General features: G+C 44.7%; 2 protein-coding genes and 2 long non-coding RNA genes across 7 annotated transcripts in view; 1 reads left to right on the top strand and 3 right to left on the bottom strand.

The window, feature by feature from the left end:
• Nucleotides 1-2,609: 2,609 nt before the first annotated feature.
• On the bottom strand, nt 2,610-19,886 carry LOC120789673. 3 transcript variants are annotated; one of them, XR_005707433.1, is made up of 5 exons: nt 19,776-19,886; nt 14,840-14,966; nt 6,833-6,906; nt 3,707-3,830; nt 2,610-2,988 (listed from the first exon to the last, which is right to left on the bottom strand). It is a non-coding gene; the product is annotated as an uncharacterized LOC120789673 (long non-coding RNA). The 3 variants fall into 3 exon arrangements; XR_005707434.1 differs by lacking the exon at nt 6,833-6,906 and adding an exon at nt 9,695-9,768; XR_005707435.1 differs by lacking the exon at nt 6,833-6,906.
• LOC120789672 lies at nt 14,867-16,412 on the top strand. The gene is made up of 3 exons (XR_005707432.1): nt 14,867-14,979; nt 15,612-15,735; nt 15,837-16,412. It is a non-coding gene; the product is annotated as an uncharacterized LOC120789672 (long non-coding RNA).
• A 1,436-nt stretch (nt 19,887-21,322) lies between the features above and the next one.
• Nucleotides 21,323-54,161, bottom strand: LOC120790137 (vasoactive intestinal polypeptide receptor 2-like). Of its 2 annotated transcripts, XM_040127460.1 has the most exons (13): nt 53,999-54,161; nt 47,057-47,159; nt 45,227-45,334; nt 41,833-41,930; nt 29,968-30,065; nt 28,572-28,710; nt 27,182-27,332; nt 26,022-26,082; nt 25,698-25,767; nt 24,856-24,947; nt 24,423-24,561; nt 23,770-23,811; nt 21,323-23,665 (listed from the first exon to the last, which is right to left on the bottom strand). In XM_040127460.1, the coding sequence occupies exons 1-13, from the start codon at nt 54,053-54,055 to the stop codon at nt 23,492-23,494; spliced, it is 1,332 nt and encodes a 443-aa protein (XP_039983394.1). In that variant the 5' UTR covers nt 54,056-54,161; the 3' UTR covers nt 21,323-23,491. The 2 variants fall into 2 exon arrangements, with proteins under 2 accessions (XP_039983394.1, XP_039983393.1); XM_040127459.1 differs by lacking the exons at nt 23,770-23,811; nt 47,057-47,159; nt 53,999-54,161 and having other exon boundaries at nt 45,227-45,331.
• An 8,146-nt stretch (nt 54,162-62,307) lies between these two features.
• The window catches only part of LOC120789799 (disco-interacting protein 2 homolog C-like), a 47,495-nt gene continuing 38,627 nt past the window's right edge, over nt 62,308-71,175 (bottom strand). Inside the window, 10 exon segments of the mRNA XM_040126825.1 lie at nt 62,308-62,751; nt 63,186-63,309; nt 63,411-63,585; nt 64,106-64,180; nt 66,156-66,213; nt 66,322-66,383; nt 67,304-67,474; nt 68,375-68,543; nt 69,875-70,005; nt 70,560-70,669. Coding sequence (XP_039982759.1) covers nt 62,499-62,751; nt 63,186-63,309; nt 63,411-63,585; nt 64,106-64,180; nt 66,156-66,213; nt 66,322-66,383; nt 67,304-67,474; nt 68,375-68,543; nt 69,875-70,005; nt 70,560-70,669 — 1,328 coding nt within the window. The 3' untranslated portion in view covers nt 62,308-62,498.

The following is a 71,175-nucleotide window of genomic DNA, read 5'->3' on the forward strand; positions in this document are numbered from 1 at the left end:
AAGTTCAAGTAAAAACTGGATTCATTATGGCTGAAAAGTGCACTGTCTAACTGGTTGTAACCACATGCTGAAATAAAGTCTTTCAACCTAAAAAAAACAACAACAAAAAAAAAACCCTGTCAACCAAAACTTAGCCAATTTTAACTGAGAAGTCATAACATTTTTTGACTTGTAAATTGCCAAATAAATTCTTGCTGCAATCTTTCCATCAGCATAAATTCCAGCTTCTTTTGACTTTCAAATTTCCACATATCTTGACCTAGATGACTGAGAATCTTCTTTGTAACCACCTCTCCGCTTCTGTTTCATTACTATAACATCATACCACCTTTAATCCACCAGTATCATCCTACACTCACCCTTTCTGTATGACTTATTGCCACTTCATGTGTGTTTCACCATTTCTTTTTTAATAAATGCTGACATCACTTTGCTGAGTCAGAGTCAAAGCATTTCTTTTCTCTGTACCGTAAATCACATGATTCCTGAGGCACTTAAAAACCAGGAAGTGGCTAGTTGCTGCCTCCTATCATTTGAGAAACAGCATGGCAGTAAATCTGCCAACCAGCCCGGCCTGACAGCAGTGAGAGAAGGATGTGGTTGCGTCCCACTAAAACCAAAACAGATTTTCCTCTTTTAAATCACCTGATTTTAACCACGTTGACATTTCTGATGCTTGTGACCCTGTGATGCCTTGGTGACAACAGCTGTGGTGGTCTGAAAGGGTCTCCACTCTCATTCCAGCCTTCAAAGATGAAACTGGTGGCATTTTAGGTTTGTGTCAATCATTCAGGGCCCTGCTTTCCTTTCCAGTCATCTTGCTGTTCTAGTTGGAGACATCGGAGCTTGTTTTCCTCAGTCAGAGGAAACTTAAAAGCTAAAAAGTTCTTCATAGTAAATTCAAGGATATAGCTGCTGTATCGCTGAAGTTTCAACTCTTTGGGTTCAAGTTTCACTCGCTCGAAATCCCTTCCCTGCTCTCTTCACTTGGCAGGAACTGTCTCAGGTCTCAGCCGAGTCCAGAGAGGTTTTTGTCTTATTCCTTTTTTGTCCCAGGTCTGACTGACCACCCAAGGGCAAAATCTTTGGTTGGGTATTTAGGGCCCTTGACAATTTGCTTCTTGTTCACCAATTCACACTCACACACACCGATGGCATTGAGCTACCGTGCAAGGTGCTGGCCTAACCACAGAGAGCCCCTGGCTTTTCAGTGTCTTAGCCGAGGACACCTTGACATGTGGACAGGAGGAGCTGAGGATTGAACCGCCAGCCTCTTGATTAATGGACAGCCGGCTCTACCGTCATATGCAGTGCTGTGCAAAGGTTTTAGGCACATTATATGTTTAGATGCTTGTCCATCACGCAGTGCCGTCAGGGATGCGTCTGATCGGTCTCAGATTCATTCTGCAGCAAGACAAGGAGCCCAAGAATACAGCCAGTCCACAGAAGAACTGTGGCAGGTTCTCCAAGATACTTGGAACTTCCTAGTTCCTGTCCTGTAATTGCCTGTCAGTGTGACTTTCTAATAAACATGCTAGAAAAATATGTATATAGGCATTTAGGTTTAAAATAAACCGCTCTGTGCTTGTATTAACCTCCAATAAGGAAATTACATAGAATTTCATCAGCTCCCTTTCAGCTTCCTTTAAGTTTTCAAAAACAAACTCAGTATCCTTTAAATTATTTAAGTCCATGGCTCAAATTTCCAGTGCTGTGCAAGTTTAGGACACTGATTTGTAACTGTTAACATCAAAAACACAAAATCATTCATGTAAATGCAGAATGAGGAGCATAAGAAACATTTAGGCTTTATCTTTGGTCCACTAAGGATAAACCTAAGGTGCTTTAAGTGGATTTTAAGGTAATTATCAGTTGAATATATCACAGTACTGCAGAACTGTTAGCCTGAGTTGAGAAATAACTTAATAAGAACTGTGAGACATCTAAAGTCTAAAAGAATTCATTAAAAATATACAGTAACAGTGCATTAGCTTTCAAAGAAAGGCTGATTTTTTTATTTCTGTTTTGCGGGTTTTCCTTGACTTCTTTTTCATGTCAAAAATCAACAAAATAATTAATTTGCCCAAACTTTTGCATACAAACCAACATTTTTAGATGAGAAGATCAAGATTTGCACCATTTTTAAAGTGATTAAGAATGTGTACGTTTTTGACAAAAAAAAAATCTCAGCAAAAGGTCCATTACATAGCTGTTTATATAACCTTCCTGAGCAGATGGAGTTTGCCTAGTTGTCATGCAGTTGTAGTACTATAGCACGCTAAGGGCTTCTCGTCCATGCTGGTATTAAAGTTGAGATTCAAAGTTCATTCTTACCCTTGGAAACAGCAGCTGAGTTTTGTCAACTGCTGTCGACAACGAACTTTCAGTCTCAATGTTCGGTTTTGATAACTTGTCAATATTAATCATATCTATAAATTGGGGGTACCCCACTTTGACAGACAACTTTCTTTGTTCAGAAATCAATATGTGGAACCCTGAAGTGCTCGAACTGAATCATGACGGTTTAAACAGATCGTGAACATCGATCATGTGGATTTCTTGAGGCTCGTACAGTAATTAATTGTAGTAATGGTATATATATTTGCTATCGAATGTGTTTTGTATAATGGTTTTTTTTTTGGAAAGTTTGGCATGTTTTAAAACCTGGAACTTAAGGTACCCCTGTGGGTCTGGGGTCCCAGGGCAGTTTCCTGCTTTGCCCAGTCAGTTGGTTATCCAGCCTTGGCTACATCTGTACAAAGACAATTTGGCTGCAGGATTTGTTTTCCCCACTAGATGGTGACAAGGCTGTGATAAACACTGACCTATGGTCATACTATTGCTGTCTCTTGGTTACACAGACCGATGGCGTGTGCGGTAGATGGTGTCTGCATGTTGTGAACCTTCACCGACTTTCATCAGTCTGGTTTCGGTGGAGAGTTTCTGTGTTGCTGAGGATCAAAACACTGCTTCAGAAGTCCTTCCGGCCTGTGGAGAACAAAAGCTCTCAGAAAAACAACAAATACTTTTGAGTTTTGGCTTGAAAGTTGGCAAAAATTCAGCGATACAGAAATATATTGCCTGACCCTCAGAAAACTGCTCCATGAAACCCTAAACAAAACACACATGCAAGTGCAAACAGATAGGCCTATACTTCTTAGATGTTAAAAAAAAATAAAAAATAAAAAAATTTTAAAAGTTAAAACTGTCAAATTTGTTGCAAGGTTTCACAAGTCTTCCGCAAGATGAGCATTGCTCACAGCAATGTGAGCAAAAGAGGTTAAAATCAACAAAAGTCATGCCCTATATTAAGCTACTGAACGTAGTTGCAGTCAAATTAAATCCAGTCTTCTGAATTTTTCTTTAATGCTCATTTTTGTGTCACTTTTGTTTTGAGTTGGTCTTTGCATAAGCTTTTTGTTTCGTCCCTCTCGACTCGCACGTGTTAGTATTTCCTTTTATTTTATTACAGTATGTAGGTCTATGTGTTTCTGTAAGTCTGTGAAAGTCTTTATGTACATATCATCTATTTTACAATAGTTGTATGTTTTTAATGTGAAAACAAGTAAATAAAAATTAAATAGACAGAATAAAAATATCTTATAATTTCATATAATCATAAAAAAGGGAGGTCATGCACATCAGCAAGGCCAGAAACCAGCATGTTTTCCACTTTTATACAAAACAAAGAAAGAAAACATTATACCTCTTTCTCTGATTCTCTGGAGCTGCTTACATCAACCGCATCAGTACTGAAGATCCAGCTACTGATGGGGTTGAAGCGTTTTCATTCTGATTCGTATCATACGTCACTTGTTGTCTTATCATTACTGTGAGAAAGAAAGACAGAAAGAGTCGCACGTGTGAACATTACAGTTACTTCAGCTCAAACCAATTATGTTATCTATAATGACATCTTGGACATTATTTTTTTAGTTCAGTAAGAGTTTATTCCCCTGGAAAAAAAACATGAAAGAATTCAGTCCGAAATGTGGTAAAAAGGAAAAATCGGCGTAGCTCTGGTTTCTATGTCGTATTTTTTGTTTATGATGAGAAAAGTAAGAGGTTATAAATCCACCACGTTCTTGTACAAACCCTCATCAATTCGCATTGAACACAAATTCGTTTTATTCGTTTCAGTCACATCACACAGTAATCAGTGGTTGAAGTTTGCTCATTTGTCACATGTGAGCTTGTATGTCTTCACATCCCTTTCCATGACAACTAAGCAAACTCCTTCTGCCGATAAAGACCGGGTCATATGGTTGGGGGCCCTGAAAAGGCTCGTAGTAAGTCGGCCTCGAGTCGGGATTGTTTTGTCAAACTAATTTTATATAAACTGTGTTCTACAACCAGCATCTTGTCCTTCACTGTACTGTATAAACAAAGGCAAATAAAGTCCAGTGTTATATCGTTATAGAGAGATACGAATACGGTTTTACATTCTGTGAACCTGTCGCAGACACGTTTGTAACATGTGGTTGTTATGGTCATGTTGTTAGCAAGAACCTGACCGTTATGTCATCTCATCCTGTGCAACAGAGGTATGATGAGCATGACAGTGCATCTGTTCTGCCCTGGTGAATAATAAAGTCTTTTTTACTGGAAATATTATAACACACTGATTGCTGATATTACCATTAACGTCTGTGGAAACGGAGGTATGATTAGTGTGGCACATGACCCAGTCATCGTTCTGAAACTCTTATTTGGCGTAATCACTTCCCCTTTTTTGCAATTTTGTACGACTTAAGAGGAGATACTGAAGAGAGGGCAGGAAGTAATTGAGGGGTTTCAAGGAAGCCTTTTCCTTCCTGGCATGTGGAAACAATGAAGTCACAAAATTTCCAACATAAAATTACGTATCCCTTATTTTCAGACTGAAAACACGTCTCACTGTATCTCAAAATGACACTATTTTTTCACCTTTGACACCAGATACAGAGAGATGCAGATATACTTGTATATTGTAGCTCTGTCACTGTTTCTGCATCCAGCAGAAACTCGAAACCTGTAAACCACTCTCCTCAAACTAAACTCTCAACTTCTCAATAGATGAAACTTCTTTTTCAGCCACTTTCTATATCACCATTTCAGTCACTACTCAGTGTTCACGACCACACTGGTGGTGAAGGTTTAAATGTAGATTCACTGGTAAGTTGAGAGATTTGCCTTCACCGCAGCCGTCTGGTACAAAAGCCATGACATGTGGACACCCACCAATTGGGCAGCAACCGGCTCCCAATCCAAAGGGGGGCAACCTACCAACAGAGCACCACAGTCAGGTTACGCTAGAAAAGAAGTGGTTCATACAATGTGTTGTCCAACCACGCAGTTTGTTTGACACTTGACATCAATACATAATTAACAGTGACTTCATGACTTTCACTGGATTATCAGATGGACAAAATATCACATGCTGATAGTATTCAGTCATTCAAGTCAATATTTTATTTTGTTTCCATGTATTAAATCTATCTATCTATCTATCTAAATGTGTGAAAATTTTATTTGTTCCTCATGCTCCTGTGTATTGATAAAAATTTGGTCATTCACTATCACACAGCAGTCACCTGTCAAACACCAATCGCTGTGGACATCATCAAACATAATGCCATCCTGAGAAACAGTCAACCCTGCCCGTTCTCTTAGCTTAGGAGTTCCCCCAGTTTTTTCTCGTAAAAGTTGCTCTCAGCAGCTTTGTGAACAACTCTCAACAGGAAACTTGTACTTAAGAGACTTTTCGTGCCATTTAAGACGACTCCTAGCAGTACGTAACGATCCTTTGCGAATACAACCCCTGGTCCGCTGTCCACAATGGGAAAGAATCTGCATTGTTTCTCCTGAATCTGAGATTAGTCAGTCACCTACAAGTTTTCCTAGGGAGGCTACACAATCTGATACGTTCATTTCCACGACCTCTGCAAAATGCCTCCCGCACCCAAGTTTCTGCTTCCCTGACAACAGAAGCTGCGGTCCTTCTGACCTGACTGATCTGACTGCTGATTCTGGTTCCCCTGAAATGGCAGGTTTGAACATGGCCCGCTCAGATCCTAATGGTTCCTCTCCAAGAATGCAGGGAAGAGCTTTTCAAGGTAAGACCTGAAGATTTCACAAGTCAGGGGACTCCGCAAGGGTTTGTCCAGCAACCCCCACCTGATCCAGTGTGTTTTAGTGTCTACCAAAATGCTGCTGTGATGAAATGAGATGACTGCATGTTGGGAATCCACAACATCCACCGCTGTATTTTGACGTGAAGGACCTATCACCATTTCTCAATGTATTTGCGAGCATGTGGGGACAGTACTGAACGCATTCCCCAGTCATTTGCACAGATCACTCAGACAGTCTTCTTGACTTCAACTCTGCAGCCGTGGTAAACCACAAGCTGTGGAAAGATGCCTGATGTGTGAATATATGTGATTGTAAAGGAAATAATGTCTGAGTTTTTGTGTACACACTGTTCGGTGTATGCAACGTGCTTGTAATTGCTTCCGCTTTCATTCTTGCAAAGTAATGAGATCAATAAACAATGTTTCATGTCAAGTCAGTGCTGTCATCAGACTCTGCCAGAAAAGTAATAGCAATGCAAATGCCGATGCAGTGTTACACACTGAGATAAAGTGCATAATGCTAAAAACACTAACACCTTCGAGAGTGGCTTCACTGGCAATGTAGCACATTATAACAGATAAAATATAAATAGACAACTGGTTAAGTTTAGATTTAAAATGAAGAAGCTGTTGAAACGAGGAAAGACGAGCTTGAAAAGTTTACATATACAGTGGTATAAATACAGCAGAATAAACACCTTTCAGACTACTGATCTCACCCTTCTGCTTGTGATGTTTCTTTCCAAACTCGTGTTTCACTCAGAAAATGGCATCCAGGCAGAACTAAACAAATCTAAACAAACCAAAAAAAAACAAAACAGGTGTTTATTGTCTCTACGTTAAGAAACTGCAGTGAAATGTGGATTTTAAGAAAAGAACTGAATTCTTCGTGTGTCCAAAACATAATATAAAAAAATATATGAATGTATGACTTTTAAGACATGCACCTCATTAATAGATGAACAGAATTCAACATATGGTTAAAAAAACCAGTCTTAACTAATATTGACGTAAGCATACATTATTTCAAAGGGACACTATTTGAAAAACGCACCTCCTGTTATCAGCTCTCTGCGTACACAATACTAAGATTTCTTGGATAAATTTGTTTAAAACAGGGATTGAGAAAATGAAATTGTGGCTCTATTTTTCTTCCAAGAGGTTTTGAGTGGGAAACTCTGAGTAAGAAAGTGTCCATTCTGCATGGGAAGCCCTGTGTAAAAACACAGGGACAGTGTGTTTTTACACTGTGTGTTGTAACTGAGAATGGTCAGCAGGCCAAAAGAAAAACAGGAAGGAAGTTTGCTTTATTTTAACCTTCTTACCACCAACAGCAACCCAGATGACAGTTACTATTCTCACTCACTTGTGTTGACTCATCATTTCTACAAACTGTTTCTCTGTCTGTCAAATTTAAGTTAAATCAAAAACACTGCATAGATTTTGGGAAAACTGCAAACCAATGTTCTTAACTGAAAATGTTAAAAGCACAGACGACAGTAGTTGTGTATTTAAGTGTATCAGTTCTCACAGGTTAATTACTTGAGACAAACCAAATTTTTCATCTTTTTTTGGAAAGGAAAATCCTCAGACGAACCCACAGACCTGTGTAGGAGACAGGATGTTACATCAACGTCATATTTCAACGAGGCTAAAACAGCAGCATGGCTTCTAGCAAAACTTAAAAAGTCTAAAGGCCTTGCTTTTAAACGCCCTGATTTTGTTATCTAGCAAAAACGGTGTGCTCAAAGATGCTTTTTCTTTTACGATTCGATCTTACAAGAATACAAAAAAACTGAAAGTCTGCTGAGTGCGGAAGCTTCTGCTTTTACCCTGATGCAATTCTTAGACATGTCCTGTTTCCTTTCTTTAATCTTTTCCCTTTGGTTAGATGAGCAGCATTTCCCTGTTCAGCCTCGCATCAGTGCTTTGTGGATGTCACAGTCTTGGGTGCACACACATTTCAGTGTACGTGGGTGTTGGTTTTGTTTTTAAGAGGTGTGCAAGCAGATGAAGTTCTGGGTGATTCCATTCATTGCTCTGCTTTACAGCTTTACAGCTATCATTTTAAAAGCTGCAAGTTTAGACAAAGTCATGTATTGCTTTAATTCAATTTATAATTAAGACAAGCACATAAACAATATAAACCTAAAAACTAAACTGATAGTCATTGCCTGCTCCTACTGCAAACTTCTGACTGAACATTTATAATGTACATATTTCTGTTTGACTTTTTTTTTTTCTCCATCTTGCTACCACTGACCCCTACCAACCAATGCATCTGTCAGAGAAACATATCTGATCAGTGCAGAATCACAGAGTGCTAGTAGTAAGAACTTTTAAGAAGAAAGCCTCACATGACTGTCGTCTCTCCCTATTGCACAATCAAGGAACATTAAGTAATACAACAGTTCTGCTTGTTGTCCCACTAATTCTCTGTATCATTTGGTGGAGGCACAGCACCGCGTCGCCACTTGAGTACATCGGCCACGTCAGTATTTTAGACTGCAGCACACGGCAAATACGTCACAAAGACAAAAGTACAGTAAAAGTTACTCCCTGATCCTGGGAGTGAAAGTGATAACGCTGTCGAGTTGATGTGCGTCAACGCTGGAAAACAAGGGCCTGGTTACACTTGAACATAACTGGATTTTACGGCGCACTGCCCGCACGTGTATATAACCCTTGCCCTTTCTCACCTGTGCACAACTGGCCAGTCACTGTCTGTTGTGTGACGTGGATGTGAATGTCGGACTGCCGGTTTCCGAAAGTCACATAAATTGTCTGAGGCAGTGCCCCCAATTCCAATGTCGGAGTGGTAGGGTGAGAGATGGTTGTTGAAGTTATTTTACCGTCCAACGAGCACAACAAGGGAAATATACGGGTGCCATTGAGGAACTGGTGTATCCTGACAAGTTGACCCCATGACGCGCTTTAGGACGGCACCAATGTGAGTTAGATGCTAATTCTGTCGGATCCCAATTTGAATTCAGATTTCTCTGATTCTCAGTCTAATTTGGACGCTGACACGTCTGTGTGTCACTGGGCTGGAGCACATTATGATTGCAAGCTTTAGCATGTCCTGCCCAGAATGACTACCAAATTCTTTATGACATAAATGCCACCAAAGTGATGTCATTAAAATGAGAATAGTTTCAACTTGAAGAAAAATCTTATTTATCATTTAATTCTTACTGACAAAAAAAAAAAAATAAAAAAAAATTTAATTGCTTTTAAATTTTCATTGCCTTGAAATGAAGCAGATTTACATTAGGCTGTGACCAGTTTGGTTTGGTGACTGATTCAAAACTTTTTTCTTTATTAAATCTGTAAAGATTGTACTGACAAAATAATCTGCAACATGACCATGTAATCAGAGCGGTGTGGGATTATTAAAACACAACTGTCAGATTCCTGCAAAAAACCTTAGCTTCATTTTCCATACGATAAAGTAATTAGGAAAGTGCTTCCTGTTGGTCAGTTGTTGGTCACGGTCGTGAAAATCCCACGTAAATCTGCAGGTCATTCATTCTTGAAAACAGAGAATGGAAAAAGAAAAAAAAATTATGAAGATGACTAACTGGAGGAACCACTTCTGCTTTTTCAGGCCTTAAGAAGCCGATGTCTTCAGATGTCTGACAGTTCACCAAGCTCTCTGGAGAGGACGGGAGAAGAGAAGACCAAAAGAAATTACTTTATTCAGTATTTATCAATCTAATCTCTTATTTATCATCCTTTTTGAAAATGGTCAACTGTGGAAGCCTGTTGAAGTGTGCGCTACTCGCCATTGTCCTGGCGGCTGTGGTTGAGTCTGGACTGACAGGTAAGATTATGCTTTTGATAAACAATGTAGAAAACCTTACAGGTGGCTTTTCCTCCTGTGAGCCTTTTAAAATGACATTTAAAAAAATGTTTTTTTCATCCATCTTTAGCTGAGAAGCTGGCATCCTGCTGTAAGACGGTAAACAAACTGGAGATAACGGAACCAATCTTAGGATACTTGGTCCAGCAAGCTAACCCACCATGCGTTCCAGCTGTCATGTAAGTAAGAAGAGCATTGCTGTGTGTACATGTTGAAAAATAAAACTTCATAATTAGACACCTCTAAAACAGAGAGTAGTCTAGAAAAGTGATTGTTAAAGATTGAAAAAAATTCTCACGATTTTTGTATTGTATTGTATTTGCCATAAAATGGGGTCTCTACAGCATGTTATGTACCGTTAAAGTCAAAACACTCAGCACCTAATGCTAGTCTCAAGTTAGTCTACATCTGAGGGTGCAAACATGGATTAAGTAAAGTATGGCAGAGAAAGAGCCATTTCAGCCTCGACCACTAATTTCAGTGGTACTGCTTCAATTTTTCCTTTTCCAAATAGTAGCTGCTTTTGAATTAAGCGGATTATACAAAACTATTACTTAATCTATTGGTCTGTTAAAACTATACCAAGCCAAGCCAGATTGTATTATAAGAGAGAGTCTGGAAGGTACTAATGTTGTATTTGTTTGACATTCTTGCAGCTTTCAGACAAAGTCGGGTCTATACTGCAGTTACAGGAGGGCTCCCTGGGTTCGGGACAAGATTGTTGCATTCATGTGAGTTGCATATTACTGTTGATTCACTCACATGCTCATTTGGCCTTTTCTACACTCATTCATTCAATCCGTTTTTCAGTTCCAACCTAATAGTCTCATATGTTTCTCTGTTATCCTTCTCACAGGAAAGCAAAAGCTCAAACTACTCCTTAGTCCACGGTCTCCCTCCTCTCCATCATCACATCCACCGCCTCCCCTCCTTCATCCTCTGCTCCTATTTCCTCCTCCTCCTCTCTTCCCCCCTCCTCCTCCACATCTGACAAGCCCGTCGGTGAAACCTTTTCAGCTGGGGACAACGAATAGGCCTGCATCATCTCCACCTCCAGCCGATGAAAACAGGGACCGAATTTTGGCAAAAGGTCAAAGATTATGGCCTTAACACAGATACAAACTAAATGTTTGAACCAGCACTTGAAAAAGTTCATTCTGTTAAATTATTAGTTTATATTCAAAATTTAGTTTCTTTCAATATCTTTTGAGTGAAATATTTATTAGTTTAATTTAATTGACCAGAGATGTTCGAAGTATTAATTTATTTATTACAAAGTTTATTTACCAATGTTTAGTGTACAGAACATTATGAACAGTGTCATGTTTTTATTATTACCTGCATCTCGGCTGTTAACGTCCACTCATTCATTTATGAAATTGTCCTGAGAATATTATTTATTTATTTGAAAGCTTGTGATAACTTTTCATCTAAAAGGAGAAGTTATGCAACCGTGAAAACACTGCTCAGAAATAAAGATTACACCTATGATCTTGCATCCAGCATTTATCTGTTTGACTGTGTATCTGCATCTTCTCTGACTTCCTTCTAACGTGTTTATCTGCAAGAGCTAGAAGCCATTAAAACGCACATTGGCTACAGAGTTTTATCCAGCAAAGGAACAAACATGAAACTTACCATGAGGCTGATGAGGTAAGTGATTGGAACATTAAATTCCCCGCAATGACGGCAAGTTGTTTAATATGTGACAACTTTATCTTCAAACACACTACTGCAGAGGAGGTCCCGCATTCACAACAAGCAGCAGTTTTCTTCGACACTAGCTTGGTCAGGTATAAATGAGTACATGCCAAATTAAAACGCCATCTTCTGCCACATTTCACTCTCTGTGAGCTCTTATTCTGTGTTATCATTTATATGTCTTTTTGCTACTGATGTCAAACCACTGCAGAAGTCTTCTGTGAAATACTGATTTAAATACAGGTCATAAATGCTATGTAGTAAATCTAGCCGTAACGGTAATTCCTTGGCTGCTGTATTATGGCCGTCCATCAAATGTCTGTTTGAAGGTTATGAAATTGTCTGATGGTTTGTAGAAGATTTGGAGGCTTAAAAGCGTCTGAATGCTTCACACAGTGTTTGTCAGATTGCCAAACAGCATTTGATAATCAATTTATAATAATAAAGTTTATTTATGTAGCGCTTTTCCTCACAAAGTTACCAAGTGCTTTCCAGAAAAAAAAATAAAACTGCAGATAAAAATAATTAAAATAAAAACAAACACGGGGATCATAAAACACCAGGGGATAAGGTAGAATTAAAAAATGTACTGTAAAATGCCTGAATGATAAAACCCTGCAAAATATTACATTTTCAGTTTAATATTATCACATCTCGTCCCTCTCTATGACACTAGGAGTTTCTCCTGGCCTTTTGAGTGTGGACGTTTTGACCACATATAAGCATTTCTGTCTTCAGACAAGTTTCAACAACACTTCATATTAACTACTTTGTTTCAAGAATACCTAAGCCTTAACTTGAACATACCAAGTGGAGTATCCTGTCCTGTTTGTCAAAATGATCTACCCATTCAGTCTAACTCTGCACCACATGATGGGCTGTAATGCCCTATTTTTTTGCATGTAAAGAGGATGCAGTTTTCAAATTTCTGCGCAGAAGTGAGGACTCCCAACCAGCCTGTAGAATTTAGATGACTGGCAAAATCCCAGTTAGCACTTATTCTGTAGTTTCAAAGATCAAAAGAAGAAAGTTCAAGTAAAAACTGGATTCATTATGGCTGAAAAGTGCACTGTCTAACTGGTTGTAACCACATGCTGAAATAAAGTCTTTCAACCTAAAAAAAACAACAACAAAAAAAAAACCCTGTCAACCAAAACTTAGCAAATTTTAACTGAGAAGTCATAACATTTTTTGACTTGTAAATTGCCAAATAAATTCTTGCTGCGATCTTTCCATCAGCATAAATTCCAGCTTCTTTTGACTTTCAAATTTCCACATATCTTGACCTAGATGACTGAGAATCTTCTTTGTAACCACCTCTCCGCTTCTGTTTCATTACTATAACATCATACCACCTTTAATCCACCAGTATCATCCTACACTCACCCTTTCTGTATGACTTATTGCCACTTCATGTGTGTTTCACCATTTCTTTTTTAATAAATGCTGACATCACTTTGCTGAGTCAGAGTCAAAGCATTTCTTTTCTCTGTACCGTAAATCACATGATTCCTGAGGCACTTAAAAACCAGGAAGTGGCTAGTTGCTGCCTCCTATCATTTGAGAAACAGCATGGCAGTAAATCTGCCAACCAGCCCGGCCTGACAGCAGTGAGAGAAGGATGTGGTTGTGTCCCACTAAAACCAAAACAGATTTTCCTCTTTTATATCATTTGATTTTAACCACGTTCACACTTCTGATGCTTGTAACCGTGTGATGCCTTGGTGACAACAGCTGTGGTGGTCTGAAAGGGTCTCCACTCTCATTCCAGCCTTCAATTGGCTGGAACTGTCTCAGGTCTCAGCCGAGTCCAGAGAGGTTTTTGTCTTATTCCTTTTTTGTCCCAGGTCTGACTGACCACCCAAGGGCAAAATCTTTGGTTGGGTATTTAGGGCCCTTGACAATTTGCCTCTTGTTCACCAATTCACACTCACACACACCGATGGCATTGAGCTACCGTGCAAGGTGCTGGCCTAACCACAGAGAGCCCCTGGCTTTTCAGTGTCTTAGCCGAGGACACCTTGACATGTGGACAGGAGGAGCTGAGGATTGAACCGCCAGCCTCTTGATTAATGGACAGCCGGCTCTACCGTCATATGCAGTGCTGTGCAAAGGTTTTAGGCACATTATATGTTTAGATGCTTGTCCATCACGCAGTGCCGTCAGGGATGCGTCTGATCGGTCTCAGATTCATTCTGCAGCAAGACAAGGAGCCCAAGAATACAGCCAGTCCACAGAAGAACTGTGGCAGGTTCTCCAAGATACTTGGAACTTCCTAGTTCCTGTCCTGTTATTGCCTGACAGTGTGACTTTCTAATAAACATGCTAGAAAAACATTTATGTAGGCATTAAATTTAAAATAAACCGCTCTGTGCTTGTATTAACCTCCAATAAGGAAATTACATAGAATTTCATCAGCTCCCTTTCAGCTTCCTTTAAGTTTTCAAAAACAAACTCAGTATCCTTTAAATTATTTAAGTCCATGGCTCAAATTTCCAGTGCTGTGCAAGTTTAGGACACTGATTTGTAACTGTTAACATCAAAAACACAAAATCATTCATGTAAATGCAGAATGAGGAGCATAAGAAACATTTAGGCTTTATCTTTGGTCCACTAAGGATAAACCTAAGGTGCTTTAAGTGGATTTTAAGGTAATTATCAGTTGAATATATCACAGTACTGCAGAACTGTTAGCCTGAGTTGAGAAATAACTTAATAAGAACTGTGAGACATCTAAAGTCTAAAAGAATTCATTAAAACTTGCTTTCATATGTTATAATTATTTTTAGTGACGTAGTGAATAATCTGTGTGGTTTTTGTTTTTTTTAATTACTGAATAAAAACCACATCCATGGCGAAGCAAAATAGACAGCATCAATCACCACGCTGTGCATCAGATTCACACTTTTTGTCGATGTGTGCACAAGTGTCTGGTTGTTTCCGAGAAAGATGTTACTGAGCTGTTAGTGGGGTGAATTTGCACAGAGGGCTAAAAAAATTTTTCTCATGAGGGGCGGAGGTGTCATAGTACCATGACCGCACATACACACACACACACACACACAAATTCATAGTTTGTTTACATACATAAATGCATATAGGAAGCACATCATTAGTATGGCCAACAACCCCACCCACCCCAAGATGATCTTGATGCACTTACAAATAGATATCCAAACATTGGTCTTCTGTAGCTGCAGCCCGATCAGTCAACCAGCCAACAAGCCAGTCCATCGTTCAAAATGTCCATGAAGATCCTGTACATCACTCTCCTCCTGCTCCCAGTGTGTCTGTGCAAAAATGGTAAGCACCAAATTATTACTGCTTGTGCGCATTATTTTGGAAAGACATTGGTACTAATCTCTGCAATAATTACAGACTTAATAAGCATTTAACTATAATCAAGAATTATATTTGTAAATTTGTCAGTAAAATCAATTTTTTTTAAAGGCTCGGATAAAATAATCAATAAAGTCTGCATTCAGACAATGCATTAAAAAACTCAAATAAAAAGATCATTACATTTGGAAAAAGTTTAAACAGGCTTTTAAAACTTATTTTGTCAATACGTTTTCCTATGCGTTACTAAATTCCCTCTCACAATTCATTTGACTCATGCTTTAAGATTGACTGTTTCCATTTCTTGATCACTTTAATTGAAAGATGTGTCTCTTGAATTGAAATACGTGTAACCCGTGTGCCACCTACAAATGAAGTACAGCCCGTAGAGCAGCAGCACGACCTCTAGCTGGTCAGCTGATTGAGCTCTTGACCCAACACGCCACGTGCCGACACAACAGCTTTGGCCACCTCATTACAGCTGGCCAATCTGAGCTCCTGTTGCTTGTCAGCGGGTTGGACATGTGACACACTGCTTACACTTGCTGCATTTAAATTAACGAGAGCCAATATCTTTTCCTATGCGTCTCTCTCAGGGTGGTTCCCCACGGGACTACTCAATCAGTGTTGCACCAGTGTCTCCTCTTCGGATGTCAGCGCAGACGTAATTGGGACGCTCACGATGCAACAACCCTATGGACAATGTGTGAAGGCTTTAATGTAAGTTTACAAGGTCTCTCACGTACGTACACACACACACACACACACATACACACACACACACACACAAAATAATCGTCACTGTGTTTTGTTTTTTTCAGTTTGCACAAACCAGGAAAGGTCTGTGTTGATCCTAACGCTGAATGGACCCGGAGTTGTAAGTTACTCATAATGGGAAGTACAAACACTCACGCAGACATGACGGCTGTCACTCTTTATTTGAAATTCAAGTTAGCATGTGGACATGGGATGAATAATTAGATATTCCAACTATAATGACCTGCTCAAATTCTAACAAGGGTTGCATATAAATTATGGTAATTCATTTCTTGTTAATTCTCATTTGGTCGAATTTGGTATTTTTGTTTTTTTAATAGTGACAGCTCTAAAAGAGGTATATGGTATGTGCACAGAGGCACTGATCTGTCGCTCTCTCTCTCTCTAGTCATCAACAACGGAGGAAGCAGTGAAGCACCGCTACCTGTCTGAGCAAAACATTTTCCTGCTGCTGTTTGAAAACCTGCATCACACACTCACTCACTCATTCACTCACACAGTATATACAATCCTATTTTCTACCGTAACAATACCCCTGAAATCACATGCCTCAATGCTTCCAACTGAGCTAAAACATTTACAATATTAATATGAGCATAAAATGTATTATCAAGCAATAATTACTTGTTTTTTGTTGTTCATTTCAAACTCAACCCTTGAAATTAACTGCTTTTTTTACTGCAAAAAAGGCACCGTGAATAAGGAAGATGTCATTGATGTGACAATGAAGTTTGTAAAGTCAAACCCAAGTTTTGGGGATGATTTTCCAGAGAAGAATCACAGTTCTTCCTGTGGGTGTCAGCTGAATGACTGTAGGAGACAGAAAACTCAATGCAGACTAAACTAAGTGAGGATAAAACTAACTTTTTCTTTACGTTTAAAGTGGGTTTTTTTTCAGTGCAAATAGGTCAAAGAGCGGGATCAAGATAATAACTTTAATATTTAAAGATTACATTAAATTTTCAGTGGTTGTGCAGAGAGTCATCCAATATACAAAATATTAACTAAGTTGAAGGGCACAATAAATGATAAACTGGACATTAATGTCATCTAGTGGCAACTGCTGGCATGCAGCTAGTGAAAAACAAAACTGAAACATTCCCTATAGTTTTTAAGTACTGGATTTCCTACTTCCAGTCAGGAAAATATGAAAACTTTACTTTAAATTCTCAAAGTCAAAAGTTTTTTGTTTTTTTTAAACATGACACATTTTTAAATCAAAATAGTTTAACAATAAAATAGTGTTCATTGGTTGTAGCTATTGAATTAAAAGTTTCAGGCATTTCTGAGGAGCCAGTTAACTGCATGGTGTCCATGTTTTCCCCCCTTGGTATCTTAAATACGTGTCAATAATTATGAGTCAAAATTATTGACTGAGTCAATATTATTAATAATATTACTATTATTAATTATTATTATTATTTTGAAATTCAGAAAACTTTGATGGTACACTTCCAAAAAGTTGACCACCCAGAAAAGAGGCAAATTCTAATGTAAATTCCTGTCATTTCATGAACTAGTGGATATATACTGAAGAGACAAGATTGTGACAAGATTAAAAGAGCACCACACAGTGGCTTTTAATTGCTGGTTTCTAACTAAGATATGCTTGTTCACACACACACCACGGGGTGTTTTAATATTAATTTTCTTAAGGAAAAGTTTGGGTTTTTTTTCAGTGACACAGAGATTGACAGGACATGCGCCACATTACAATCACTTGGTACTGAATCCTAGACAAGTTGTCACTCTGAAAAGAACCTCTCTCTGTCTCGGTCCCAGTCTCTGAGGTTTAGACTACCTTGTTTGTTCACCTTGTTTCTTCACCCAGTAAACCTTTCGCTGGAATAACTGACATCAAACCAGTAAATCTGGTTTATATTCTGTAGTGGTAAGGGGCGTGAAGTCATGTCATTTGCTAGGCTCAGGAGTTAGGAGTTACCTGTATATCATTGGGTTTTGGACTGTTGGTTGCACATAACAGGTATTTTTATGTATAGATCAATAGATCAATAGTTTCAGAGATGTTTCAAGTAAAAAATGTCTAACCTTAGCTGCTTCGAGCTTCAAAAATGTGAGGATTTGATGTTTTGTCATATTTATGAAAACCTGAATATATTGGGGTTTCGGTGTGATGGTCGCATAAAGCAATAAATCTGAATACACCACTTTGAGCTGTGGGAAATTAGAACAAAACGATCAATTGACAATAGATAATGAAAATCATTATCATGGTTGTAGTCCTACTCAAGGGAAGCAGTTTTTTTTTCCACGTAAAACATTTTTTGAGAATTTTTAGAAACATTAAAAAAACGAAATCAAACTCTGAAACAAGGCAAGCTAAATGGTAGTTTAAACTGTAGTTTAGCTCAAGTCTTACTTTTAGTTAGTCTCAATTATATCTAACGTCTTAGGCAAATGCCGACTGGGTTAATCTTGACTGTTTGTGTGAATCTAATCCTTGCCCACTACAATACAAAAACAATGCTCTTGACTGAAACTTTCCAGCATGTGAGATGTCTAATGTAACAAATGTACAAAATGTGTCTGCTTAAACCACAAGTTCACTCTCTTGTGACGCTGCTTATTAGACACTCACCAGGACTGAGAAAACGAAGCAAACTGTTGGGTGTCAAAAAGGAGGAGAACAGATACCAGAGGCGGAAAAGAGAGACAACGCACAATTTGATTGAGGGGTGTAGGGAACCTGAGTGTGAGCATGTGTGCTCTTGTACTTGTATCTTAAATCAAGTTTTAGTCCTTTAGAAGGAACGCATTGGAAAGTGAAGACATTTTTTCCCAGCCTTCACTTCTTCAAAGGGCTATTTGAGAGTTTAGATTTGATTTTAGGGTTAGGTAGAGGTTAGGGTAACCTTTGGGAAAGGTTGGGATTAGACATGTAGTTGTGTAAGGTTAGGGATAGATCTGGGGAATGCATTACATCAGTGAAGTTCCTCACAGGTATGGAAACAAAAATCTGCAATACTGGAAGTTTGCTAAAGTGGAAACACTATGTTTTCGTATGACGTTCAGCAACAAATAAAGTCTTATTTTTTTATCAAAACATGAGCAGCAAAAACCTCACAGGTATTTAAATCTACCATGATTTTTTTCTTGAAAGCTATAAGTTCACTAGTTGTGACTAGAGCCGCAATGATTTCGTTGACTAGTCAATCGACAGAAAATTAATTGGCTAATATTTTGGTAATAGTCTAATCGTTTCAGACAGTTTTCATGCAAAAATGTCAATGGTTTCAGCTTCTCAAATGTGGGGATTTGCTTATTGTATATATCATATGTGATAGTAAATTAAAAATCCGTACTTTGTGGACTACTGGTCGACAAAACAAGAAAACTGAAGCTATCACTGTGTGCTCTAATAAATAGTGAGAGGCAGTTTTTCACATTGTTCACAGACTAAACAATTAATCGAGAAAGTAATTGACAAATTATTAGTTGTAGACCTAGTTGTAGCATGGCTGATCTTTTAAAAAAATTCATAACCTATGGAATTTACCTTTTTAATATTCTAATTACATCAAATGCCTAATTACGTTCGTTAACTATCCCTTTTACTGCTGTTAGCATAACAATTAAATGCATTAAATTCAAAATCGTTAATCTTCTTTACAAATGCCAATCACGTTGCAACAGTGTTCTCCCTGTGCTCAGTACTAAGAATAACGATCCATTATTTCGGTAAAATAACTGGACCAAACTCAACGTTTCTTGCCCGAGACCTTGTAGGAGAGTGCTACGAGGGCCTTGATATTACAACTAGCTAATGTTTCAGCCGCATTAGCTAACACTTTGCTAACGTTTTGAACACTAACGTTATTCATCCTTTTTTTTTTTTTTTTTTGGAGTAAACCGTCTTAAGTTAATTTCAATATAAGATTGCACACATTAACGTTACTCTCGCTGACGTTTAATGAACATGAGTGGGCGGAATATTCATTTTAAGCAAGTAATAATTTTCCTACCGCGGTCCTCGTACGACGTTTCGGCGCTAACGTTTACGTTGAACTTCACTAAACGGTCAGAAGGCTTTGAACTGATTGGTTAGAAGACACGCAGAGAGACGTCAGTCATTGGTTGAGGCTTGTCCAATTAGGTACCATGTAGGCGGGACTTTCTCCATGTATCTTACCCATAATGTATAAAAACATATATTATATTACATTATATCATATCATATCATATCATATCATATCATATCATATCATATCATATCATATCATATCATATTATATTATGATGAGACGGACCAAGTAAAGGCCATTCAAAGCAACAATTCTGAAAGATAAGGTACGAGTCTTGCTTTCCTTTGACTCTGCTCACTTAGTTTTGCCTTTACCAGCGACCTCTCCAAAATGCTTGCATATCTGCAACTCCGATCTGCTGAAATGCTCCACAATCCAAAAGAAATACAACCACTCCCTGGAGAAATATTAGGTCCCCCTCCAGTAAATTGGTTAAACACTCAAGTTTGTTTTCTTCCATTCACCAGTGGAACAACATGCGCTTCCTCGTTGACCTCAGACCTCTGACGGCATGGGTATTTGTGTACTGTCAAGTGCAGATAAACACACACTGCGGAGACGGGTCTACTAAGGAAACGTGCATGCGAGATAAAAACAGAAAAGTGTCTGTAGATACAAGGTTTAAAACCAGTTGTTTGATCTTTAGTTTGTGGCAGAAATACTATAAATTAAAAAAAATTCAAATTGTGCAGGTATTCGAAAATTTCACTCAATCCAGTGAAGACACTTATGCGGTAAGAAAGTGTTCTTTTTTTAGGAAAATGTCCCCCTGAATAATGACTTGTGACAACAATGTGTGTGTTTGTGTTTCTGTCTCTGAGAATGAGTGATGCATGTCTTATTGGGGGCACACTTCTGTGTCGTCAGAAAGATGAAAAAGTTGCAGAAAGACTCCGCTAAAGGGGTGGAGGTGGGAATGGTGGCATGACAACACACGCACGGACACACATGATCTTTTTGGACCTAAGATCTCAAAGACACAGAACAAGACAATGACCCAAAGAACATCAGCTTCAGCAGAACACACTCAGTGCAAAAAAAAATCTAAATTATATCAAGTTGCCTCCCTGCAGACTTTTATGGCAGAATCATGGACATAAATCACTCGATAAGAGGCAGGTTTTTATTTTTATGCTTATGCGTGTAATTTTCTTTCGAGTCTTTGCTATTGTTCTTTGATATTTAATCATGTATGTGAAGGCACGGTGTCTTTCTTTCAGTCTATTATATTCTCTACGACAGAACACCGCCGACTGCATTATGGCTCCGACACCATCAGTGGTGGAAGAAGTACTCCGATCTTTTTCTTAAGTAAAAGTAGCAGTACCACAGTGCAGAGATACTCTGTTAAAGGTAAAAGTCATGCATTCCAAATTTTATTTGGTAAACGTTTTGGAAAACAGTTTTACTAAAAATGCCAAAGTAAAAGTACTTATTATGCAGAGTAATGTATATTTTATTACTGGTATAGAATTATTGACTTATTGATGTGTACGTTACTTTAACACTGCAGCTAGCGAAGTTGGGGCTAATTCTAATTAGTATCCGTGCTGTTGCTATGGTCACCTGAAGTTTTTCAATACCTTATGTCCTTCGTTCTGTGTCTCCACTTCACCTGCCCTTCTCTCATAATGCATTATGGCTTACAAGACAAAGACAGAATATTAAAGAATAATCCCCAGAGACAGGAAACACATTCAAATACAATACACAAACAATTTATAATGTTTTGGAGCCTGTCTGCTTGTCATGACCTATTCCCAAATCCCAATAAACGATTCAGTATTCGTCAGTTTATGAGGCAAACACACACACGTGTACACGTGTATGCGTGCTTGTAGGGGAGAACAAACGTGACTCGGTCTTCATGATAAAAGCTTTTATACGTAAAAATATATGGAGTCACGGGTTTTACAGTTGTGTCCAAAAGCTTACAAATGGCATCGATGCTCGGTCTCCCTCAGCCTCATGAACGTACATACAGTAACCAACATTTTCGAACAGTACGGTGTAAAAAACACAAAACGTAAAAATACAAAACAATTATTTTCTGTACAAGGTGATACATGTTTTTTCTTTTTTTTAGGGGGGGCTGTAAGTAGAACTGAAACCCTGTCTAAGTCATTTCGGATAGATGCACATGTGCACAGTGTCCAGATTACCGTACACCATTATATCTGCTTTCTGATATTCTTCCTGCAACTGAATTTCACATATCCTCAGTTTCCATTTCAGGAAGGATACTGGTATGATGGAGGTTCCTCACTGATCAAAGTCTGGAAAACCTGCGTGGAAACTTCATTTTCATTACTTAATTTTTTTTGTTAGTCGTTTATTTCATTTACAGCTAATGTATAACAAATGTGATTAGAAGACTTTTAAAAAATGTTGTGTCCCATTATGGTTTAAACTATTGAGAAAACAATCATATTCAAAGATACAGAACATCCCTACATTATATTTCAAATATTTTGCGCCTCAGAGACCCATATTGGTTGAACCCTGAATTTTGGTTAATATTACATCTGAAAAATAACATCCACACTCAGATAGACAATCGAGACTCACGCGAGCTACAGTAATCGTTGTGTTTCCTTAACTCCTACATAAAATTGGTCTTTATCATCTCACTTAGTCAGTAGTCGCCAACATGGAGGTCGCTAAATCTGAGGGGCTGTGAGATGATTATCGGGAGACGAAAACCATAAAAAAAAAACCCCCAAAAAACACCCTATATTTCTGCTACACTTGTTTTTCCAGGTTTCCTCTGGTGAACTGTTTACACTGTTAAAAACGAATCAAATGCACTGTAACAATGGTAATAACCACTGGGAGGAAAATATGAATCTCTTGGTCTGTAGTTTATATTTAAGGTCAAACTAAAAAGACGTGAACGCGGCATCAGGTCTGCCTCGTCTCCTTCCTTGGGCCCTATACAATTCAAAACAAAAATACATTTATGATTATCAAAATCAGTGATTCTCCGCCACCACATGTTGTAATTTTTTTGGTTATAGATTGTGATTAAACAACATATTTCTAATACATAAATCCTTTATGGCTTGTTTTAAACCTTTTTGGTAAATGCTCTTCGTTTTGAAGACTCTCATTCCGAAAAAAAAAAAAAGTTAAATGTACCTGTATAAACTTTTTTTCAGCATGTAACTACATTGCTACTGCTATTAAAGGTAACAGCAAGCTATCAGTGGCACAGGCGATACATTCAGCTGTGTCTCAAAAATATTTAACAATGACTGAGAATATGTAGAAATGTGTTTTTGGGGGGCGTTTCTTTCCTCAAAAACCGAGATAGTATTTTGGAATGAGAGCCTTCATTCTCAACTCCAATTATATAAACCGGTCTCAAACGCTCTGACGGGAGAGTAAAACTTCTCCTCGTTGATTCCAGCAGGTAGCGGTTCTGGCTGTGAGTTGAAAAATGTTGAGGACCCCTGTGAGGACGGACTCAACAGTGACATTTGAAAAAGTCCAAGAAACCTCAGAAACCTCTGCAGGTCACAGGCTCAGTCCCGGCAGGAGCAAACGATATGTCTATAAAAAGCGCCCTTGAGCAGGACTTCCTGCGTTCTGAGTCGCTTTGAACATAAGCATATGTTCCGAGTGTCTTTACGAAACCAGACCGCCTCTGTCCCCGGTCAGAGCACGGTGGTCTCAGTCTGCAGGATGGACTGGGCTCGGGAGCTCCTGGGAAACTGGGCAGAGTTTTCGATGCCGTTCCGGCCGACCGATGTGGCGTACTGTCTGTAGTCCCGCCCCACGTAACGCTTGAGAAATAAACTCCTCCATCTCCTCCTCAGCTCGCTCTGAACCTGTGCGCACAGGGAGTAAAGTAGAGTCAACTGTCTGTGAAACAGAGAGTTAAATGAATTGTGTGTGTGTGTGTGTGTGTGTGTGTGTGTGTGTGGAGACTAACCTCGCTGTTGAGGAAACAGTACAAGACAGCCACAATTAGACCCTAGAACACGCATACACAGCCGTTACTGATGGATGTAAATATTTCAGAGGCCAATTAGTTTCATGTTTCAGACTTCAAATTTAAAAAAAAAAAAAAAAACACAGTTAACAACAGACTCCCATTCCTAAAGATTTTATCTCTCAGCCAAGCTGAGTCTCAGGGAGGGACTGAAGCTCTCCTGGTTTTCCATAAAGAGATTCAATCACAAATGATATATTTATCAAAAAAATGAAAAACTTTCAAGGTCATCCTGCAGCCATCTGCGTTACTGAGGAGAAATCTCACATCGTGGCTGGAGTTAAGCTTTAATCAAGTCCAGGACTGGGTCAGTCCCGAGTCTGTGTCAAGGGCAGTTCTTAAAGGGGTGAAGATCACGGCAAGATCAGAATAAATCAAGAACAAATCAATGTCTATTCAACAGGATCAAAACAGACAATAAACTGTGTGTATGCCTTTTCCAAAAAAAAAAAAAAAAAAAAGCGACAGAAAATTTTATTTAGGCTCCAGTTTCCTGGAGCTCTGGACTAAGCCGTTTTTTAATTACTTTAACTTTTCACTTAGTTTTTAGATCTAAAACCAGCTGTCAGAAGGAGAAACCTGTCATATGGTACCTGGAAGGACCCGAGGCCGAGATCAAAGAAGATCTTGATGCGATTCACGTTTTTATCGGACGGCTCCATCAGGTAGACGAACACCATGTAGTTCACCCCAAACAGAGGGATCAGCAGGAGGGTGGACTTAGCCAGGCGTCTGGAAAACACACCCAATGAGGCCACACACACACACGCACGCACGCAGACGCACACACGGGTACGCAGAAGTCAGGAACCCACAGATTTTGCCTTAAAGCAAAGTGTTGATTGTAGAAGGGAGCATTTTTCTGTAGTTTTCTCCTCCTCAAAAAGAATGTGCTGTAGGATATTGTCTACTTTGAACATAAAGAACCGGTATAATATCCCCATTTTCCTCTAAAACATAAGATAATCTAACCGATAAAAAGAGGTAAAAAAAGGTAACAGACGATTCTTCTGCTCCTCGGCGTACCTGTATTGTGATTGCTCGTTTCCTCCGACGTTAGTGCAGCGCAGTTTCTGCACCATAACACGGATGATGCTGATAAACAGAACGAAGTTGATCTTGAAGTGGAGAAACACAGAGCAGGACGACAGAGCCACATTAGCATATCATGTTTCTTATTCTACACCGCAAATGAGTTTTAGAATCTAAAGCTGTGAAATTGCCAGTTGCACGACGACAAACCCTGTCGAAAACCCGTCTGCAAAACAAATCTTTCTCATCCGGCTGCTGAGTCCAAAAATTGTATGGTGATTTGTGCTTCCCAGAGACCTGCAGCGCGGTGGAATGCGCCCTTCAAAAAGGTTTTGACTCTAAGTGATTCAGAAAAAGTTCAACATTTCAGGCCCGAACTGGCTCTTCATCAGGTATCACACCGACCTGTTAAGGGGAAGTGCTGCAAGTCTGTGGAAAGCCGAAATCAGGAGTCGTTACGCAAACACAAACCCACGTGCGTTTAAACTGCATAGAACGGCCGACAATCCATGAGTACAACATTAGCCCAAGACTGGCACGGCAACATGGAGACAAGCGGTCAACATGTCGTCAAAGTTCGGGGCGACACCTTGTTGCGACTGATCGTCTGTTGGCCCGTGTGTGAAACCGCTGAAGAAACGGAACCTTTTCTGAAACTTGCCTCCGTTTTCACCTTTTCCCAATGACTGAGCAGCCTTTAGAGCGTTTATAAAAAAATGTGTGCACTTCAAAAAACAAATACTGTGCCAACAAATGTAAATAACAAAAATAAGCCCCCCCCCCTTTGAATAATGTAAAGTTGCATTAAGATGAGAGGTCAGACTGTGAGAACTCACAATGACAGACGCCATTATAGGCCAGTTGATCAGTCTGTTGGGGATTGGGTTTTCATTCATCTCCCAGCACCTGAAACGAAACCAGTGAGGTTTTTGTTTTTTTACAGTTTTTAATAATTTTTTAAAACCATAGATAATACTTTGCTTATGAGTTCAGCTGCTCATTTAATGTATTTAATGTCATTTCACGTCATGCCCTTTCATTTCATTACATTTTGGGACATTTATTTTGTAACCCCAGCTGCAGGTATCAGCAGGCGCCACTAGAGGTTGACAGTCTTCTTGTTTATCAAAATGTTACCAGCTCAGGAGGCGCACACTCACCTCGTGTCCTCCAGCTTTATCCTACAAAGGATCCAGGCCACCATGAAAACAAAAGGGATTCCTTTGAGAGAGAGAGAGAGAGAGAGAGAGAGAACGGAAGGGGTGAGGAGGAGAGGAAAGTCTGTTTAGATTCTCAGTCTGCCAGACACAGAACATCCTCACGAGATGCCGCCCAGGAAATACGACATCTGCACACACACACACACACACACACAGAGTTGTGTACATTGAACAGATTGGGCCAAACGGCGATGCCCTGGGGAGGAAGTGTTGGTAAAGTGGTGATGGATGGCGGAAGGAGGTGTCACGTGGCGGCGGACGAGACTGGAAGGAAACCGAGAGTGTTTACGCCCCGACCGGTCGTGAAATACACTGATCCGCCTCGGGAGCGTGACGCCCTGTCTGCTGGCCCGTCTGCGCGTGCACACGTGAGAGCGTTGGTTTTGCGACGAGCTTGGTCTTGAGAGACAAGCTCTGAGCTCGTTTTTCGCCACCCGCACCTCTAAAGCTCACCAATTAACACGTTATACGCTTCCACGCTTAAGAACGCCGAAAAATGAGAATATCGATGCCATAAATGTGTAACTTGTTAGCCAGCTCGTGTCTACGTCCATGCCGAGCTGCCGAAATCAAAAAACAAAACAAAACAAAAAATCAGTGATTGTCCCCATTAGTGTTTGTAGGCTGTTTTTTTTTTTTTTTTGTTCATAGAACCACAGATTTGTGCATCATAGCCAACGTCAGCAGCGTATTATTGCCGTCCGCAACTGCAAGTTATATAAAGATTCCTTCCACGATTTCAAACACGTTAAACATTTTTGATCAAACGTGTTCCTCGCTCCGTTGGAAACGAACAGTACTGATGTGCCTGCATCTCCTCACTTTTAATTTCTCCTGAACTGGCTTTAGGGTCGGAGAAAAACTCACTCCAGTCCTTTTATACGCATTTTCCCAGAGTTCATCCCGGCGTGCTTCGCATCTTCGAAAACTTTGGGATCTCCATTAGAAGTGAAAACGAAGCAGAGCAGAGTTTGTTAATGTCTGACCCAGGGGCGGGTCAGAGGGTTTAAGACGTTAACCTGGCGAAAGAAATGACCAAACTAGGTAAACAAGACTCAGGCTTATGAAAATGACAAATGAAAAACGGTGGTGCAGCCAACCCCAGCCGATGAGCATGTAGATGGAGAGGGGGGTGGAGTAGGTGTGGATGACGAGCAGCAGCGTGTGCAGGTAGAGGCCCTCCACCAGCAGCCAGAAGAAGTTTGCCATGACGAAGTAGTTAAAGAAGACCAGACTGGCTTTACAGCCCACCTACAACAACAACATCGACATCATCATCATCATCATCATCATCATCATCATCATCATCATCATCATCATCTATTACGTGCATTTTACAACAGCACATATAACTTAACTTTGCCTCTTCATACACCCCCAACTCACACACATATGCTCACAAACTTGGCTCCAAGATTTTTGTGTGTGTGTGTGTGTGTGTGTGTGTGTGTGTGTGTGTGTGTGTGTGTGTGTGTGTGTGTGTGAGTCTTGTGCGTAGGTGTTCTATTTTTTTTTTTGCTTCCTGCGGGCATGACCACGGGGGGGATTTAAGAGTTCAGGATTAACGCATCGCAATCAAGACCGCCGGTCACTAGGGCTTGTTCACAAAACATGGTTGCAAGCATTTTACCCTAGATCACTGTGAGCCTGCCTGACAGAACCGCGAGCAAACTAGGACGGATTTACTGATGATAAACCTGGATTACTGACGGTTAAATCCAGTAAACTCACTCTGTAAAATACCCCCCGAAACCAGATTGGAAAAGCCTGCAGATCTTCAGTTAGGAGGATTCTGTCATTTACTGCATTTGTCCATTAAGCTCTTTGTTTTTCACACTGTACCGACAACAAACTGAAGCGAGACCCCCATTTCAGTTTGTCTTTCGAGGGTCGACCGCAGCCCAACAGGGAGTTTTCGTGCGCCATTTGTGTACCGTTACACCCGTCACACACTCACTCAAGCATCTCCCGCTGTTCTGCCTGCAAGACACTACCGCTACAATGTGTTTGGCAAACCGCTGGTACTGCAAGGTTACGTGAAAGTAAACGTTATATGTTTAGTCATCGATTAGACTCATCTCTTTGGTTAGCGCCGTCATACCCTGTTGTAGAAATGAAAACTGAAAACGTTTTTTAAAAATATGGCGTCTCTATGGGGATGGACGCGCGAGCCTCCGGCAGCTTCTCAAATAAACGTGATTTTCACATGAATCCAACGAATAAAAAACAAAGGACAGAAAATAGCTGCCAGGAATGACGTTTATAGTTAAAAGATCTTAAGCATAACGTTTCCATTGTTACTTTAAAGGGTTCAAACGAGCTGCTGTCTATCCATCGGAATAGAGGGGAACGTCAACAGTAGTGGAAAAGCTGGCAGTTAAGGTCTTCTTAAGTATAATAGAATAGATGTGTGTGTGTGTGTGTGTGTGTGTGTGTGTGTGTGTGTGTGTGTGTGTGTGTGTGTGTGTGTGTGTGTGTGTGAGAGGTCACCAGCGAGGGTTGCGTGCTGCAGTCTGTGTTCTCGTCGTCCGAGAAGAGCAGAGCGTCTTTGGTCAGCACGGCCGCGGCTCGCAGCATGAACGACACAAACAAGTTCAGGTGGATGTAGTTCCTCATGCAGTGGAGCCTCCTGCATGCAGACACACACACACACACACACACAGGCACAGACAGATAGAGCAACGTTGAGAAGTGTGTTTATAGATGGTGTCGGGGTGTGAATCCAGTGAAGGATGAGGTATCTAAACACGCTGATTGCAGCCAAGTGAACAGCTGGACTTGATCCAGACTGAGCTGCGGGCCTTCGTCGGTCTCACGCATGTCTGCAACAAACTCTTATCACCCTGAGTGCTCCGTGTGTTAGGAAGCATGTGTGTGAGTGGGTGTTTGAGAGTGTATACAGACGTTTATATTATATATCCTGACTTAATATATCCAAGTTATCCTGACTTTTCAGGGTCATTTTTAAACTTGAATGTTGAAGCTTTTGCACAACAAGTCTGATTCTTTTGTCAGTAACAGTCGGAGCCTTGCACACATGCTTTATTCGTAACTGTTGACCATCCTCATAAATGTTCCATTAAAATAATCTCGTTTTTCTAAAAAAAAAAAAAAAAAAGGCTTGAAGAAGTGAACTCTGTATTTATGAATTAACTTCACCTGGAGGAGAAACATACGTGAGCTTCTGGGAGATTAACTGCAGTAAACTAAATCATCACAGTGGGTTCCAGTTAGTTCTGATGTTACCGACATCTAAAGCAGATCTTCTTCCTCAACACTCTTTTCCCCATCGGGAGCGAACGAATTAGCGCTGCCGCTGGGCTGCATTTAACTTTGTAATCCCCACTGGAAAATATTAAAAACTGCATTGGGCTTTCTGTGTATAGCAAGTCTTTCAAATGACAGATTTAATAAAAATAAATCAAACGCAAACTCCCTTATTCCAAACGTTACTCAGGCAGAGTTTTTTATGTAGTTTTTGCATAACTTTATCTGACATTTCCTGGTGATTATGTTAAAGAAAACTGTGACGCTCTCCAAAGAGAAACGTAAAATTTATTCTAAAAGCAAATGCATAAAGAGAGAAAGACACCGTCGTTTGTTTGTTTTTTTGTGGCCCCACCGTTGCCCTTCAGCGGTGCAGGTTCTGAGCACAGTGTCCTCGTGCAGTTTTAAAGGGTCTTTCCTGCTTCTTGGATTTATTTTTGACTTTTCCTCTCCCCACTTTCTGGAGTTAAGAAATGCGTTCTCTATGTGTGCCACGCACCGTCGTAAACGGTGTCACCTGAGGATGCATTAGGCAACTGGGTGGACGACGAGGCTGTGTGTGTGTGTGTGTGTGTGCGTGTGTGTGTGTGTGTGTGTGCGTGCGCGCGCCCGTGTTTACCTGAATAAGCAGATGATGACGGTGCTGGTGAGCAGAGTGATAAGCGACAGGCTGTGGCCCAGAGTGGACAGGATCCTCACCATTCTGTAGAAGACCAGCTGGACACACGAACGCAGAAAAACGAAATTTATCGTAACACTGCGTAAGGAACAGGAAGCTAACTGTAGGAGCTGATAGTCCGCCTCAAGCGAAACAAGGGAGGATTTTCCCCGCCAGAAAGTACATTAACATTCATGCATTCATTCAGTGTTTAGAGACAGGCTGCTTAAACGTCTTTTTAAAAGCATTTTCATTCATTTCTTTGACTTGATTTAATCACCGTCGAACAAAAATGGCTGACGATAAACTGAGGCAGATATGGCGAAAGTAGCAAAATGTACGACTGCATAGATACTGCACGAAAACGCAAAACAAATTTAAAACTCTGCTTAGATTGAATGTGGACTCACTCCCATCGGGAGCTGCGACCGTCTTCCGCTTGCGCTTGCGCTAAAGGCAGGAAATGAGAGCGACTGGAGAGCGTGCTGCTCTCTGCTTCTTTATTCACACATCAAGTGAAGACACGGCATGAGTAATTACTGTTTGCTCCTCCGACAGGCAAACAGAAGCCGTAGCCTGGCAACCGGGAAGATTAGGGAGCCTTGTGTGGTTACTTCGAGAGCCGATGAGGACCAGAGGAAAAAGATCAAGCCCAGCGCTGCGGCGATTCGTCGGTCATCAGAAAATGGATCGAAATATTGTCCTTTGTTTTGTTTTTTTTAAGCAAATAAAAAATGATGGGCAGAATAATGGATAATGAAAATAATCGTTTGGTTGCGGCCCTGATGAACGCTCTGCGGCCAATCAGAAACAAGTATTCTCTGGGACTGAAACTTCCTTATACCTTCAAAAGAAATAATTCCATTTGAGTCATTAACGAATCCCTGATCGAGTTCAAGCGTATTTACATTTTTTTTTTTTAAATAAAGTCTCATCGGCGCCAATTAGGATAAAAGAAAAGCTCTTTCTTCTTTCCCATCTCCCCACACCACCCACAAGCAAGGATGCATGCAACGTTATCAGCGGCCCTCCTCAAGCCTCTGGTGCCTCCTTTCTTCCAGAGCGGAGAGGCTCTTTCACAATAAGACCGGGGTCAGGATCGGGATGGGGGATCTGGTCCATCTCAAAAACAGCACTAACTCTCCAGAGCCTCTCCGAGCACGACACACAGGGGCGGGTCTGGGCCGTGGAGCCGTGTTACACTGCCCACCGCACCAAGTGTGTGTGTGTGTGTGTGTGTGTGTGTGTGTGTGTGTGTGTGTGTGTGTGTGTGTGTGTGTGTGGTTTGAGCAGATTTGACTGACGGTGACCTGGCAACATAAACAAAGCCACAACTGTTATCACATTTTAAGTCAAATATTTCTAAACCAAAACTGCTCTGGGGAGATACGTGCCTCACACTAGTGAAAAGGACCCGTGCGAACCAGAGACATCGAAATCTTTCATGTGAAATAACCCAAACGGTTCTAACTTGGCAGAAGAGGACGCTAATAAGCCGAGTGAAAAAAAACATGTTGTCAGGGTTATGAGGAACAGTTGTGGATGCAGGACTTTGACTGTTAACAGAGCGTTTTCCCACTGTGGCATTACTTCTTTTGCCCGAGCAAAGGCTTTGTGTTCTTCCTCCACCGCTCTCTGCCTGTCAACTGTTCACATACGGAGAAATATCTGAGCGTACGCAGTCACAGCCTGGCATCGGCGCTCATTCCTGAGTTTGATTCTCAGGCCTTCTGGCTGGGAGCGGATGACCCGCTGGCTCTGGTCTGCCGCAACCACACTGCCTTCTATGTCCAAACACATCTCCATCCAAAAACTCTGGCTCGCTCGCCCTTTCCGTCTTCCTCTCTGACACCAGGGAATTAAAGCGACGTTGAACTTAGGGCTGAGCGGCTTCCTGGCCATTCTAGGAGCCTAAATGCGGTGGACTGGCTTTCTCTGCCGCTTCTGTGCGCTCCTTGAGTGTTTAAAATCAAGATCAAGTCACGACAGAGAACCAGGCAAATAGGAATCTCGAGCTATATTTGATCCTGTCACATTATAGTCTAGGGCTAAAAGTTTGTTTCAATAGTTTGGGGAAAACCCCTTCCGGTTTCGTTGTCCACGCACAGAGCCAACTCCATGAAGAAACGGTTTTCCCCAGTCCGGTGCGGCAGAGCTTGGCTGGTCTGCAAAGAACCTTGACCTGAACTGGATGAGTATGAGCCAGAGCGGCATCAGTGTCGGACCTCGTTAAGGCTCTTGTGTCTGAACTTGGAGCAAATCCCCAAGAGCCAGGTTTTTGAAGTCTGCTGGAAAGACTGAAACCAAAGGAGTGGAGCCTGTTGGCACATTAACGCCCTTTTGGAAGAACACGTTCAGCTACCAGATGTGTGGGATGTTCCAGCGTCCACCTCTGGTCAGTGGTAAGTTTTGGCCGTAGTCTTTTATCATAACGGTGCAACATCAAAGCTTCCCGTGATCTCAACAACCGGTGCTGAAACCTGAGGCACCTGAAGAGAGCGACAAAGCAAAGGAACAAAAACAAACAAATCTTCCCAAAAGAGAGCAAACCAGCCTTTACGATGAATCCACCAGCTAGTCCATCGCCAGAAAAAAAACAAATCGGCACCTGCTTGGATAATTTATCAATCGTTTGAGTCGTTTTTCGAGTAAAAATGCCAAAGACTTGCTGGTTCCGGCTTCTCATTTGTGAAGGATTAAATGCTTTTCTTTGAGTATCTCTGGGTTTGGGGCTGTTGGTCAGACAAACCAAGACATGTGAAGGGATCTGGGAAACTCCGACAAGCAAGTTTCATTATTTTCATAGACATAACAACTAACTGATTCACTTGAGGGAATAACCTGCAGATTAATTGATGATGAACATTGTCATTAAGGTGCAGCCCTATATGAAATGCGAACGAGACGCTGATCGAGTCTGGCGCCAGTCATGCCAGATGTAGGACCATGTTGGGACGGCTCACGTTGGCTTTCTGAGACGTTTGTCTTTACCCGCATTTTCATAAACTGCCCTGCTCCCGCGACAAACGGGTGGATTGTCCAGGGGTGTCGCCGACGCCTGATGTGCTGAGAGGCAGGCAGCCGTTTGCCTCCCGTGAGCGTGAAGCTCGCATCTTGTGCTGAACGCTCGGCTCTGATCGGTGTCCCGTGGCGAGCGTCAATGAGGGGGGTGAGGACGGTCGGCCGGAATCCGACGCCTGGTCTCAGCTGAATGTTTTCCAGACGGAAAACCTCTGTCTCTTCAGAAGGAAACAAGTAGAAGCTCCGGTGAGAGTCAGAGATCGGGAATCCCACACCTGAGGGCTCTGGAGAGGATCACAAGCCAGCTCTGTGCCTGTGTTTGTGCGCGCGCATGTGTGTGTATAAATGTGTTCTTAAAATTGGTCTCTGTGCTCTGCTGTTTTCTGTCACACTGCTCAGGTGTGGGTACGGTAAGTTATTTATTACTTTTGCTCTCGGCCTTTTTTTTTTTTTACTCCCACTCGCCTCACCTCCTCCAACCCGTGTCTCTCCTCCGTGTTTTTGTTTGACCCGGGCTTCTTCTGTTTGCTGCTCTGTTTTAGACTTTGCAGTCAAACAAAAGAAGGAGGGAGCATTTGCAATTAGTCGACTAAATAAACTAAGTAGATCACTCATCCTGTCCATTCAACACAGGCTGGAAACACTTGGGTGACTAAAATCTTGTTTATATCCTCAGTTGTAAAATGTCTGCTGCAGCTTCTTCCTAAAAAAATGAGTCGTCAACATTGAAAATCTAAACCTTTATTTCTTTTCAAACTTTTTGGCTCCTCTGGCGCGTTTGAACAGCCAAACACAGCCGCCCGTCTGGAACATTACGGCAGTTGTGGGCATCCGGCTTGTGTCCGACTCACTGAATAAGTCCTAATTCACAACGGACCTGGAGCACGTGGCTTAGAACGGGGCAAAAAATAGCATCGGATCTGCGCGGAGCCATGAGGAGGCTGCAACCTTTCTCACATTAATACACGACCCCAACATAAATGTCATATTTACGTCATGTTTTCTACCATGAGAATTAGCTCCACCGGCTGTTTGCCTCCGTGCAACCAACCCCTTATGTTCACACGCAGAGATGTATACATCTGCGCATGTGAGAGACTTTCTTTTTTTTTTTTTTTCAAGTTTTGTTGCCAGCTCCTTAATAGTTTCATTTTCTTTTGAATCAAAAACCAACGGGTCGATGTTGTCGGGTGGGTTTGTAAAATCAGGTGAGAGACAGAACCTAATGATAAAGCACCTGATATTCCGGTTGTTTGGTAATTTCACTCTATGAAATCCGGGCGTGACTGGGCATTTTTTGCATTTTTGGCGCTAAGCTGTGAGACAGTCGTCGTGAAGACAGGATGTGTCTCTCTCCGTTTTTGTTGTTTATTTGTTCTCTGTGCAATGCTGTCGTGTTTTCATGATTCGATCCAAAACGATTCCTTCTCACGCTTTTATTACTTTACTCATTGATCTTCATAGGTCAGCATCTGTTGTTTTAAAATGTTTTCAATAAATAAATCGACTTTACTGCAACGGGATCTACAAAATACCCATAAAAAGTGTATGAAGTACTTCTGTGTCTGAGACTGTCGCCGCCTCTTATCTTGTTGCAAGGTTCAAGAGCTGCAGCAAGCTTTCTGTGGAAAAACTGTTCTTTTTTTTTTTAAGTGATGTCTTCAGCAGCCTCATGTCAACATGTTTACACAGGGAGAAGGGTAGTGTAAACAGAGAAATACAGGGATGTGACAGATGCTGACTCGAGGATGGCTCTGTCAACGGAAAAATATACAGAGGGGCCGCGCTTTCGATGGTCGCTCGGGGAAAGTGATGCTCAAATGCGGCTCTCATTTAGGATGGATGTTGGGTTTGTAAAGGAAAGATGTTGTTTTTGTGGGAAGAGGATTTAAGACCTCGTTGAACTTGGAACAGTTTGAATTTCCTCGAGTTTGCCACACTCATCCAACCGTTTTTTTTGTTCTGTTTGTTTGTTTGGTCGCTTTTTTTTTGCCGCTGCTGTTTCGGAGACTTTTCGGATTTTAAAGTCTGATCCGTCGCTTTCTTCCCGGAGAACCAACCCCCCCCTCCAGTTTTCAGAGTGACCCGGCTGCACCTTAATTTTAATTGAGAGAGTTTTTGCCTCCGTTAATGATCCAATTTTTGCAACAACTATATTCACGACAATACCATGAAATACAGAGAAAAAAACCTTGACCTCGCTTGGTGCATTTTCTTGGTTAAATAAGTTGGTCGCGTTGCGCCCTTTTGCTCTCACGCTGGTCGCACATTACCTTGGCGTGTTCTAGCTTTTACCGGTTATAGCCTAATCACCTCCGCGTGAACGAAGTCGCTGCTTTTTCTGGACGTAACTGACAGCGACGTTACTTTGGCTTTCCGCGGCACGTAGGCACGACGTAAATATTTCGACAAGTTGCAGCGCCGTTAAACAAAAATTTAAAAAAAAATCATGCCGCTACAATTTTTTTTAATCACATTAAAAACCGGTATGATCATGGACATTATGAAATGGCAGAGATGTGGATTTTTACATGAATATCTTGTCTGATTCATCAATTGTTCTGCAGTTGTGTTACTATGATTACTCGGTGTGGTGATACTCTTTTCACGAACCGATCCTCCAAATAACGTCTGATATCTCTTACTCCTCCGGGCCACAGAGCTCCACTGTTGTCGGAAAAACACTGGGCAGCAACGGAGCAGCATTACGATTAATCCGCCGCTGAAAATAGTCCCTTACAACTGCACTATTTTCTCGTGCTTTTCGGTGTTTCTCAAACATTTGTGATTTTGTTTTATAATCGACGATATATAGACGTCGATATAAATAATATATAGACGAAAAAACCTGTTATTTTGGTGGGAATCAATTCAAATCACACTTTTGACTGTATTTCTTTGTTTGTGTCCTGAGCTATTACACGAGAAAAAGCTTTTTTTGTACCACTTTCACACAGAATAAAACTGCTGTGCGACTGCAGAGTTAAAAAAAACAAGTCATCAAGAACAGGAGGAGCGTGTGGCATGATTTCTGGGGCAGGGCGGACACAATAATAGCTCCGGATATACTCTTAAATCCGGATGTTGCTCGCTTGTTTAAACCTCCGTATGAACCAAAAGGGTCCTGGAATGCAGCCGCGACCCCGAGCAATAACTGGGAAGGGCAAAAAATAAGCTCCCCGGCATCACATGGGACGCCCCAGGGCGACGGGGAAGGTTAAAACACACAGATGCGAGCACAAACTCATGCCTATACACACACACACACACAATAACAGCGTGTCTGTCAGTAGACAGACAATAGTGCAGCGGCAATGCACAGAGAGTCTAATAGCGGGTCACTGTTCTGAGAAAAGGCTGCGGAGGAAACTGTAGGAGTTGACCCAGCTTTTTCTACAACCACCTACACCACTTCCCGGGTCAAACGCTCGGCTTTGTGATTCTGCTTCATAAACCTCTAAAGACTTAAACGAAGGGGGGGGGGGGTCCAGTTTACCTTCATCTTTGTGAAGACCCAGATACGGGAACAGATTAGAATTAGAGGGCAGCGAGCGCCGAGACCCGAGACCCGAGCCCGGAGGAGCTGCGAGTTTAAGCAGCTCCAAACGACTGATGCTCCGGTGGGCAAGGTCTGTGAGCACTCAGCCCCTTCTCCTCTCTGTGTGGGGGCAGCGAAATGAAATCACAAATGACTTGTTGCAAGTGTTAAAAACGGACGAGGCCCTGACGGTGGACACGTTAAAGAAAAAACCCACACGTATCTAAGCTAAAGGTCGCTCATAAACGCACCTCTCGTCACTTTGCGCATTTTAAAAATGATGACAGTTTTATTTTAAATGTATTGTCAGCAGTTTTGTCTCGGGGCTGGAGGGGCATGTCTCCGTCTGTGTTTGACTGACAGCAGCTGGTAGGCTGCCGGGGTGCCGGAGTTACGACGTAGGTGGGGGACGAGAGACGAAGTAAAGAAAGACGGACAGTTTTGTACATCCCGTGGAATCTGTTGACATCTTCCACCAGATCCGAACGAGCGAACGACTGACGCTCTTTGAAACCGTGCCTACGGATAAAGGTGACGTACTTGAGCTAAGCCACACGATAAAATCACTTTTTCAATCATTTATTCAGCAAAAAAGGTCAATCGATGTAATATTCTTCTTACACCCTTGGCTTAGGAAGCCAGTATTTCCCCCCCTTTGGCAGAAATAACTTCTTGTGGGCATTTTGCATCATTTGCCACCAGTCTTGACCATGCAACATTTCAATGGGACTGAAATCTGAGCTTTGACTGGGCCACTTCATAACCCTCCGTTTCTTCTCTCTGAGCCACCGGTACCCCGTTCGATGGTCCGCCTCCGGTTCAACTCCACCCTTCCGGACGGATGGCCTCGCACTGCCTTCGAGCGCTCCCGGATATGAAGCAGAATTCAAAACTGTATCGGTCGCTGGAAGCTGCGCCGTCCCAGCGGCAGCGCAGCAGCCCCCGAACCGTCCGCGCTCCACAGTTGGTACGAGGTTCTCCTCCCCAGGAAAAGCTGTCGTTGGTCTGCGGGCACAGCCCAACTCTATCCTGGACTCGTCTGTCCAGATCACGTTGTTCCAAAAGGCCTGGTCTCTGCCCGTACACTGGCAAACCGTGGTCCTGCTCTAATGTTCTTTTTGGAACAGCAAAGGCTTTTTCCTGGCAGGCCAATTTTTGCAGTCTCTTTCAGATTGCAGACGCACGCCCTTCGGCACCAACAGCTGCAAGAGCTACCTGCAGATCCTGTGATGAGATGTAATGAATTCTGTTTTTATGCATCGGCTCCTCGTGGAAAACCACGCCACTCGTAGATGATTTTCCTTCACCGTGGAATGATTTATTTACAATAATTCAGAGATCTTTTTAGATCCCTCGGCCAGACTCGCAGGCATCCGCGACTTCTTTTTTTTTTTTTTTCTTTCCCTGAAGGCCTTAGGGAGCTCTTTAGATTTTGGCTGCGTGATGACACCACACGCTTCGACAGCGAAGAGAACACCAGACCCCGGAGGTCTGAACAAGACAGGTTCCACCTGTCTCTCCCTAAGCAGGTTCTGTTTTTCCGGCACCTAATCTGGAGAACCTGATTCCTCGTTTATGGCTTCGAAGGTGCGATAGACGTGGGGTCGTACTTACTTTTTCCGTGTGACTGACCTGGTGGTTTTCTTTTTAATTATTATTCATTTAAATTATGAAAATGACTACAAAATGTCAATCTCATGCGTTCTTTATCCGTTTGATTATATCACCTTCGTCTGTAGGCACCGTTTCAAAGAGGATCAAATGTCTGCTTGTTCAAACATGTCGACAAAAGTCGACAATTTCCACGGTGCGTACGTAGTGTCTCGGATGACGGCGTGTTCGCACGCTTCGGCGGGGCAGCGAGTCAGAGATTTAACCTGCAAAGCGATGTTTATTATTTGTGTTTTCGGTGACTCGTTCTACAAGCTGAGGCACAGGACAGGACAAGACCCGGGTTCATCATTTTAGTGGAAAAGCCGATGTGGGCTGTTGTTCAGAGTCCGCGTGCTCTTGGGTACTTTTTAGACTTCCGTCAGATGCAAAATACCCGTCTTCACACGCCGGCAGTTCCAGACTTTGAGAGTTTTGGACGGAAACAATGGACTTGCCATACAGATGCAGATCAATACACACAGAACATGTGTGCACTCCCACAACTGGGATCTGTCTGCTACATTTTGGAGACTCTAAAGTTGGAGGAGTGATTTCCTTTAAATTCCTCTCACTTCTATTGCACACGGCTGGGGGAAGAAATCTCAGAGGATATCTCAAAACCGACAGCACAAACCAAAAATAAATATCTTCATGGCTTGACACAACAATAAGTACATGAGACAACCATCTTGTTTTTGCCTTTTTGTCGTTTTGCTTAAAATGACTCCTTAAACACGCAAGAATCTGCAAAAATCCTATCACTCATCTGCTTGTGTAGCAGGAAAACAAACACTATACACGCATAAACACACTGAGGGCCCGATGAAGGAAAAGGCGGATTTCACGGTGGTCTGAGTCACGTGTAGGAGGAGAGAAAGAGGAGCTGAGGCGAGCGATGGGCTGGGGGTCAGGGATCTGTCAGCCAGCAAACTCTCGCCCCTCTCCTCTCTCAGCCCCGACCTTCCTCCGCGTTTATCTCTGCCCTCTGCGCACAGATAAACACACTCGGAGATGCCGAAACCCCAAGCCGACATGAGATCGGCCCCTCTCACCTCACGGCGCGCGAGCGCCGGCGCACGCCACTCTTAACTGACTCGACATCTATTAGATTAGGCCAGTTAGAGGCGGCGCAACAGGAAGTGGTGAGATAGGTGTTAATTTGATTGGGGGGGGCGTAGACACAGTACACGGTTGATTTCCGCGCTGCTGTTTGGAGTTAATCATTTCGAAGAGTTAATCTGTAAGAATCTGTGCCATTTTCTCTCTACACATCTGAGAGTGTTTCCCTCGCTTGATTTCACAAAGATTTTTTCCTATTTTCGGGGAGATTCTTTTGTTTGCTATTTTGTCTTGAGCTCACCATCTGCCAGACGTTTCACTCGCTGGCCTGTCACGTTTTCACATCTGCAATAAAAAAGCTGCACTATCACAAAAATCGGCTGCCCTTATGCACACTGAAACAGGTTTGTTGTGTTAGCAAAATCAGGCAGATATCTTCCGAAGCTACAGACCTTCCACACCACACAAACTTGGAAAACCGCGTCGAAACAGGGAAGGGGGACGAACACAAACCGCTGACTCAAAGTTGGAAGCACACGATTGTCCCAAATAAAGATTTACCTCCGCTGCAACAAAGGGGCCTAGTCAACCGGCCCTGCTGACCTCTTGCAGCCGCGTGGAGACAGCGAATGAGGCAATGCGAGCACTGTGGCGGCTGAAGCGAAAAAGGTGCACTGGATTCTGCCCGTGAGAACAGAGCGGTTTCAACCCGCTCGATCAACGTTAGGGAGTAAATGTCCGGCATTATTTTCACCGGGACTCCTGATACAGAGGAAAAGTTTTGATTCGGACTTCGGAGTCATGTTTACTACACCGAAACCTGCCTCCCTCATACTGACATGACCTAAAGGAAGCCCGAGACAAAAGGGATCTTTGCTCCGTGCGCACCAGAAAGCTCTCATAAGTATGCAGACTGAAACTGGTCTGTGGTCGGCCGTGTCGAAGTCAGTGCTTTTGCTACCTGCTGCAGAGCAATGCGTTCAAAGGGGGTTCAAACAGAGATAAGATCCTTTTATCACGTCGGCGCCAGAGAATGAATGTGAATTCTGCGCCTTTCGCTGTGTCACAGCTTCTCCTCTGTTACGTGGGACCCCCCCCCCACACACACACACACACACACACACATAGGCTTGTTTTGACTGAAAGACAGAAGTGGAAACTACTGTGGTTTTAAAACCCTGTGCACAGCATTTCTATATTTTCCCCATGACATTTTCAACTGCGGCTCTTAAATGTTTAAGAAAACCTAAAGTCAAGTGGCCGTAGCTCTTGAGCCACACTGATGATCAAAAAGGTCTTTTAGATTTTTGCTTTCAACGCTTTATCGTACGGGTCCTATGGTTTTTCTAATTATTTCCCACATCATTCATTCACTGGGACTCCTGATTCAGGAAGCAGTTAGTTAAATGCACTTTCTCAGAGACATTCCTGGAAAGGGCGAAATGCATTTTTTCAGCGTTGATTTTTGACCTTGGAAACGGTAGCTCCAAGTTGCCGATGAAGATCACGTGATCACGACCGAAAGCTCCAGAAATCCGACCAAACGGACCCTGAGGTGAGATAGTTTTGTCAAACGAGGAGGGAAGTTTCCGATAACAGATGAATATTAACGTGTTACGGTTTAAATGGAATTTCTGTCACATTTTCCAGATTTTAGGTCTTTCACTGGAATTCAAGGAATTCAAAAACTACTTGGGAGTACAGTCTAATTTCAGGTCTTTCCTCAAAACCTGAAATGAATTCGTAGGGTACTTGCTGTACTGTGAGCACGGCCTTGGACACTGTCCGATTTCTGTACAATTAGCACCAAAGGACACAGTTCTTTCCATAAAACCTTTACAGGACCTGTAAAATAAAGCAGCGGTTGCCCTTCACCATTTTAGCTTGGGACCCGTTAAAGTGAATCATCGTCCACTTGCGGCCCCCCGACACAGCTCGCATACGACCAATCAGAGAGCCGACGATCTTCGCCTCCAAGCGGCTCCGATTGGTTCAGGTGAGTGATTGTCGGAGGCTGGGAGAGGCAGAACCGGCCCACATTTTGAATCAGAAGCAAAGATCAGAGGCAAGGTGAAAAAATGACTTCGAGTTTGTGAATCATAACATTTTGGATCGTCTCGCTACCCCTTCATCTTTATCTTGTGACCCATTCGCTCCTGAGCCGCAGGGGTGATAACCACCGGAACAGAAGTGTTACTGATTATTTTGCAAATGCAAACAGCTGCGTTCCTGATTTTATCAAGTGTTTCTTACAGTTTTTGTTATGAATCAGTCGCACCATCAGATATGCAGATATACGAGGGGGGGAGCTGCACGGGGGATGTGAAACTCAAAACGCGAAGAGCTCAGATCAGGCGGGGGGATTTACAGAACACAGAGCTCATCCCCGCGCACCGCAGCCAGTATCCATGCCGGGAAGCGCTTCTCATCGCCAACCGTTGGCGTCCGCCCCGGGGACGCGCACAGCACAGGGCGACGCGGTCGCTTCGCTCAGAAAACACGGCGCTGTGGGGCGAGCGAGCGACTCCTGCCGGTGCACCGTCGGGCGAACTCACCTGACTGGGGTCGTCTGTGATGTCTGACCCGCAGGCGTCGGTGATGATGGGGTAGACGTCCGACCAACCCTTCTCCGTACAGTTCCTGCTGAGGTTACCTGAGACGGTCAGACAGACGGACAGATTGTTTGCATTTTTTTTTTTTTTAAAAAGACCTTTCCAGAGATGAAACTTTTAGTTGATTCCAGAACCGCAGCCCAAAAATCATAATTCCCAACTTTCCTTCGAAGGGTCATGACCTTTGTATTTTATCCGGGAATTTTTACCAACCAACTCTGCAATTAAGAAATACCCATTGCGGGTATTTTATGGGCTGATTCCAGTACATTTATACTCAGGATAGTTAAATTCAACTTCTTTCAGGCCAACAAAACATTAAATACATAAAGGATTCAGCATTTTTCCACCAGAAAGACGTTTGCTTTGGGCAATAACATTTACAGCGAGTGTAACCGAATGGTTTCACTGAACAAGTAAAACATAAACAATTAATACGTAATTTTAGAAACATGTTGTATCGACTCCTTTTTTTTCTCCTCTCAAGCTCGGAGTACAGAAGGGCCCCATGTACTGCAACTGGGACAAGTCCAGCTGGTACAGAAGGTCAAATACCGCGCGTTGACTGCCGCGTCGACGCGTTTCTTACCGTTCTTACTGTTCTTACTTCTACGGTTGATTCTATCCTGTGTCTGTTGTGAAGGAGGGTTCCCGTCCTCTAAGCGTCCACAAGTTTAAATAAAGTTTTTGTATTACCTAAAAGCGAGAGGTGTTTGTCCCAGTGATGCCATACTTAATATATATATATATATATATATATATATATATATATGTATGTATATAATTTGCTTATTTATGTATGTAGCAATCAGTCTAACGAATAAAAAAGGATGCCAGAATTGGTGAGTGTGCTTTAGTAGTATAACCTAAAATAAACAAAGAATGTTGTTCACGCTTTGTTAAAGTCTCCTTTGGTTTTCCTTTAGAGCTACTCTACCTGCTAACTTCACGATGGATCGTGTTGTATTTTGCATTTGTACTAGGTTTTCTGGCCTTCTCCAACTAAAGAAGACAAGTTAACACAACTCTCTTTCTCTTTGCAGTGAATCACGGAGCAGGATTTCAAGTCATCGGGACTCACGCACGAGCTCGATTCGCTGGGCGCGGTTTCGTTTTTTTTACTTTAAATGCCGATGGTTCGGGTTTCTAGGGCCTCGCGGCTCGTAATTGACGTTTACGCCGAAGAGCAGAAGCTAACGACTTCCATGGCGTAGTTGCTGATTTCCACCTCTCACATGTCTTGAGTTTTCTGCCGTCCTCCTATTTAAAAAAAAAAAAGACCGGCGAGCATTTATTTCCAGTCCCAGCAGGGACAGACAGCGCGAGGCGGGTCTTAATGCTCAAAGTCTCGGTCGCTGACCTTTTAAGGTCGAGCAGTTGTTCCTCGGTGTCGGCGTGGGGCCGATTAATGCGCCTCATCCGTCAGCCGGGCCGCCCTGGCGCTCTCCGTTCTCTGCAGCGGCGGCGGGGAGTTGGGTAAACCGGCCGCCGACAGATGCTGCCGGCGGGACATGAGAGAGAACGTCGGCCGGCCCAGATGTCGTCGGCTGCGGCCGTGAGTAATGAGACGCGTTAAACGGAGGAGAGCCCGAGCGGCGGCGCAGAGATGGAGAGGGTGGTGATGGAGGACGGCGACAGATGGCGGGGAGGTGAGGAGAGGCTCGGGAGGACAAAGACAGAGGGAAGACAAGCCTGTTGACAGCTTTTCCATCTGAAGCAGGTGTCTGTTCTTTTGAAAATGTAAAAGTGTAAAAATAAAACCCAAAACCGTATTTTCTGTCTCGCAGAATGACGACAATCTTGTTGAGGTATCACGACTTTCTTGCTCAACGAAAACGTCGCTCTCCTAATATTTTGAATTTCCTAATAAGATGCAAAGACTTTCTCTGATCACGACGTCACTTTTTCTCGTTAAACTTGCGGCTTTGAGGCTCACGACGCTACAAGTTTGCCGCGGCCCCTTGTAGCACATCAGTCCGACCCCCTGCTTTGTTCGTCTCACGCACACCAGCGGTTTAAACGCCGTTTCGCTCATCGACAGTTGGTGGTAACACGCCGAGAAACTGGACAAAGGTCTCATGAAAAACACTCACTTTCCCTCCAAATTTCGTTCTTCAGACTTGAAGAAAGAAAGTGAGCGAGTGGTGCAAAAAAACAGAGGGGGCAGAGGGTGAGGAAGGTCGAGGGTCAGAGGAGGGGGCTGATGGGAGAGGAAAGGGAAGCGGAGGGAATGGAGAAGGAGGGGAGAGGCCGGAGGGATGAAAGACCTGCCGGGCTGCGATGGGCGCAGATGACGGGGGCCGGACAGGATCAAAGGCAGAGGGACGACAGGCGATCGACGTGACGGACGACGCAATGAGCGAGTCGGCTGAAAGACGAGGGTTCGTGAAATGAGCTGCGGGGGAGGGAGGACGGGTGGCTGAGGTCGGGGGTTCGCGCCCGGCTCGGTTCAGTCCGGGACCAAGGTGCTGCTGGAAGTTATTAGCGATTATCGTCACAGCCCCTTCGGTCCGGACCGGACAAACAAAAGTGTTCAAAGAGTTCACCTCCGTCAGTCGCCAGTAAATGAGTGAGTTTATTAAACCTTTCACAAAAGCAGAGGAAGGAAAAACAAACAAAAAAACCCAGAACACAAAGGTCGAGACCTGAACCTGGACTCGACGAATACACGAGGAAGAGGCCGTCAACGAAACGCTTTTACTGCCCCCCCACTCCCTCTCCCTCTCTCTCTGTCTCTCCCTCCATGTCTCACTGTCTTTGTCTCTCTCTCTGTCTCACTCTCTCTGTCTCACTCTCTCTCTCTCTCTCCCTCTCTTTCTCTTCCTCCTCTCTCCATGTCTCACTGTGTTTGTCTCACTCTCTGTCTCACTCTCTGTCTCTCTCTTTCTCTCTCTCTGTCTCTCTCTCCCTGCCCCCCCTCACTCTCTCTGTCTCTCTCTTTCTCTGTCTCTGTCTCACTCTGTCTCTCTCCGTCTCTCTGTCTCTCTCTCTGTCTCTCTCTTTCTGTCTCACTGTCTCACTCTTCTTTCTTTCTCTCTCTGTGTCTCGCTCTTTCTTTCTCTCTGTCTCACTCTGTCTCTCTCTCCCTCCCCCCCCCCACTCTCCCTCTTTCTCTCTCTCTCCGTTCTCTGCACCGGTCCCCTGACGGGACAGAGACTCATCCGCAGTACTTCAGTTTGCAGACTCATCCGGGCCGTGAGTCAGCCGAATCGCAGACTCTGCAATGACTCGTTTCGAGTCGTGATTTTGTCACACAACGCTGTGTGTGTGTGTGTGTGTGTGTGTGTGTGTGTGTGCGTGTGTGTGTGTGTGTGTGTGTGTGTGAGATGAAGCTCACCATTTTTTCCAAAAAGGTGCAGGAGGGGGGAAGGGCAGGGGAGGGTCATCACTTCGCCGACCGCCGCGTGCTGCCAACAGGACACAAAGTCCCACTTGCCGCGACATCCTGAACACACACACACACACACACACACACACACACACACGCACACACACGCACACGCACACACCGTATAAATTACACTGCTGAGAACTTCCTGTTCTTGTTTCAAACCCGCTGATGCTGCGTGAGCTGCCGAGGCGACAGACGGACAATGAATCAGACGGACATGAAAGCGCTCTCTCCGGGGTCGTGTCGCCGCACGGTCAGAGGGACAGTGGCCGCGCGAGTGAACCCTCCAACACCCTGAAAGCACTTTCCTCGTGTCCCTGTCTTGCTCAGGGTGGAATGGAGGTCACTTGAAGGGGCAGAACAACTCGCATTTACTCCTAAAAACGCCAGCACGAAGCTCTCAAACTTGTTTTTTTCCACCCAGTCTGCTACCGTGCGAACACTTTGGGCTTTAATACCTTCAATCTTTGGCTTATGTGATTGAATTATTCCTAATTATGTCAGTAAAGATTTGAGGGACCTTTTAGGGGGAATGTGTGCAGAATATCAGGAGGACCGAGGAACTTTCGAGATGTTTCCAGGAGACTTTTTCCTCCTCATTTTCGGGGTTGCTTTTGTTCTGAGGGCTTGCGACCAACTATTATTTCCATTATCGATTCATCTCATTATTTTTCTTTTTTATAAAAAGTTAGAGAACACTAGTCCAGGGTGACGTTTTCAAATGTCTTGTTTTTGTCCACATGAACATCAGTCCAAAGCCCAAAAATGTCACACACACACACAAAAAATAGCAAATATTCACAATTTAGAAGCTGGAACTAGTGAATGTTTGCAATTTTTATTTAAAATTAAAATGAAATAAAATAAAACTCTTAAACGGTGAATCCATTGGAAGAGAATCGGTTATTTATCTAGTCATCCATTTTCTGTCAGTGCAGGGGTCGGTGGATTTTGGAAGCCGTGCACATTCGCATCCTGAGCTCTTCTCTCATCTCTTCTGTTGTCAGGCTAGAAATAGAAACGTAGTCCGTAAATCAAACGATTATTTCTTTCACCAGAAAAACGAGGGGAATAACGGCTGTGTAGGGAAATAACCTGCGGCCCTGGCAGGTCTTAGCACGTTGCCTTCTACAGGTTGTGAGCCTCTAAAGACTAAAAACATTTTTATTTTATTTTTTAAAGGTATCGAGTTGTCTTCTAACGTCGTAAATCAACACACCGAGCCTCACCTATCTGACCCCGCTGATGTTCTGACAGGACTGTGTGATGGCAGCGTGTCCTTCAAGATACGATTTCTGGGAATTTAACCCTCAGATAAACACAGACACACACACACACACACACACACACATCTGCAGAGCCCACACTCCACATGCTGCAAACCGCAGAGATAAACAGCACGTTTTAGTTATCACCGCGATAAAACACTCAGACACATGTGACCTTTTTACTTCCCATGTTCCCCGCGGCTCTGGGGCATTTGGGCCTCCGAGGTAAACAAACGATTGATAGCGAGTGTGTCGCAACGCGGGCCAAAGCGGCGTCCAGGCACACCTTCCTCTTCACACGGCCTGAGTCACACACACACACACGGAGACACACGCAAACAGACACTAAAACACACACATCGTCTCCATAGACAAATAAAAGCGCTGGCGGAGGGTTTTACCGCGACTAACACTGTTGGCATGTGCGGTGACAAAAAACTCCAAACATACTTGAAAACCCAGACGCATGAGTGTGTGTGCGTGGGCGTGCGCGTGCGCGTGCACGTACCTGTGCTCGAGGGCGTCCGCTGCTGCAGCCGTGTGCGACACTCTCTCTCGGCTCTCTGCATCTCCCACTGGAACTGGCAGTTGGGAAACTTTCCATCAACCTGCTGGAACGAGGAGGAGATAAATATTCTGAATATTATCTCCGGCGTGTGCAAACCTCCCGCGTCGGTCAGAAGTTCGGCGTCTGGCTCTCCGGGGGCCTCGGGCTGAGCGCCTGAAGTCCGTTCCTCCGTAATCCGCTCACCTCTTGCTGCTGCTATCTGGGAATTTTAGATAAACTGTTCCCTCACAGTAGAAGAATCCCGCACCTGTGCGCCCAGTGGACTCATCTCATTCCCTGGGTTTTTGCCTTTTATTTTATTTTCCGCCCCAAAAAGTGATAAAGCGTTTGGTGCAGCCATCGAGTCCACGCGTGATTCCAACGTTTTTACAATAAAATTAGAATGAAAACACTCACTGGGTGTCATAGACAACATAGTGTCTTTGTCGAAGCCTGTTTTTCAAACTTGCTTCTGGCTCCTGCGCGTCTCTATTCGCTAAGACCTTTGAAACCGTCGTCCGTGCTCCCTGCTCGGTCGGCACAACCTCCGCCCAGTCCTGGGGCTTCTGACCCCGCCACAGGGCCTTCACCCGCAGACAGGCTGACTCAGTTACCACGCGCAGGCCAAGCCGAGCACACCCGGGACCTCTCTCATCCATGGTGACTAAAAAGTTGAGTAAGTGCACCTTGATTTGAGATTTAAAAAGAAAACAGCATCTTGAGAACGCCGTTCGGGGTCCGGGCTTTACTGCCATCCGAGAATATCGATTACTTACATATTATTTTGATATTTTCATACTATCCCTTCACTTATCACCACTGTATATCCCACTGGAGTCGTTGCTACGAGAGGAAAAAGTCGGTTCCGTGCATTTATCAAAACCAAGAGTCCGTAGAAGTTGCGCAGAGCGGTGGCCGTGTTACCGCTAAAGGGTAAATCCAAGCGGTCCAAGACGAACGTGTCACAGGGAAAAGGCCAAAAAGAAATTAAGACGAGGGAATAAAGTCAAAGAAATTTAAAGGGTGTGTAACTTGTAACGCGACCAGTCGGAAGCTGAAACTTTGCCTCCCACAAGCAATAATTGTCTTTCCCATGTGAGATATGAGCATTTTTTGTGTTTTTTTCTTTGAGCTTTATTGTCAATGCACTGTGTTCACGACCCCCCAATTCACCACATCTTAAAAGTAAAACATAATGAAAGCTGAAATCAAGAAGAGAAAGTAACTGCAATAGAGTAGAACAAGAAGAGTAGGTAAGTAAGTCCTTAACAGAGCGATGTCCCCAAACCACACCAAGGACAAATGGCAGAGCCCCTTGTCTCAGTTTTCTACGTTGACATTACAGTCGACGAGGATCATACAGCAGGTAACGGGGTTTGTTCGAGGAGCTGCTAGAACAGTTTATCCTTCGGGGGTTCGGGAGGAGGAAGTCTTGAGTTGGAACCACAAACCGCGTGTTTGGTTTTCGCAAAGGTCTCAACACAAGAGCCCACTGAACCTGTATTCGGCAGCCAGATATGGGCCAGAGCAATGCCGTGTCTGAGCCGAGTGTGCCGACGTTGAGCCTTAGCTGGCTCGACTCCGAGGAGGAAGTCTTGAGTTGGAACCACAAACCGCGTGTTTGGTTTTCGCAAAGGTCTCAACACAAGAGCCCACTGAACCTGTATTCGGCAGCCAGATATGGGCCAGAGCAATGCCGTGTCTGAGCCGAGTGTGCCGACGTTGAGCCTTAGCTGGCTCGACTCCGCTTGGAAGAAAGAAAAAAAAAACAGATAATAAAAAAGAAGAAAAAAGAAGGGGGGCTGCTGTTTGTGCTGCTGGTGAACGATAACATTTTGCCACCGTCGTGACCAGCGTGACCGAGGAGACACACTCAAACAGAGGATACACAAAGAGCAGCGTGAACAATCTACACAAAGAGAGACACACTCGAACAAGACGAGTCTGTGTGTCAACGTGACTTCATTGATATACTGAGGGTTTGTGTGTGTGTGTGTGTGTGTGTGTGTGTGTGTGTGTGTGTGTGTGTGTGTGGGTGTGCGCTGGGAGGTCTGTTTACAATGCGATATACCGCCGCTCTCAGCAGCATTTCAGACCTGTCAGTGTGTTTATACCCCTTGCTCTGTCTCTCTCTCTCTCTCCTCAAACACACACACACACACACACACACACACACACACACACACAACCTTCATACCTGTGGTAGCTGGACTCTCGCTTGACAATTGTCAACAAATCCCATGAAAAGACTGAAACTAACATTGTCCATGTGTTAATACCTTCTGACTTCCCTCCTCTTGTCTGTGGCTCTCAGCTCCGATCCCACCGGTTCCTACTGAAGACGTAAATTAAAAAAACACCTCGAAATGAAATAGTTTCATCTTTTAAAAAGACTCAGTAATTTTCCTACAACAGCTGCTCACTGAAATTTTTAATCAAACAACCAGGAGGAAACAGTGCATTTGTTGGGGACTGTTTTCGGATTAATCCGCATTTAGTGCTGTAGTAAGTGTTTGGGGCAGCAGGACGGTGTGTGTGTGTGTGTGTGTTTGTGCGTGTGTGTGTGTTTGTGTGTGGGACTGAGTCTAAATAAACTACAGTGCGTATGTGTTCATGGTGATGAAGGAACATGTCACCCAGCGCACCGATGTGTTTCTAATAGTTTGGGGACAACAACAGAGCTTGACGGCACAATGAGGACACATCAGGCTTCGGATACACACACAGTGCTTGTTATAGGACAAGTTCATTGCCAGTTTTGACGCTTTCATTCACTGAAAATAAGAAAAACACTAAATATCACCGACCTTATCTTTTAAAAAGTCTAAGCCTAGCCGCTGCCACGAATTGAAACCTGCAGTAACCGACTTTTTGGCCATTTGAAGGCAGCGGAAACGAGTCCTGAACACAAATGCTCAAATATCAAGACAGTGAGTTGTTAGGGCGAACTTGTTAGCAAAACGTTGCTTATTTACACATGATCCTTCACCTGGAGTGGTGTTTGTCTCCACCCGACGACTCTAGGTCCAGTACTCCCCCTCTTTAGGCTCTGGTTTTGGTCTCCACCAGCTCCTCAGGGAAACATCCGGCTCTTTAGCCGCTAAATGCCCCAGACCGTGTTCACCAGCTGGTCTCTGACTGAGTCTGTCTCCCGTTTACTGGTGAGTAAGTAGAGTTATGTGGCTTTTTACAGCTGTTGCTGTGAAAACAGATGCCTGCCACTGCTGGAAACAGGGTCGATGAGAGCGGTGGGACAGAATCAAAATGTGCCTCAAAAACACAAAAACAGTGAGCTAAAAGAGGCTAAAAAGCGCAGCTGAACTGCAGGGTAGGTGATAATTTCCTGACATCTCAGATATTACGTGTGTGAGGTTTTTTTTTTGAAAACTGCGCTGGTTGTGTGGTTCGTTCAACTGAAGACCTGAAACGCCGACATCTGAAGCTTTAATGTGGAGTTTTGTTCAAAAAACCCAAGGCAGACAAAAAATAAGCGACACACAAGTTGATCATCCAAAGGACGACGTCTATATGGCTGCTTCTTTCTTTAGAAAACATAGGAAACTGATTTTTCTGACTTTTTAATTCCTGGATGACTCATTCGTCTCCCAGACTGAGGATAAAACGGCGAGTAACAAAGTACATATAAGACATCTGGTCCTAGTCTGCCGCTGTTTGGCTTCATAACACTTTGATTTTCCTACGGTTTGCTGAACATTTAATGAATTTTTTATCCTTGAGTTGGAGCTATAAATATAAACTTGCCGTGTGTTTGGTTTTCTACCGACTTTAATGAAATTTATGCCGACATTCGGGCGAGCAGAAGATAAGTTTGAATTTTCGTTTCACAGCAAACAATTTGGCTCAATTTGACATCCAACCAAATTCAATAACTGCTGGATGATTTGCAAATATTTTTCCAGGCTTCCAGGATGAAAAATAGTGACATAAACTCCAGATCGTCCTCACGGGGGCGCTGTGACCTCCGCTGGTTTTGCTCATTAGAAATTTTGGCCTCTGATATGCGTCCGTGAGTTTCCTGTTTCCCTTTTCTGCTTCTCAAAACACAGAACTATAAACAGAAAGCAGCAAGGGGCAAAGGATAAACCCCTCTGACCTAATTTAATCCACCGCCGTCTAACAAACAACAGAGTCTCCATTATCTAGCGAGCTCTGATACACGCAAGCGCACAGAGAAACACGCGGAACCGTGGATCCGAGGTAGAGAATTAAATGTTCTAGATTAAACTAAACAAAAGATTGTGTTTTTGTTTCCTAGCTTGTAATCCCCAAGCCACGTCCAAAAACCACTGACGAGACGATAACAGCACTAGCGGATCCTGTCTCAGTCACCGAAAGGGTTGGGAAATACTTCATCGAAGGCATGCCATCGGCCAGAATAATAATGATAAAAAAAACCAAAACAGCAGTCCGTCTTTGGCAGCACGAACCCCATTCAGGACAGTAACAATAACAGAATCGGTCCTTTCCGTCCCCGACCTTTGGCCCCGCTGGCTGCCCTACGCTCAGATTGACCACCAGCCAAATCAGGATCCAAACAAATCACACGAACTGGCTCCTGATCAGAAGCACACATGCTGCAGAAGACGGGACGCTGCGTTTGCTTCTCATTCATTTCAGCTCCTGCGCCTTCAAACACTCTTCAGTCTATTTCCCACGTTGTGTTTACGAAGCGCTGCTACTCGCGGTGTTGTATGTTTTTTCAGTAATTATGGGGGGAAAAGAAAAATCTACATAATCTACCGTTTTGTACGAGAAACCATTTAAAGCGTCCTCATAAGAATTTCAGCTTAAGCTACAACTCTGGAGAAAACTACAATCTCACATCTGAAACTGTCAAACAACAGCTAGAAAACCTTTTTGTTTTTGTTTTTTTTGCCCAATAAATTCTGGTTTTAATTTCATTCTCCCAGGAAAGAGACGATTTTTCCCTCCTCCCCCCTGTTTCCCATGAATCCACACCCATGAACAGGAGTTTTAGTTCCAAATATCAGCTTTTTTAAAATATACTTTCCCTTTTTTTCCCTCCAACGAGCACAAAACTGCAGCTGTTACTCAAATTATGCAGTTTTTTTTTTCCTTTACTCTGAGTTCTACAGTTTTTCTCCACATCAAAAAAAAAAAAAAAAAGGTCCACACGACAGGGGGACACCTGAATTCAGTCGACGGCCGAGTGAGTGCTGCCGTGGAGGCTGACTCAAAACCTCGAAACCCCCCGAAATCAAGACCCGCTCTTTCGTTGCAGGGCGCCCGAAAACACCGGGCACGAGCCACACGGGTGATTTATTATCCGGTGGTCGGGAGGGTTTGTTAAAGCACCGTCAGCCGGAGCTGCGGCAATTAGTGGCTCGACGGAAAACAAGACTGGCAACTGCTTTGACGGCTGGAATCCTCGTTTCAGTCTCTTATTTGTTGTTGAATTTATTTATTTTAAGCGAAAATGCGGAATATTTGCTGGTTCCCGCACTTGAACCGGTTATTTCCGACAGTTGGATGCACGGAACGGGGCACCTAAAGACGCCCCACCGGGAAGCCGACCGGTGGGCTAAGCCGAGAAGCTAAACGGCCGGATCGTCGAGTGTCCCGCTCCGGCTCAGCAGTGACGCGGACCCCAGGGGGCCGCAGCCCGGCGCTTGGTGACGTACGCCTCCGGAGACACGAGGGGGGCGCGAGGGGACCCGTCCCGAGCCAAGGACCTTTCCGCTTTTCTAAACAACTCACTTGGGAAATGTCAACAGGATTATGTTTTGTTTTGGGTTTTTTTATGACCAACATAATGAGGAAATGTTAGTTGGGAAACCAGTGCTTGTGGTTAAATGTCATTTCCGGGGGACAGGGTTGCACGTTCAGTGACAATTCTGTCCCTGCTGAGCGGCCGCACACAGACCGGGGGGCCGACGCAAAGCTCCGGACTCAACAGCGACCCCCCTCCCAGGCCTCCCCCTCTGCGTCGCCCGAGGTCCTCCTGTCGGGGCGCGCAGCAGCGGGGCAGAAGTCTTTAACCTGTAGTAGGAGTACTGGTCGAACACACACACTCGGGTTGGACATCTAATGTGACACACACACACACACACACACACACACACACACACACACACACACCTGACACATTTCTTTTGTGATTGCAAAAGCACCCTGAGAAAATGCCTGCACCAGTAATGTCTGCAGGGGCGACGGGAAAAACGGGCTTAAAACGGGAATTAGCGGCTGAAAAATGCGCAAAACGCCGGTTTTCCAACTCTTACTCAAACCTTTCAGCTACAAGTCGAGGTTGGGGGCCAAAAACACGCAGCTAGTAATGGACACACTTTGTCCGTTTTGCTCCTCTTCTCGTGGTACAGCTGTGAAAAGTCACTTCTCTCACGTTGCACCAGGAAATTTCCCCCCTGAGCCAGATCTCCAGCAGCCACTTTTCTCTCCCGGGGGCTTTTTTTTGGGGGGCGACTGACGCTCCGACATCCACTGAAGCCCAACCTGAGTGAATAGTCCACTTGAGTTGTGTCGTGGTGCCGCATCCGAACCCAGAGAAAGGAACCGTCCTGGTGCCCGGCTTCTCTAAAAAAAAAAAAAAAAAAAAAAAAAGTGGGTAGCAACCTGCAAAGAAAACGAGCCGATGGTCCGGGCGGCGGAGTCCGAACATGGAGCCGTCGGACGTCGGAGACGAGCCGGCAGCGGCCGGAGCCGTCAAATCATTTCATTTCATTGCTGGAGGAATGTTACAGGAAGGGGTTTAAAATCCCCAAAGGCCACCGCGAAGTCCCTCTAAAGCCCCGAGACACGCGGGGTTTACGACGGTAGGACACATTCCTCTCTCATGAAGCTGAAAGAACATACGGCAATTCAACAGAACAAGTCCCGGTTGTTATAAAAAGTGAAGGGACTGACCGTGTGGATGGAGCCGAAGCCGAGCAGAAGCAGCAGAAGCCGGTGCGTAAAGGACATGGTCGCACCTCGTCCAGCGGAGGGTTAAACCCACCTGAACCGCAGCGCAGAGCTCATCCTCGGGGGGGAAGCACGCGTGGAGAAATGCGCTCTGTCAAGTTTGGGATTTTTAGTGTCAGGCTCTTTTTTCTTTTTTTGAGAGGGGGGGGGGGCGCTGTTCAGCACCTTTACGCACGGTCTCGTTCCCCGCAGCGTCACTGGGACTCAGACCTCGCTCCGGTTCGCAACAGGGGGATTAGTAGGAAAGTCTTTCACTGAATGAATAAAAACAAAACAGAAACAAAACAAAACGTGTGGGAGTCAAAACATTTCCAATGACGGCGGCGGAGGGAAAAAAAACGAAAACAAACAAACTACCGAACTCACACCTGAACCGGTCCGGACTGCAGGACCCGGCGGCCGCTGGATCGAAATCCCGGACAGGAAGCGGGGGTCCGGCTCACTCTCAGTTCGCTTTCAAACCTGAGCGCGTCCCTGGGGAGGAGTGGGGCGCGCTCCCGCTTCCTGGGATCCTGTTGTGCGTGTGTGTCTGTGTGTGTGTGTGTGTGTGTGTGTCTGTGTGTGTTGAGCTAAAGTGCCAACAGCGACCTCTTGTGGAGCTTCTGCGCCTAAAGAAAACTCTCCAAGGGTCCTCGATGCGGGTTCCAGGGGGAGGGCCCGGCACTACACGGGACCCCGGCTTTATCTAAAACCCTGGGAGAATGAAAACATTTGCCCGAATTATGAAGTTTTGTATCATTTTATCAAATGGAAACTGACTTTTTCTGCCTCATTCAACCCCAAATTCACACACTGGCAGGTATTTGGCATTTTAGGAGCTTTGCAATTCAGTTTAGTGGTTTTCTTCACTGAGTTTTATGTGTTTGGATGTAAAATAAAGATAAAGGACGTATAGAAGAGCCGTCCCAACAGAATATAAATGGGTTTGAATGAGGCTGCCTGTTGGGACTGAGCTGAGGCTTCAGCCGAAACCGCTCTCTGTTCGTGGAAAAGCTCTCAAGTTGCGTGAATGAGCTGAGACATTTTTTATTTTTCTTTCCTGTGTCACTATTTCCTTCCCCACAGAGAGTTTAACGACTGGTGCCTGCAGAGGATGAGAGGACGGGGGACTAGAGAAAAGAGAAGGGAGCTCCCGTCCATCGGCTGGAACCATAGTCGGATCATTCAGGTCATTTACGGCTCCGAACGCACAAACGACCGGGCCCAGATGAGTCCGGGGAGACTTCTTTACTGCAGGGGAGAGAAAATTCGAAACAGGAAGAACAAGATAAAGAAAAGAAAGAAAAAGGGGATTAAAAGGGAAGGAAACTGGTTTGTATTTATAGCAAAGAGTTAAAGACTCAGTGGTTGAAGACGCTGGATGTTTTGCTGTTTGTTTCAGTCTGTCCTCTATGAGCTGCATTTCTGTAAATATTGTTTGCATTAAGTTTCAACTTTGCTTTCGCTTGTGTAGACAGAGAGAGACAGAGAGAGAGAAACAGAGAGAGACAGAGTGAGACAGAGAGAGAGAAAGAAAGAAGGGTGAGACAGTGAGAGACAGAGAGAGAGACAGAGACGGAGAGAGAAAGAAAGAGAGACAGAGAAAGAAGAGAGAGACAGGAAGAGAGACAGAGTGAGAGAGTGAGACAGAGAAAGAAGAGAGAGACAGAGAGACAGACAGAGAGAGAGGAAGAAAGAGAGACAGAGAGAGAGACGGAGAGACAGTGAGAGAGAGACGGAGCGACAGAGTGAGAAAGTGAGAGAGACAGAGACAGAGAGAGAGAGAGAGACAGAGAGAGAGACAGAGAGAGAGACGGAGAGAGACAGTGAGAGAGAGACGGAGAGACAGAGTGAGACAGTGAGAGAGACAGAGAGAGACAGAGAGAGAGAAACAGAGAGAGACAGAGTGAGACAGAGAGAGAGAAAGAGTGAGACAGAGAGACAGACAGAGAGAGAGACGGAGAGGAAGAAAGAGAGACAGAGTGAGACAGAGAGAGAGACAGAGAGAGAGAGAGAGAGACAGAGAGAGAGACGGAGAGACAGGAAGAGAGACAGAGTGAGACAGAGAGAGAGACAGAGAGGGAGACGGAGAGACAGTGAGACAGAGAGAGAGAGACGGAGAGACAGGAAGAGAGACAGAGTGAGACAGAGAGAGAGAGAGAGACAGAGAGAGACAGAGAGAGAGACGGAGAGACAGTGAGAGAGAGACGGAGAGACAGAGTGAGAAAGTGAGAGAGACAGAGAGAGAGACGGAGAGAGAGACAGAGAGACAGTGAGAGACAGAGTCTGTCTCTCTCTGAGACAGAGAGAGAGAGAGAGAGAGAGTGAGACAGAGAAAGAAGAGAGAGACAGAGAGAGAGAGACAGAGAGAGAGGAAGAAAGAGAGACAGAGTGAGACAGTGAGACAGAGAGAGAGAGAGAGAGAGAGACAGAGAGAGAGAGACGGAGAGAGACAGAGAGAGAGGAAGAAAGAGAGACAGAGAGAGTGAGACAGAGAGAGAGAGACAGAGAGAGAGACGGAGAGACAGTGAGAGAGAGACGGAGCGACAGAGTGAGAAAGTGAGAGAGACAGAGAGAGAGACGGAGAGAGACAGAGAGAGAGACAGTGAGAGACAGAGTCTCTCTGAGACAGAGAGAGAGAGAGAGAGAGAGTGAGACAGAGAAAGAAGAGAGAGACAGAGAGAGAGAGACAGAGAGAGAGAGTGAGACAGAGAGAGAGAGACACAGAGACGGAGAGAGAAAGAAAGAGAGACAGAGAGACGGAGAGAGACAGAGTGAGAAAGAGTGAGACAGAGAGAGAGAAAGAGAGACAGAGAGAGACAGAGTAAGACAGAGAGAGAGACAGAGAGAGACAGAGAGAGAGACAGAGAGAGAGAGACAGAGAGACAGAAAGAAGAGAGACAGAGAGAGAGAGAGAGACAGAGAGAGAGAGTGAGACAGAGAGAGAGAGACAGAGAGACGGAGACAGTGAGACAGAGAGACGGAGAGAGACAGAGTGAGACGGAGAGAGGAAGAAAGAGAGACAGAGAGACAGAGTGAGACAGAGAGAGAAAAAGAGTGAGACAGAGAGAAAGAAAGAGACAGAGTGAGACAGTGAGACAGAGAGTGAGACAAAGTCAGTGAGACAGAGTGAGACACAGAGAGAGAAAGAAAGAAGGGTGAGACAGTGAGAGACAGAGAGAGACAGAGTGAGACAGAGAGAGAGACAGAGAGACGGAGAGAGAGAGAAAGAAGAGAGAGACAGGAAGAGAGACAGAGTGAGAGAGTGAGACAGTGAGAGACAGAGAGAAAGAAAGAATGGTGAGACAGTGAGAGACAGAGAGTGAGACAGAGACAGTGACACATGGAGAGAGGAGGCAGGTCATCCAGCCAATTAAACCGCCCTGACTCTGGGAAATCAGGGAGAAAGAGGGATGACGGGATGAAAAGAGAGAGTTGTCCATGAGTTGTAGTTTGTTCGTGTTTTCCATCCGTTGAATGTGGTGAGGACCAGAGGACCGTCCCAGTGACGGACTGAAACCGTCCACTGGTTGTAAATTTAATCCTATCAGGCGTTTATAGGAGTTGGTTTGTGGATTTTTATTGGTCACCGTCTTCTCTGTAGAGCCCGTCGAGTTGGGTTCGGGGTTGTTTTTTTTTTAAATATTTCGCACAGTTGGCCTGTGATCCGAGAGAGTTGTTCTCTTCTGCCCAGACCAGACTTTCCGACTCTTTGCACGTTAGGTCGGAGCCACGCGACGAAACGCAGATTTCTAACCTGCGGAGACTTGTCCCACGTCACCGGTTGCCATGGGCTGCGACGCAAAATTCAATATACTGGAAGAATATTTGATCCATGTCAAAAACATCTGCGGAAGCAGCCGCACAAACCCATCAAGTAACAACAATAACAATAATAATAATAATAATAATGAAGACTAGTCTGAGTTTTAGCCAATCAAAGCACTTTATTGCACTGTATAGTGTGACGGTGAGCCAATAGCTGGCTCTTATAAAAGTGTCATTTAATCTTTTTATCATGTGTACAAAACAAGTCACACACACTTGTACCGTACAAAATCAACACTATTTACATACAATATACACACACACCTAACACGCACACGCACCCAACACACACACACACACACACACACACACACACACACACACCATCCAGTCTCTCTCCCATCCAGCCCTCAACACACACAGACGAGTCCTCTGGGTTTCTGGTGGGATTTCCCTCTTTTTCGAACATCCTCCAACTTCTCTCTCTCTCTCACACACACACACACACACACACACACAGACAGACAGACAGACGCACACACAGGGACTGAAACACGACCGCCACGCTGCTACCAACAAACCCCAAAATGCCAAGACAGCCAAACAAAGCGCTAAGCAACTTCTGATATGCATAAAGATTTTTTTTTTTTCCCTCCTGATAAAAGAGAGAAACGGTGAATTTAAAAACCAAAAACAACGAGACAGGATCGACGCGAGAGCGAAACGGAGAAGAACGACGAGGTGAGGTCATCAGAAACTTTACCCACAGCCACGTAAACAAGCCGCGCGCTGCTGCCTCGCGAATGATTCGAAGCGACGTGGAATTCGTAGCCCGCGGTGTCCGGTCTATTCCGCTCCCCACAGGGCTGATCATTCTCCCGGTTCACAGCCGACCAAGACGCACTGATCCCTCTACCTGCTCTGGGGATGAACCGATCTCTTTTCAAACCTTTCATATAGTTGTTTTTTTTCTTTATATCTTATATATCCTCAGGATATGCGAGGAAACCTTTGAGTTAGTGCACACAAGGTGGTAGCCGTTGTACCGGAGCCCGGAGGACGTTCTTCACTGGGGGGGGTTCCCGTCTGAAACCATGAGAGAGACTCGTTTTTTTGTGCTGGGGGGGTTTGGTGCGAAGAGATTTTTTTTTTTCTGTGCAGACGGCTCGAACGAATCGCACCTGTAACTTTCTGGTCCGTATCGATCGATTTGCTGTCGGACAATAACGGTTCGTCTCTATTCAACGCTTCTCCCGTCAGGACCACTCGGGTTTCGTGACTGTGGACTATCTATAACTGTGAGCAGATGTAAATGTCGCGTCTTTTAACATCGCCGCTCCTCGAGAGCGACGTGGACTTTGACAATTAGCGCCCGTCAACGTGTCAGAACCTCAGTGCGAAGGTGAAGCCATTTTGGTGGAGCCGTCAGCCACAGAGGTGAAGCGGATTTCGCTGCGGCGTGCGAACCCAGGTGACCAGAGCTCTTTTTAAAATCGTTAGACCTTTGCGGTGAAGCTAGACGCGAGGTTTATGGAGATTTATTTCACCGCTGGACTGTCAGACTGCTCTGAGGGGTTGGGAAACACCATATTTCTCCTGCCTCAGCGGGAAACCCTGCTGTACACTGCACCTCGATTACTTCCAGGACAACAGGAAGACCGCAAGGACTACAGAGACAGGACTCTGGTCTACAGACGCGCATATCACACGTTCAAAGTCCACGTCGGCTTTCCCCAGTACGAGGGGGGCGATGAAAGGTCCACTTCAGATCGTAAAATCGCCCGCTGTAAAAACTCGTCCCTTGTGAACGGGAAAAAAAACATTCCAGTCAGGATCAGCACTGAAGGACGCTGCGGGTTGTTTAGCGTCTGAAAAACCAAAGGCGGGGCTTGGTTTGACTCTCACCACCGTGTTTCCGTGCTCACGGCACGGACCGACTCTCCCAACGAGGGACGGGCGAGGACGGACGGGGGGATCCTGCAGCTCGTCTGGGACTCTGGTTTCTCTCTCTCTGAAGCCAGTCAGCGGTTTTGACAGCTCAGATCTTCAAACGCGTCCAAGTTTTACAACGATCAGAGGGGGGGGGGACCTGTCACTCGGAGGCAGGGAAACCAAAACAAACTACGAACCTGCAGAACCCTACAGAAGCCAAACAGTGGGTAGTTGTCGCAGAGAATCCGGGGTTTAAAGTGGGACTGGGTGTAAACTCTGGTCTGGGGGTCTGCAGGGACAGTATAGGGCTCGACATATACATTAAACAGATCTGGAGTTTATGCTCCGAAATCTGGGTGACGTACGAAGTCTGCCACTGGTCTCACATCAACCGCTGCCTCTTTCGAGTCCCTGCGGTGAAGAACGTCCTTTCGGGCGTTATTGCTACAATAGGAGCTTTTCTCTCCGGAAACTTTATCCCTTTCACACCGACGGCCTCCAGATGTTGCTGCAGTCCGCTCTGCCCTTCACCCCCGCACCTGGACCCCGACAGTGACCCCGCGGCTTGGCGCTTCACCGGGGACCCTCTGCGGCGCCGGGTCGCTTCTTCCGAAGCGGTGCGCCGCGATTCGGCTGGGCCCGAGGAACGAACTCGGCCGGTGCAACCTTTTTTCCGCGCGCCCGGCGGCACCGCCGCCCGCCTCCGGGCTCATCCCTCCGACTGGCCGCGGTAACGTGTGACAGAGCTGCAGCGGCGCTTCAGCTCCCTTCTGATCTATGACGGGGAGTTGCAAAGCCTTGCTTCCCACGAACTCCCTTTAAATAGTATTAATAATCTGTCTTTATCTTTTATATACACACAGTGCACTTTGCTTGATGAGATGCTTTGGGATGTTTTAGGGACTGAATTTCACGCGGTTACTCTCACAATCAAGTAACTGACAGAAACGGACTGATAGGATGGAACGAGATAAATCGTTGTCCACGTGCAGACTTTGCTGTTTTTTTTTTTTTTTTTGTTTTTTTTGCTTTGAATTAACTTCACGTGTCACTTTGCATTCCGTCATTTTATGGGCTCCAATAAGGGTCAATAAGGTTCCGAAGCTTTTGTCGTTTCGAAGTAAAAAAAAAAAAAAAAAATTCTACGTGAGAAACTTGGGTTTTGTGAACGTGCAGAACAGATCTGCAGACAGCGAGGTTACGTGAACGCCTTTACAGGTGAAAGCAGGGCAAAGAAATGAACTCGCAGATTCCCAGCATGCAACATATTCACTGATGCAGATGAGAATCGAGACAAACTATTGCGATTATACAACTGAATACAGAACTAGAAAAAAAAAACAAAAAACACTTCACTGTCCGTGTCGATCCACGTGCTTAGCTCGAAGAGTTCAACAAAAAAATAAAGTTGCAAATGAACGTGAACGAACGTGCAGCATCAGTGTGGGAGATTTAACACACACACACACACACACACACACACACACACACGCACCTCCGCTGTACATCTGTGCTCAGATGTTCACAAAGCTTTTTTCAGAGCCTCTGTGGAACCTCGCCCTTGATCAACTACGGCAAAACTTTTATTCAGACATTCTCAAATTTTTCTCTACAGCTTGAGCATTTCTTCTTCTTTTTTTGTTGCTTTTTTACAGGTTTACAAGCTCAAAATCCTGTTGCCATGGTTTTGAGCCCATACTGTATATTTTACCCTCCAGCTGGTCCAGAAAGGCCGTTTTTGTCTTTCCTAAAACTAGACCAGATTTAGAAAAGTTGCATCAGGGTGGTTTCCAGAGCCACTTAGATCTTTTCCGTGCACACTGGGACACTGAAAAGAAATATATAGTTGGGTTTTTTTTTCAGTGTGTTTCCTGATCGGTTAAAATTAGGTTTTAGTGTTTCCAGTCCCCGTAAAAAAAAAAAAAATTCTTATTTGATGGTCTGAAGAGTTAAAATCGGTCTGAAATCAGCGGTAAATTCACATTGAAACTAGGTAAAATGTCCCTGTCGCACATTAACGCAGACAGATGAACGCTCTTACAGACAGAGACACACACTCTGCAGACACACACACACACACACACACACACACACACACACACAGGGTGCAGGTGGAGAGAGCTGCATATAGGGGCTACTATACCTCATTGTGTTTTGGGTACCTCTCCATATAGATTATTATGTCTATGTACAATATTTATATTTTTACAATAATCTGGCTGCCCCTGTTCTAATTCAAATAATACCACAAATCTGGGATTTATCGATTCGACCGGTAACACACGATGTCGGCCACGGTCTCTGGCGCTGCTCCTCTCTCTGCGTTCACCTCCTAAAACCTCGGAGAGACGACGCGCGGCGTGACGACCGGAGCTGTCGCCGCCCCCCCGCCCCCTACACAGTGTTCACCTAAGGCTTTCTACAGCGACGAGCTCCTGGTAACGGCCGCGAGATTGTGAGCAGGGGGAGTAAAAAAAAAAAAAAAAGGTCAGACCGCCACTGAGCAATCACTCAGTCAATCAGTCAAGCGATCAACCAGCCAACCAACCAACCGACCAACCGACCAACCGGCACAACACGACTTTAAAGAAAACGGACGACTGAAGACCACAACATACGTAGGTTCAAAAATACAGTACATCTTGATTTTGGGAAATAAATGAACAACAACGGCAATATGCACGGCATACTAACGCATGCTCTCTCTCTCTCTCTCTCTCTTCCTACACACACACCCACGCGCGCGCACACACACACACTCAGGCTACATGTTGTAGGCCACGTAGATGGGGTCCAGCTGGTCTTGCAAGAAGCCGTCGCGGAGGTGCATGCGCTGTTTCTCGCCGCGGGAGTTGATGGGGATGACGCCGATGTCCGTCACCACGACCACGCCCACGATCAGGTAGTGCTCCTCCAGCACCGCCTTGGTCACCATGGGAACCAGGTCCAGGGCTTCCTGCTCGGAGCCCTCCAGCTCCACCACCACCACGAGCAGGTTGGTCCAGGGGAAAACCGCGCTGATGAAGACACAAGTGTTCAAAAGAAATCAGATCTAACTTGTTACCTGTTGCGTTTTCTGTTGTCGAGGCCGCATTCATTCACGTTCTGGGCCACTAGGGAGCAGCAAAACTCCACAATAAGCTTAAAAAACACAGCCGACGTACCGTCACCTTCAAGCTGTTACGAGTTTGCACAAATATCTGGCTCTTTAGCTGCTAAATGCTCCGCTGTGTTCCACCAGCCGACCTCCGCCTGCGTCTGCCTGCTGCTGAGCAGGTAGTTGACACAGGGGTTTATCACAGCGTGTCTGCTGCAAACAAGCGCGCTGAGACTGAACCAGACACTAAATTTGATTTACAAGTAAGACGAGGAGCCGAAATTGCCTAATGAGCCCTTAAGAGCTGCAGAGTCGGCACTGCCTCTTTGTGGATTCAGAGTCCCGGAGACCTACCACTCCATGATGCTCTTGTGTGCGCGTATGACGGAGGTCTCGATGTCGATGGGATGGTACCTCATCCCCCGCAGCTCCATGGCCTCCTCCAGCGCTCCCACCACGAACAGAGCGTCATGCCTCTCTGTTGGTACCACAAGAAAAAGACAGAAACCCGAGTTGGTGTGGGAGCGGGAGGCAGAGACAACGAGCCGGGGAAAGGCAGGAGAGGGACGCGAGACCAACCTCCGTTGGCGTCGGTGAGCTCCGTGCGGCGGAGGAAGCCCAGGTAGCCCGTCCTGGCCCAGACCGTCTGAGTGTCTCCAAAACTGAGTCTGGAGTTGAAGTGGTCGGACTGGAGAACCTCCTCGCCGTAACCGCTGTAGTAGCCGCTGCCGTTGTGAGCGCTGTGCACCCAGATCTGCGGGAGGAACACGAACGAGTCAGAAGTCTGAGCTGCAGAAATCCGCGTCTCAATTCAAGACAGAAATGTAATTTAAGTCGACGTCAATCCAGGAAGAGCAGCATTTGTAAAAACTGCACATAAACCGAGAGAAAAAGCGTCATGAAGGAACTGACGGGTACGCGGAGAGGGCGAGGAAAGAGACTGACAGGGCCTGTAAAAACTCTATGGATTTTTTGAGACCACCGGCCAAAATCTGGTCTGAAAAATGGTCTGACTCTGCCTCCGTAGCATAAGAATTCCCGGAGGAGAGAATGAAGGAAGCGAGGAAGGAGGAAACAAAGTCTCGAGAAAGAAGAAGAAAATCAAGGCATAGGGAGGGAAGCAAAGGGAAAGGAAAGAATGACCACAAAGACGTGGGAGACAGAAAGACGAGAAAAACAAACAAGACAGAAAGGAAATGCAACTAATAGCCAGGAAAAGAAAAAGAAAGAGAGAGAAGAGAACTAAGAAAATGAAATGATTGATGTCCGTCCACCTCTCCGAGGTGAGAGTCTCCCAGTGGTCCCTTGGTCTCCGGGTTGGCGATAATGATTCGAACCCCGGGGAGGATCTAAAAAGAAAAAGAAAGAGACAGAAAAGGAAACCAGTCACCTTGGTTACGGCTTCATTCTGAGTCACATCTTTGATTTCAGCATGAACGCAACTCCACAAAGACACGCAGCTGTTTACAGTTAACAAACGCTCGCGCTCCACGCGTCCGTTCACAGCGTCAGCTTCCCCAATGGGGTCCCAGGTCACGGTCGGTTGTTTAATAAAACGGGTCAGGGACCATCGAGCGGACGTGATTGCAGCTCACACAACCGCACTTCCTCGCGTTTCCTCCCACTGAGATTTTAGCACGCGCGCATTAAAGAGAAGGACTCCGTGAAACCCTCGTGTTCGCCGAGCTTTCATAGAAAGGACGGACTGACCGGTAAAAACTCTCTCCTCCTCCCACACGCGGCGAGTCAAAATAAACCGCGGGCTGATGGGCGACCGGCTCCGAGACGCGGCGTCCTCTCTCAGCGTTGGGGGACGAGGAGAGCCGAGCGTCTCATCGGGCTCCAAGGAGAAGATCCGGCAGGACTCGCTTCTTCCCTCGCCGAATCCAAACTGTGGTTTTTTTTTGGACGCCGGACGTTAGGGGTCGGGGTGGGGTCAGCCGGTTTTATTTTTTCAAAACTCGTAAAATAACTTTGAGGTCGTTATTCAGCCTGAGTTTGGGGAGCTTACGTCTTTAAGCCGAACCTGCTCGACAAGTGCATTTTGGCGGGAAATGGGCTTTTAAGACTTTTACCTGTTGTCACTCTCCGCCTCCGAGGGGTGAAGCAGAGGAGAGGAAAAGGAAAGGAAACGGAGGACGGGTCCCTCTGGTGGCCACACTGGAGCCAAGCTCCTAAACAGCTTGTCCGTCTCGAGAGCACTAAACAGTCCTGACGAAGATGCGTGCGACCGTCTGGCTCGTTCTCGCCAAGTTATGGAAAGAGGACAGGTGGCCGCCTCCTCGCTCTCAGCTCCAGACGTCGCGCAGCGCCGTCAGCGCTCCCGCCGACCGCACTGACGAAGTTCCCCTAGTTGCTAAGAGACCTGCCCATGACAGTGGAGTAAGCGCGGCTCAGCGAGCCAGATGAGCACGATGCCCTTCGCGCTCCTGGACTGAAGACGTGGATCTGAGGAGGAGCAGAGGGACTTCAGGGGTATTCAGTGATGGGTGACTTGTCTCCGGGGCACATTTCCTGATTTTTATCAGGCAGCCGAGGCCGGAGGAGGACGACGTTGGGCAAAGAGCCCAGGATCCAGTCTTCACTCAAGCACACGTTGTGGCTGCGTTTGGTCAAAAACACCCGTTACCTTTTCCCTCAGTGCCTGCGTCTTATCCTCGTCCCCCCCTTTAAAAGCACGACTGATGTTCATCTTACACATCAGGGTTGGGTTCCGTTTTCGTACTCTTTTTTGACTGGCCCCTGACTCTCCTGCTCACCTGAATCTCAAGAGACCGAAAGGGGAAACCCGAACCCTGGCGCCGGACAAAGAGTTCAGGTCGCAACAACAGCTGCCTCGTAGATCTGCCGTGATGCCGGGACGACGGGCGTTTCTGGGCTCCTCACGGACTCAAACCCGCCGCACGATTTGACTCACTAGACGTGGGAGGGCAAACAGCCGAGGGCAGAAATAGCTGCGGATGCCTCCGTCATTCAATCCGCTGCTCATATCGTAGGCCGTTCTAGTGCATCTCGTGTCTCCGACTGGCTCCGTCTTCGCGAGCGTGGACGTGTCGTGCGTCGGTGAGTCCCACTGGGGGTCTCATTCAGAAGGACCTCCGGCGAAATTAAAACTTTCATTTCAAGTCGAGCGTGGTTTAATGTGTTTCACTGTGATTGGCTCACATCGCGTTCTGCACCAGATGCACATCCCGGGGAAAAAAATAAAAAAAAATAAAACTCTATTCAAACGGGCACCGGTGGGGCTTCGTCGTATCCGTTGGGGGGGGGGGTTTAAACCGCAGTGAGCGGGCTAGTCCGCTCATTAATCCAAATCACGCTCACCTTGCCAGACTCCATTAAGGGCAGACTGTGAGGAGAACCTCTCTCCACTAACCGAACCCTGAAAGACAAAGGAAATGTGTCAGTGTCAAAAAAGTCTTGTGCAGCGAAGGAGGAGGAAAATCAAAAAAAAAAAAAACAGGAGAGATCACGGGACAGTTTGTGATACCTGTCGTGGCGCAGAGCCCTCATGTCCACGTACACAGTAGTGGGGTCCGGTCCCGAAGTGCCCTGCAGCCAATCGCAGTACAGACAAGGTGAGCGTGTGATCAAAGACCTCTAATTATTGAGGGTTCTTCTCCAAAACTTAAAAGCTACCAAAGTTTTAAAACTCTAAATGTTGTCCAAACACGAGAAGCCTTGGCCTGAAAATGTTTCATCTAAAACAGCAAAGTTCTACTCTCGTCATATATTCTTTATTGTTTCTATAAAAATAAAAAATAAAAATTAAACTCCCAACAGAGTCAAAAGAAACAGGAAAAGATAAAATAAAGAGAGAAAGAGAAAACTATTTTCACACTCTGCAAAAATAACAACAAAAGAGACATGATAAAATAAAGCCAACAACAAATTACAATTTGAATTTTCATTGTTATTCTCATCACCGTCTTAAAAGAAGAAAAGATTTTAAATTGATATATTTAAAAGACCATATCCACTGTACTATGAAGCGACAGTTTGTTCACGGCCTGGATCGAGTACTAATTGATACGTCGCCATCTAGAGGAAGCTGAGAAAAACAGACAAATTACCCCAAAACTGATCATAAATACTTTGGTGGCAAAATTTGAATTTGGATTTGATCTGAACAAGACCGGTGTCAGCTCTCGACACTCAGTCAGTAAACAGAAGGCAGAGAAATGTCCTCACTTCTCGCTCAATCCGCATTTTGTCTCTGTTCCGCAACAACAGAATCCGGATGAGAGTTGAGCAGAGGAGATTGCTGTCATTCTAACGCGCTACGATTTCGAGACTTGGGCGATTTGTGTAAGTTCAAAGTGTTTATGTGGCTGCCAGGTTTCAAAATACAGAGCTAGAGACGGTTTAGTGGCACAGTGCGTCCCCGTGCGACACTCCGGGATCCGACGACTCTCTGAGATCGCAGCATGCACACGTCCAATGTGCAGCAGCTGCCGAGTTTTTTCTTTTACCTGCAGGCAGATGGCCAGGTTGACTCTGCAGCCGAAGGCCGTGCTGACAGATCGTGGGTGAAGGCCGAGGTCCTTGAACAGTTTGGAGAAGGAGTGTGTGAGCGACATCCTGGGCCTCTCCTCCGCCACCACCACACAGGCCCGAACCCGGGACAGATCGAGACCCCGAGCCTGGACGGGAGACGGGAAAGAAAAATCTCACCACACGGAGGTCTGAGGGGGCTTTAGGCTCCTTACACGTTGACGGTTAAGACCTGGTTTTGGGGCTGAGGTAAGAATTAAGTTCAGATTAACTCGAGGAGCATTATGTCTGTGACGGTTCTCACAGGTAGAGAAATAAAACTGTGAAAAAAGGCAAGCAAGTAAAGAAAATTTCCTTCTTCTCGCTCGGCGCTCAGCTTTCAGTCTCCATGGAGACTTAAGGACAGATAATTACTAAAATTAACTCTGCGGCTCCCGCCAATGACCAATCGGAGGCATCTGCAACTCAGACGTGGCCTCAGGCTGCGCAGACGGAGACAGAGCCCGAGTTTATTAGGGAAGTCTCCTGTAGAGGAGGAGTGCAGTCCGCGGGTCCATCTCACTCTTCGTATTTGGGCGCCGTTCATTTCTGGTTTCGAATGGAAAACGGTTGGACCGGGGGTGTTTCATCAGCTTGGGCAACAGTAGCTAAAAGAAGCCTTTTTCATATTGGACTTTTTGGACTTTTTTTTTCCTGTCCTCCCCCAGCAGAAAAAAGAAGTTTTTTTCATCGCCGGTCATTTAAGATTCAGCTTTCTAACCCTAAGTTCTCTGACCAGGGGCCCGCAGCGTCTTAGTTTGCCGTGTGACTGCTGAACATTAGTAGGGCAGCACACTGTTGTGCGACTATGGCCCAGTAACCAGAAACCTAAGCTGGGGTCCTTCAAAAAGAAAAAAGGGAAGAAGGAAAAAAAGGTTCCTTGCCTCCCGGGAAATTTCTTGTGGTAGAAAAAGGCCTAAATATATATATATATATAAAAAAAAACCCCAAAGTCACAAATTTGACCTGACATGTTGGTTGTGCCGGCGTCGTGCCGGCGTCATGCTGACCTTGAGCGCCTCGGTCTGCAGGCCCAGTCCTTTGGTGCAGAGCTCCATCACGCTGTAGGAGCAGAAGGTGTCTCGCACCCTCAGCTGGCTGACGGCCAGCAGCCACAGCGCCGGGTTGGACTCCAGCTCCACCGGGGGGATCAGGATGGACTGGTGGCCCGAGTACACGCTGCGGACGACACCGACACACTTTATCTCAGCTCGTGAGCTAACTGTAAGACTTTCAAAGCTTCAAGACATTCACAACAGATTAAAAAACAAAAATCGAAACATAGAAATACAACCAGGGAAAAATATGCTTTCCATTTCAGGGGTTTCAAACTTCAAAACCAAAATGCACAGACCGTGTTATTATACGTGACCACTGAGAGCTGGAGGACATATTAACCCGTTACACCCGCTCCGAGGACAAGCGTGCGCTGAGGATCTGGTTGTGTACTGGAATCTTTGCTTACCAAGGCCCTATGTAACGATGAAACGCAATAAAACGACGGTTCCAATCTTTGCCTAGCCGGTCAGTCCTGAGGGGATCCTCGCACTGGCGGCGATTTGCAGCCTGTTTAATTTACGAAGAGGTTCGGCGGCGGAGGACCTGAGATCTGGAGCCAGGATCGGAGATTTAAAGACAGAGGAGTTCCAGACGCAGAGTGTCACGGATAAATATCGCTGCAGTGAATCTCCGCTCCTCTTATTAAAGGAGGTCAGACACAATTTCTGACATGAATCATGATGTGAGTATAACAAGTGCCCAGTCTTCTGTTATATGAAAAATGCAGCGCGGTGACGTGTGATGACGGATGAGTGCAATTAGCATTTCTCCCTTTCCAGTGGTGAATTTCTAATCAGAGCAAGTTATGAAGGACATACATTTTATGGCTGAAAGTATGTGGACGGCTAAATATTACACCCAGCTGTGATAGATGCACATCTCATCGCAAAACCCAAGGGGCATTCATCTGCTGCAACGACGGCCTCCACTCCTCTAGTTTTGAGTCCCTCCACCAGACTTCAAAACCTGGCTGCAGGGCACTAGGGAGGCTCGGCACTGATGGGTATCGATGAGGTCCGGCTCAAGGTCTGCGCTCCGGTTCGTCCCGAAGGTGTCGGATGGGGGTTTGAGGTCAGGGCTCTGTGCAGCTCAGCTCAAAACCCTCCCTCCCTTCGGACCATGGACACAAAAGTACCCAAAAATACGCGACTGGAACGCCCGCAAATGTTTGGCCACGCAGTGTATTTGACATAATGACAGTATTACAAAGGGGCACCAGGTCCTGAGAAGTCCGGACGCCCTGTCGGACAGACACAACGATACGCTTCAAGACCTGGAAACGGTCCCGTTACTTTGAACTGACAGATGAAAGAACAGAAACACCGTCAACACATTGATGTTGCTGGCGCAAAGTTAAATCAGCGGCGGGTCGGTGGGCTCTTTAAAACTGACCAAAACCCATATTTAATGTTGTGCAAGTAGGAGGGGACACGTTTAAAGGCTGCCCCGACCTGCAGAGACACCAGAGGACGAAGCCGAGGCCACAGTAGGGATCCAGGCAGATGGCCACTTCTCTGGACGGATACAACTCACACTGCAGCTTCACCGACCGACAGAAGGCGCCGACGGCATTGTGGGACATCTGGAGAGCCGGCACGAGGAAAGAGAGACACGGCAACACACACGAACACACGCACACACACGGACAAACAAGGAAGAGGATAGAAAGTTGGACAGTTAATACACGTTATTCAAGATGGTCATCGGCTTGTTGTTGCCAGTTTTGTTAGCAGTTAATTTTATTTCCTCTACTTTTCATTAAAAAATGACAATTTTCTTTTCAAGGAACTGAACTTTTTTTTCTTTACAGCAACACACACCTTACATGTGTTTGATTTGTAAACTGCATAGACGTGTAGTCCTACAACAAGACCCGAAACCGTTCAGATTTGTGCTCCCTACTGTGGTAAACACGTATCTCTGGGGGAAGACGCAGCTCTGACTATGATGTTCTTTTATCGTGTCTCCTGTATGTACTGCACTGGTGCTGCGTGTTGCTGCCCGGACGGCAAAGTGTCCCCGTGGAGTGAAAAGGTAACGAATAGATGAAATAAGGAGGCAAGCGGGTCCAGGCGAGGGGACGAGGGGCCGTAAGCGGGTTTTGGGTCGGGCGATGAGGATTAACGCTGAGCTGACCTGAACACCGGCCAGCATGCCGGTCGTCGACACGCTGAAGTCCAGATAGGCCAGGCCGTCGGGGTTGGTAGGCTTATAGAGGGCCGGAGGCTTCTTCTTTGGCAGGTCATCTGCAGCGCACACACACACACACACACACACACACACACACACATTGACAGTCTGTTCAGTTCCATTCATTTCAGAATTACTGACCTCAAGTTGAACCCACAGTATTTTAAATTAAATTTAATAAAAATTAAAATGACCTGCTGACACTTGACTTGCACGGACAAATAAAATATCTCCTCCAAAATGAAACGAGTGCAAAACTTGCTGACGGTCATTTTTTTTTTTTTGCAAACATTGCTGTATGTTGGCCCTGAGATTCTAAAGGGACAGAGTTCAAACCAAATTCTTTTATCTTCAGAAAATGGAAAAAAAAATGTAAATGAGAATATTTCAGGTGCATGGAAGAAGTTCACATTTCTATTCCCTTGCTGACTGAATGTGAACTACGACGTGCGGCTATGCAGTTTCAGAAAGTTGCGGGGACCTGAGAAAAAAGTTCACTCTTGGATAGTGACCAAGCGTGAACCCCGTCACGTTGTGGGAACGCCTTCCGCCCGGGTCCCCA

Source organism: Xiphias gladius, chromosome 5 (genome assembly GCF_016859285.1).
Source record: "Xiphias gladius isolate SHS-SW01 ecotype Sanya breed wild chromosome 5, ASM1685928v1, whole genome shotgun sequence".
Taxonomy (NCBI): domain Eukaryota; kingdom Metazoa; phylum Chordata; class Actinopteri; order Istiophoriformes; family Xiphiidae; genus Xiphias; species Xiphias gladius.

Coding starts and splice junctions, on each gene's coding strand:
- LOC120790137 (XM_040127460.1), bottom strand. CDS start 54,055: ATGTCCTTTACGCACCGGCTTCTGCTGCTTCTGCTCGGCTTCGGCTCC. Junction 24,562..24,855: donor AACGAGCAATCACAATACAG/GTACGCCGAGGA, acceptor TGTGTTTTCCAG/ACGCCTGGCTAAGTCCACCC. Junction 23,812..24,422: donor TCGGCCTCGGGTCCTTCCAG/GTACCATATGAC, acceptor TGCGTGTTCTAG/GGTCTAATTGTGGCTGTCTT.